This window comes from Puntigrus tetrazona, chromosome 9 (genome assembly GCF_018831695.1).
Source record: "Puntigrus tetrazona isolate hp1 chromosome 9, ASM1883169v1, whole genome shotgun sequence".
NCBI classification, from domain to species: Eukaryota; Metazoa; Chordata; class Actinopteri; order Cypriniformes; family Cyprinidae; genus Puntigrus; species Puntigrus tetrazona.
This window is the reverse complement of record NC_056707.1, coordinates 13,031,119-13,103,207: the sequence shown is the minus strand read 5'-3', so window position 1 is coordinate 13,103,207 and position 72,089 is coordinate 13,031,119. Positions and strand designations below refer to the sequence as shown.

At 38.9% G+C, this 72,089-nt stretch overlaps 2 protein-coding genes across 3 annotated transcripts in view; both read right to left on the bottom strand.

Annotated features, from left to right (window-relative positions):
* cavin2a (caveolae associated protein 2a) overlaps positions 1–9,056 on the bottom strand; it is a 12,060-nt gene extending 3,004 nt beyond the window's left edge. The window contains exon 1 of the mRNA XM_043249598.1: positions 8,075–9,056. Within this exon, the coding sequence (XP_043105533.1) occupies positions 8,075–8,620 (546 nt within the window). The 5' untranslated portion in view covers positions 8,621–9,056. The remainder of the gene's footprint in view (positions 1–8,074) is intronic.
* Positions 9,057–12,865: 3,809 nt separating this feature from the next.
* Positions 12,866–67,315, bottom strand: tmeff2a (transmembrane protein with EGF-like and two follistatin-like domains 2a). Of its 2 annotated transcripts, none has more exons than XM_043249689.1 (10): positions 66,595–67,315; positions 59,078–59,187; positions 44,546–44,675; positions 38,627–38,653; positions 25,521–25,617; positions 16,651–16,799; positions 16,270–16,329; positions 16,042–16,165; positions 14,988–15,146; positions 12,866–13,288 (listed from the first exon to the last, which is right to left on the bottom strand). In XM_043249689.1, exons 1-10 carry the CDS (start codon positions 66,776–66,778, stop codon positions 13,192–13,194), a joined length of 1,137 nt encoding a protein of 378 aa, XP_043105624.1. In that variant the 5' UTR covers positions 66,779–67,315; the 3' UTR covers positions 12,866–13,191. The 2 variants fall into 2 exon arrangements, with proteins under 2 accessions (XP_043105624.1, XP_043105623.1); XM_043249688.1 differs by having other exon boundaries at positions 25,521–25,620; positions 66,595–67,304.
* Between the last annotated feature and the right edge of the window lie 4,774 nt (positions 67,316–72,089).

Genomic DNA, 72,089 nt, shown 5'->3' with positions numbered 1-72,089 from the left:
TTTGCCCTCGGCCACGAAACTCTGTGCCATTAACAAGAAGTTGGTTACAAATTCCAAAGAAGGAATGCAACTCCCATTTGTGTGGGGTTTTTTTACATTTAAGAAATAATCCCAATGTCTTAGCAGTTAAAATGAAAAGAACTTATGCATTTTTTTAATGCATCAAATGTATTTTCAAAAAGTGGTCCAAATAGACACTACTCATTTTTAATATTTTGCCTTTGAATAGCCAGTATCACCCTGAGGGCAGACAGCCAGTCCAAACCAGTGTTGACTCTGGGCTAACCAGTTTCTTCATGAGCAAACGTACAGAGTAACACCCCTCAGGTTCAAGAGCTACATGGAAACTAGAGCTGGGAGTTGGCTGTGTTCGGTTACTTCTATAAAAGTATCATTTTTTAATTTGTGATAACCTGGTAATGGCTACATTTGTATACTATTTCATAATTAATAATAGAGTGAAACTCAGCCAACACCTTTATATAATGTTTTCAGTCCACTAAAGAAGTACTGTAATTTACCAAGAGTCTACCCAGATGGGATTTAGGGAGATGTTGGGGGAAAAAAAAAACAAAAAAACAAAACAAAAAAAAAACGTTAAGTCTGTAAAATGATTCTCAGTTGAAATATGTTGATTCAGCTCAAATTTAATTAGTTTTTGCCTTGAGGGCCCTGTCAGATAAAAAGAGCACATATGAAATACATCTACAAAAGCCTGGGAAATCTCACACAGTAACAGACAATCTGAAGGCTTTATTAAAAGTCTCTAAAAACATATCAGTGCAATGATGCATATTTTACCAACTCCTATAGGAATGACATCATTCTAGTGAGATTTTGTTCCTGTACATACATTCACGTTGTGAAACAAGGCAGGGAGTCCCCATTTTGTTACTCTTCATTTATCATTTGCATTCTTAGCTGAAGCTGCATGAGTCCAACTGATCCTGCTCTGTATGCACCTTTTTATACATTTGTTTCTCAACTCTATCTCTTGTAACAGAGTGATAAATCAAGACATTTGCCATTCAGATTTCGACCTTTATCTAAATACACAATGGCCAGAGGAAGAGAAAGAGGAGGAGACTGAAGGATAGAGAGAGGGAGAACTTTTGAAAACATTGTGTCACATGCTGATACCCCTGGTTCAGTGTGTAATGGGAGCCTGGATAATTAATGCGCCCCACTGGAGGCCTCTGGACTTTTTGGAGTGGAAACATCGAAAGAGATGAGAGAAATGGTGTGTGTGTGTGTGTTTCAATCAGACTGGTAGGATCTGAACAGACAACACTAGAGCAGAGGAAAGCACAGGAAAGAAGCAGAGGAAAGACAAATATGAGAACAATAGAGGACGGGACTATTAAAAAGAAACAGACACAAAGGAAGGATGTGTCACTGCTAGATGGTCGCAGTATTACATTTGTTCTTGGGGGGAAAGTGCCGTTTTGAGACAGAAAAATATGAACATTATAAATATATAAATAACATGAAATGGTATTTTAGTATTATTTATATACTATATACAAAAAACTGACACAATAAAACTATAAAAAGCACAGTACATTGTCTTTGAACTTTTTTGCTTCTCATCCAGGGAAAATGATTCTGCATCTGTTAGTTCCCATGCAAATCAGACTCAGAAGAAGTCTACACCATCTGCACATGTTTTGATTGTCAGTAAAGGGATGTCTAAGTAAAATAAAGACTGAATGTCACATTTTAAGCCGTTTTCTCTCTAAGATTAATTATGTAACACATTTATGGGATTTTGAAGACATAAAATACATGACATACAGCTCACATGTGACGCCACATCAGCCTTGGCAGGATTTTGAGTAAAACAAATTAAATAAAGTCCAGACAAATATGTGCTTGCTCATCCATTACCTGTTTATGATGTGTGGAAGAAGTTCAGGGAATCTTTGGCCTTGCTCCAGATGGAGAGAATAAGTGGAACGCAACAGCCAACTGGCTTGAACACACAGTTTAGTGAGATGCTGGGCAAAGCAATGTGCTATCAAAGCCTCCGATCTGCAGCACTGTGGTGAAAACTATGGGAAAGTGATATTTAAAGGGCCATCTGAGGACTCGACGGACTGAATTCAGCATAGCAGAGGTTTACTGCCCTTTTTTTTTTTGTTTGTTTTGAATTTAATCAAATTCTGACTTATTATTGTCTGAGCTGATGAGACGTGAGCTGTCTTAAAGAGAGGTCTGATTCCATCTCATTCTCTCTCAGGTTTATATTAAAAAAAGCTTCATTGTTTCTGTCTGGCCGCTTGAATTAATCACATGATTAGTCATGCTGCCCGAAGTATCATTTTTCTAATTAGACTGTATTTATTTGAGTGAGACCAATAATACCTGCAAAAATGAGTGTGTCTGGATCGTTTCATCTTCACAGGGCTTGACCTTTTAGATCTCAGCTTTGACGTATTTCTTATTTAAACGGTAGGTTTGGGTGGGGCGTATCAAATGACTTGTCGCTTTAAACAAATATCCAATAGGCTTTAATTTTAACAAGCAGTGAACCATCGCTGCTTGTTAGTCAGGTGCAGGTGGTATTTATAATTCTGGGGTGGGACCTTTGATTGGACAAACATCTGTGCAAAATGAATCATAACGCACTTAACCTTGATCCTTTGCAAACGCTAGCGAGCCGTGTGCTGGAGGAATCGTGGCTAGGAGGCAGGAAAGTGAGTCTGGAAGGATTATATGATCACACTTCTTCTGAAATTCCAAATCAGCTCTGTCAAACATAAGGTTTTTTAATCATCCTTGAAAATGTGGGTAGATAAAAAGACATAAAAGTAGGCTTCAGTCAATCGGTCAGCATGATATGACAGAAACTACCACAGAGTTGGAGGTTGCTGGGACAACAGTCAAATACATAGTTTGGATGTCATTATACAAAAATATTTGACTGCAGAATGCTGCGATTAACCAATCAGAATCAAGTATTCCAGAGCATTGTAAAAAACAAACAGCTGTATGTGTGTGCTGTATGTTAGCACAATGGCAAAGGGAGGAGTTGAGTTGTCAAACCAGAAATCCAGCACATTGAGCTAAAACATGCCCAAGCAGAGAAGATCTCTCTCTCTTTCTCATACTTTCTCATGGAGTTTGTTTCTATTGTTCTCATCCAGTTCATTATATCTCTTCTGTTCCTCTGCCGTTTCCTCCTCAATCACAATCTATTCCCGGCCTTGAAGCAGTCATGCTTTGTTTTCTTTCTTTCTTTCTTTCTTTCTTTCTTTCTTTCTTTCTTTCTTTCTTTCTTTCTTTCTTTCTTTCTTTCTTTCTTTCTTTCTTTCTTTCTTTCTTTCTTTCTTTCTTTCTTTCTTTCTTTCTTTCTTTCTTTCTTTCTTTCCCCAAACTCTTGTCTTTCTCTCAGATTTCCTTTGAGGTGTATTTTTGTTGATTGAGGGTGGAGCTCAGGGAACATCACGTGAAAGGACATCAACCGTCGTATTTCAACCTGGGCTTAAAAATATGCAAGAATTCATATTGTAACTGCAATCTGAATGGGTATATTCTCCGAATACAATAGCCAGAACTAATCTACATATACACCCACCGAACACAATGAGCAAACACATTTTCTCTCACTGACAGAGAACACAATCAGTGATGAGATCGAAACACAGTCAAATTCAGCTGAATTCTCTTTGTCGTTGAGCATGAAATGGATACAAATCTTTAAGGAAGTCATGCTTTTGACTGATGAAAGAATGTGTTTTGTTGTATAACCCAGTGTTATTGTGCCGAATTGTCAGACTGACTGTGTTTTGATAATCTGAATCTGCGCCGTTGCTACAAAAGACATTTCATCATAAAGGCCTGCAAACACTGGCTATCGGGTGTTTTTCCTTCTCCTACCCCGAAAGATTGTCACTTTCCCACAATTCATATTTGCACACCCATATTTGTTTTTACCTTTCATTGAAGATCCTGATCTTGAGGATTAAACATCTACCTTATGCGTAAATGCACAATAACACACATGTCGATGGACTGACTGGTCAATCATACGTGGCATTATTTGGATCTCAGCAGACTTACATCATCTTAATGAAGGCGTTCCGTGGCACCTCTGGGCCAAAATAAACCTTGACAATGTTCAACAGGATTTCAGAGAGGGAACTAATGAGGTGAATCGGAGCAACTACAAAGGTGTAAAAAATGACAGTTGTCAGATGTTTTTGTGAACGCCCACTGCAGAAACATCTCAGCCAAAACGTTCCTTGCTTCAAAAACGTAAAAGCAATAAAATATGTTTTATGACTATCCATAAAAGCCTCATGTTTGCCATCAGTCATGCAGCTTGCCAAATTTCACAAGTCATGGAGATGTTTAAGATGCATGTTATTCCTTATACGTATAGAAAGAAAGGTCTGCTAGTCGTCATGGAAAACATGCATTCATAACAATCTAGATGATCAAAAACAGCATAAACTATGAGCAGTTGTCTAGATTATTGCTGTGGACACATTTAATGATCTTTTCACAAGCACAAAAAGGCCAGAGTTACTGCAGTGAAGAGCCTCAGCACGTAGAACCACATTTTTCGAGAATCAACACTGATGTATTTTTGAGAAAACAGAAAGAGCAGTGATGCATTAAACATAAACAAATAGAGGCCTAAATGGGCAGTAATTACTGCAGATCATTAGTGCTTGTTATAGGAAACAAGGCAGTTGACCAGACTGTCTCTCTCCCACACACATGCATTTTCAGTGCCAAACTCAGTGTGTTTACTGCATTTCTTTCTTTCTTTCTTTCGGAGGGCCCTTGTGTGTTCAAACCACACCTTTCATCTCTAAATGCCTTTGCACGGTGCACAGAAAGTTTATAATTACCACACGGGCGGGTGAGCCTCGTCAGATGCCAAAAAATGAAACAAAACAAGCAAATGCGCAACCAAAGAGCAGTAGTACTCTTCCAAAGCAAACTCCTGAGAGCGAATAGATTTGCGATGACTCTCCCTAGTGTTTGCATTCTGTGTTTACTTTCAATAGTGTAGCTCCATAGAACAATACGCCATTGTTTTAATAGCCTATGGTATAAGGACATGCTTATCACTTTCCAGAAACAAAAAAAAAAAGAAAACAAAATAAGAGAAAAGTGTCTGGACTGAATTAAAAATCATTGGCATGTCATACAGCACTGATGTGCAAAAAATGTGAAACATCACCTGCAGCTATAATGCCAAACGCAAGAAGGGAAAGTACATACCTGTGCTGTTCTGTCACTCCCCGAGGCACTTTACCACTTGGGAAAATGCATTTCCACCAAAATATTGTATAAGAACTAAAGTGCTGACGATGGAAGAATTTAATAATAAAAGGGTAAAGTGAGATAAAGTTTAAAATAAGAAGGCCTCATTGTGAAATACAAAGTCGCAATTAGGGAAAACAAATTTGGTGTACATCAATCAAAATGCAAGTGCAAATTCCAAGAAAAAAGGTCACATTTACCCTTAAAATGTAGTTTTACAGTGAGGCAGAAACTTGGTTCAATGCCTGACGATATCCACTAACACACTCCCACCCATCCTGAGACTTACTGTGTGTGTGTGTGTGTGTGTGTGTGTACGTATATACACTAATGTTTACCAGTGTTGGGTCAGTGAGATTTTTTGTGTTTTTTCAAAGTAGTCTTTTGCTCACAAAGCTCTATTTATTTGACTAAAATACAGTAAATATAATGAAATATAAAAATGTTTTTTATATATATATATATATATATATATATATATATATATATATATATATATATATATATATATATATATATGTACTGTTTAATAATAGTTCACCACAAAAAGAAAATTCCATCATCATTTACTCTCAAGTCGTTCCAATCAATCACAGAGGAAGATATTTTAAAGTAAGTTTTATACCAGGCTATTTTGGGTCACCATTGACTTCCATAGTATTTTTTCCTACTATGGAAGTCAATGGTGACCTAAACAGCCTTGTACAAACTTTCTTTAAAATATGAAGGTGAGTAAATGATGACAGAATTAAGATTTTTGGGTGAACTGCAATTTTCCATCAATTTAACATTAAATGTATTCCCTAATTTCTTAAAAAGAATGCATTTCAGTTGATTCAGAATACACAGCAGGAGAGCTAACGCGTGTATGTGTGTGCATAGCAAAGCTTTTCTTTTCTTCTTGCTGCACACATTCCCAAATTAGATATTACTATCTCCTGCAGCAAACTTTCTGCAAGCCTGCACTCATGCCAAAGTGTTTTAACAGGCTGAATGCAGGCTGATTATCACTTTAGAAAATCACCTGCTGCTAGATCTCAAAGGGAACGGTTAAGACTTAGGATCAGCCATTAGCTTCGTTGTTCAGCCCCATGGCCTTCCTCTCTGACAGCTGGATTAGTCAAGAGTCATCGCCCCGATAATCAACTCTCTCTACTCTGATGGAGTGCTTTTATTAAAAGGCTTTATTAAATGCAATTTCCTTAAAAAAAGTCAATCAGTTTGAATTAGCACGCTTGAGATAAATCTTAGAGACTGTTAACCTCAGCCTGTTTAGAAAACCTTGATAAAGAAATAAGCATATAGAACGAAAAAGACAACAAAGTTACCTTCTTATGGGAAATGAATCCATTTGAGACATTTTATGCTAGGTAATGCCTTCATGAATGATCAGGCGTTGACATGAGGGATTAGACTATGACTTTCAAAGGGGCTAGATAAAAGTCTATTGACGCTCACTCACATTTAGCTCACTTTGCTATTGAATATCATTTGCCTCAGGAAAACTGATTCCCAGAAATCATTTTGAAAAGCACAACACTAACACCCCAAAGAAATGCCTCTACCTGCTTCTACAAGTCAAAGATCACTGTCCCAGCGTGTAAAACTGCATGTGGCTTGCTCCGGGGCAATCAGATAAGAATACACTTCTAAAAGTACGAGCCCGACGCAGCTGCTTAAATCAACACGACGCACCCTTCACATTAACCAACCGGCATAAAGTATAATAGCATTTCCTGAGTGTGTAAAATTGCATTGCCTGAACATACAAAACACCTCACCTAAGATTAGAGCAAACTAAAGCACAGGTCACAAAGCTGGTTTAGCCAGAAGACCTGACTTTACAATCTCAGTTGGTTTTTACGTTTATTTGTAAGGAGAGGCTTTTAATCAAACAAGTCTATTGTAAACAAAGTCATCTTTGAGATTTATGGCAAGGAATTATGAAAAATGTGAGAGTTTGCAGGGACCTTAGCCATAGAAACCCGTTTACATGTATGCTGCAAGAATACACATTCTTAGACACACACACACACACACACACACACACACACACACACACACACACACAATCTTTTCATCCCAGCTGCTGTCACAGGAAGAATTCCCATGCACTTTCATTCAAAATACTGCACACATCATTTAAATCCGTTAAAAACGTATTTTGTACATAATTCTAAAAACCTGAAATAAGAATACGCTAAATTCTTGCATCAAAGAAAGAATTACAAACAATTAAAACTATTTGTTCAGTTTAGTGACATTTTAAGCATTATTAAGTTTTCTTAGGACTAGAAAAAACATATTTCAGACATATTTATCATATGCATGCACATGCGGTATATCTTAGTTTTATTTTTTTTTATTTTAATATATTTTAAAATGTAATTTATTCTTGGGTTGTTAACACTGAATTATCAGCAGCCAAGTCACCAGTGTCACATGATCCTTCAGAAATCATTATAATATACTGATTTGCTGCTTAAGAAACATTTATTATTATTATTATCAATCTTGAAAACAGTGCTTATTAACATTTTTGTGGAAACCTGATACACTACCATTGAAATGTTTTACATTTATTCATAGTTTTTTTCTTTAAGAAAGCCAAAATTTATATATATATATATATATATATATATATATATATATATATATATATATATATATAAGAATACATATTTACATTATTTTTGACATGTATTTTTGTTCCAAGGTTTGTCAGACGTTAGGAACTTCATTCATATGCATATTGAGATATGTTCATCTTCAAAGCGAAAGATTTCATTCTCCTCACCTGAAAGATGAGCACTTTAAAGTGGTTCCTCTTGAGCAGATGGGCGTGGTTGGCCTCCAGACGCTTCACCTGGCTGCTCTGTTTATCCAGGCGCTCCCTCACCTCCTTCACATTGAGGCCAGTCTTGCGTGAGCGCTCCAGCAGCTTTGCCACGCTGTTGGCCGTGGACATGTGGTTCTTGGTGAGACGGGTCACGTCGCCCTGCACCATCCTCACGGCCCCCTCCAGCTCGGCCTGTTTCTTCTCCATCCTCCGCTGGTTCTCCTGCACCGACTCGATCATCACCACCAGCTTGTCGAGCAGAGCCACCACTGTGATGGCGCTGACCTGGCCGCCAGGGGCCGTGGGGCTGGTCGGGGACTTGGGGCCCAAGCGGGAAAGGGTGTGGACAGGGGAAGAGGGCACCGAGCCAGGACTGAAGCTCGGAATGAGGAGATCTTGAGCATCTTGAGCATCATGAGCATCTGGAGCCGGTGGCGTCGGGGTGCTTTCCTCCCTGGGTAAGGTGGCTGTGCTGCGCTCTGCGTGAGAAGAGTCTTCACCCATCCTGGAGTCAACGCTGGTGGTTTTGAAAGACGGGGTTAGATTGACTCTCACAGACACTCTCCTGCCTTCTGCGCCTCTCTAAAAACAACATTCCCAACTCTCCACTTAAAAACTCCTCACACACCCAGGGGAGGGGCCTGGTTGCCGTGGTATTTAGCCCAGCCCATCAGAGTAATGTGAGTAAAGAGTGTCAGTGTGAAAGTGTGCCACTGTGTGTGTGTGCGCATTTTCCTCAATGCAATTTCAGCATTGTTTGATCAGCCTGCATGGGCTCGATGTTTGTTTGTCATCTGTATGAAGCGTCCCCAGAAGACATATTTTGACAACAGCAGCAACAGTTTGTGTGAAGGAATGGAGGTGTTTCAGTGTCTGTGTGAATGCACCTGAATGTCTCTTCATTTCTCCACGAATCTAAGCTGGCGTTTCTCTTCTCCGCTGTCCGGCAGACTGGGGAAATGTCACACGGGGAAATATGGAGATCGGTGTTTGAACAGTGAACTCAGCTCATCTGTGGCAGTGGCACAATGCCAGACTCACACACACACACACACACACACACACACACACACACACACACACTGTATGCTACTTTTAGGGGATATCTTGTACAAAAATAAAAATTCATTTTCTCTCATAAACTCTTTTCAAAACCTTTTTTTTAAACTATGACAAAAAGACATGTTTTGAAGTTTTTGCATACTGCTCTTTTACATACGCTGAAACTGGATGGAGAACAGAGGCTGTCAAGCTTTAAAAATATGGAAGAAGAGAAGCTTAGTTAGTAAAGACTAAAACCATAAACTCAAATAATATTATTGGGAAAATATAATTAACTGAATGAAATGAAATATAGAACAACTATTTTACTATACAAATAAAATACTATTTTATTTCATCAACATTACTTAATTTCATTCTGTACAACTAGATTAACGAAAATTACTAAAACCAACTGAAATGCAAATGAGCTAAAATTAGTAAAATATTTCAGAATATATAATACTATATCAATGATAAAATAACACTGGCTTAAACTGATAAATAACCGATTGAGTTTTCTACATATTAGTGATTCACTGGCCCAGACATAAAGCTGCTAGGAATTCAGGCGAGGCTGACCATGATGGAGGGTTTCAAAAAACAGATAGAACAAGAAAAACAGTTATAATACCTTTAAAGCTGATTGCACAGGATCAAAGTACAATAAACAAAGGACATCCAGCAGACAGCTCACAGTTATTATAATCATAAATTCTTAGTGCATTAGGGTAAATTACTACGTGTGTGTCTTATGATGAAGTTCAAACCAGACTTTGAATGTTTACAATCGTGCTCAATCGTCTAAATGAACAAAGAATAGGAAAGACACTAACTCATTCATAGATCCGTCAAGTAAACATTGTGAAATAAACGCCTCACCTGGAAATCTGGCGTGTCAAAGATAAACACGCCACATTGTGCTTCGACCAGAGGTCATTTTCTGGATAATGACAATCAATAGAGACAGAATAACACGCATAACTTAGATATCTGTTTGGGAGTGTTATTAAAGGACAAGAATCTAACATAAATTTTATCTCCCCATCCGTTCATTTGCTGAGACTGAGGCCAATGCAGAAAAACACTGCTAATGTTGACTGTGTTGTGGGGTGATGGGTTACGTGTGTTCTCCTGTCCGTGGGCTCAACTATAAAAACCCCACATCTACACACGGGCATCGACAGATATTTCATGCCTAAACAAGTCACATTGCACTTAAAGTGATAGTTTACCTAAAATCATGTACTGTAATGTTGTAATTAATATTTTATACAACGCAAAAGATGTTTTAAAAAAACAGAAACGATCAGAAAACAGTCACTTGGCTTTCGCTGTTTGGACAAAACATCGCTTCTCAACACCAGTTCATGTTCCAGAGAAGAAAGTCGTGGATACAGTTTTGAACTAACATGAAAGTTTTTTTTTTTTACCATTTCATTAAAAAGGTTTTTATTATGTTTTAAGGTATTTCACGATCAACTATTACATATTGCAGTGAGGCCTGACCTCTGCAGGTAGAGAGTACTCACTGCACTTGAAAAGAAAAGAACAAATAAATAAAATTAAATAATCAATTAATTCACTAACTGACAGTTTAGCACTGGTATTTCACGACCACAAAAACTACCCAAAAAACCCGAAGTGCATGTCATGACAGGTACTAATTGTTACATTTTTGGACCAAATGTGAAAACGTTTCAGTAAACGAATGAACTTTTGCAGTTGGATAATGACACTGTAAAGCATCTCAGCAATGTGTAGTTTCCTGTCAGCTATGTAAAAACATCCTGTTGTTGATTATATTTAATTAGAGTCTGAAGATCCGTAGGTCAACTTTCTTATTAGTTTCATATTATCGGTGACTGTTATTGAGATGTCACTCATAGCGATGCATGATTTACGTTTCAGCTTCATGGGAAGATTCTCGAGCATGCAAAGACATGTCATGCAAAACACACTAAAGTTATGTATATGTTATACATAATTGCTACCTTTGTTTGAAACTTGGATGGCTTCGTTGGTAACAGGTTCTTCAATATGACTGTTAGGTGAACGCAAATTGTTTGGTGCCTGGTAAGAGATCGTGCTTGTGGTATCACAGTAATGAGAACGGAAAGACTTCAGCCTTCATTAGCCGAATGATAGCAGACAGATTTATTTCTCTCGCCTCCGGGACCTTTTGACCTGTGATGAAAAAAAAGCAGTAGATGGTAAAGACATTTGAGAGATAATTTGACTCAGATCTTGACGGCCCTAAAGGAACAGCATTTCTCAAACCCTCCCAACCACCCACATTAAACGCTATTTCCTCACTTTATTTATTTATTTTTGTAAAGATCAAGAATCCAACAGGAATCAAAAACTAAGTGTATAGTTTAAAAAGGAATCACTGTTAAATGGATGGCCACTAGCTTAAACGATATCGAGTGCAATATAAGTTAACAGCAATACATTACTGATTTGCCTCAAAACCTTGCGATAGAAAATTGATAGAAAAAAACCTGTGTTAAGTGTTGTGAAGGTGTTGGAATGGGTCTTCACTTGGCTTGGCAACTGATTCAGCGTAGCTGAGAATGCAAAGTATGTCTACTATGTACCTCTTGCACTTTATTCTGTTTGACTGGAGCTCTCTTAGACTATAGAGAAAGCAAAAAGAAAATCGTATACCAAATTCATAGTCGCCAGTGTTACAACTCCATCTTCCATTTTGAAAACACGTGAGCCTGAGGATAAAGGGTATGCTCATTTTCATTAAGACTCTCTCTTACCCCTGTGGCACACAGACTGTCAGACAGAGACAGGAAGTGCAGGGGCTCCACTGGACTGGTCTGGGGATGAAGTAGGAAGAACTTCTGCAGACAAAGAACGTTAGGAATTCCTTAGTCCTAAGGGTCCAGTCCTCTACATGACCTTTAGAGGTCACTAACTTTTCTCTATAACTTTAAAAGAAAATGTAATAATAATGTCTTGGCTATTTTAACTAATTTCCCCAAAATCCAGGATGGACAGTCTCATCTGTTGTTAAAGTTTGTTTGAAGCAGCACTATGCATTTGTCTGTTTTTTTTTTTTTAATAGCCTTTCTGTTGTTGCTAGGGTAAATCTGGCCATAAACATGCATTAGTAAATAATAGAGTCTTATTTTAAAGGAAAATAAGAGGTTCATTTTGAAATTACACCCATTATTTTTAATGCTTTTCATCATCAATGCCACATGTATTTGATCAAAAATACAGCAAAACAGTTATAGGCTATTGTGTAAAATTATTATAGTATAAAATAACTTTTCTATTTCAAAATGTAATTTATTCCTCTGCTGGCAAAGCAGCCTTCCGTATCACACGATTCTTCAGAAATCATAAACATTCAGAAATACAGAAACATTTTGTATATTATCTTATATTATACTGTATATTATCAATGCTGAAAACATTTCCTTAATGTTTGTTGTGAAAACTGTTTTTATGAATAAATAGAAGATTCCAGACGCTAGTTTTGACATAAAATATTTGTAGCATTATAAATGTATTTACTGTCACTTTTGATCATCTGCTGAATAACTTTTGTAATTATTTATTTAGTTTGTACATATTTCTGATCCAAGACCTCAAACATTAAAAACAGCCAAAACGAATTGTTGAATCATCTCGCTAGAAAAACCTAAAACTAACCACAAAAGAAAAAGCATAAATAAAAAAACACACTGCTTTGTGATATAAATTATTTATTTACATTACAGAAAAAGGACCCCATCAAGACAAACAAATTAACTATTGGAAATATTACCCATACATAACCAAATAACAGGACTTGTCCTATCATGGTGTCCTAAAATTCTCTGTTTGTGTCCTGTGCCACAGGTGCAAGGCATCGTGTGTAGAACCCATCGTCCTCCGTTATATCTGCACCGTTGTCCTCCGTCCCTCCATCCCATCATCCAGCAGGATGCAGTGTCTCCAGGGGACGGAGTGCGAGTTTCTTCTTTTCAGTCCTCTGTTCAAACTACGTTTCCCATGATTCTCTGCTCACAGGCTCAAATGAGGCGGGTGGAGGCGCGCAGGGTGTTTTCAGAGTTGTAGTGCATTGTGTTCTGCTTCTGTCGGTTGATTCTGTTGGTCCGCGGGCACTTCCTACCGAGGAAGGAAGCGAAAGGACACCCTTAGCATACATGTAACTTGCCTCCAACAGGCAGCTCTGCGTTATTTCGAATCAAAACAATGCCTGGAAGGAAAAACTCAGAGCTTAAAAAACGTTTGCTATCAAAATAGCTTGCTATTTAGAGTTTGCAGACTGGAAGTTTATAAAGGAATGTTTCATGCATTCTTCTGCATCAGTATTCATCACAGTTTTCCACTGATATGACTTGAAACAGCACAACAGCTCACAGACTCTTTGCCCTAAAGGGGCTGCTTCTTTCACTGGAGAAGAGAATAAATAAATAAACGCTGACACTGAAACTAAATTAACAATGATTCCTAATGTATATGTTACTCTGGCCCATACAAATTGAAACTGACAAATGCTTTTTGACTGGAGTCTTTAAGTAATGTTATTACGATTTGATTCATATTTGTCAAAAGTACTATTCATCATTTTGGGAGGTATATGTTTGTGTGGGTAATTTCTGGGCCACAAGCAACATGAAATGAAATAGCAATCTTTGAGCTGAGTGGGTACAATACAACATTTGCTCAACATTTGAATTTAGAGGAATATTCATTTGCTCAAACACTGAAAGATGGGTTCCAAAGTTTGATGCAATCCTCATTTGTCCACTTTTCTTTAGTCAAGAAATGTCAAGCTTTTTAGAACTACTGTTTTTTATGCTTACCCAAAGCTGAACTTATTTGATCATAAATAGGGTAAAAATGGTAAAAATGGTTTCTCCACCCCGAAATGAAAATGTTGTCATTAATCCAAACCTGTAAAAGCTCCTTGCGACACAGTTTAAGATATTTTGGATGAAAACTGTAAGGCTTATGACTGTCATTGTCAGAATACTCCATCTACAAGCTAACGTTATAAAATTACAACAATACTGTTTGGCTTTCACAGCACAGCGTATTCTATTATGTGTCCAGCTGTGCTCTCCAAAAGGGCACTATGTTGACATTAAGGTACAGGATCGTCGTTCCATATCGAACGATATGGAGGTAAATGATTAAATGATAAAATGTTCATTAGTAACCCTTTAATACATAAAAAAAAAAAAATTCTCGTGCTTAGTTTCTTGAGAAATCGTTTTAATATGTTGATTTGGTACCGAAATTGAAAACTTAATCTGCTTTTTTGTTTAATGTTTTTGTGGAAATTCAAATGAGATTCCTTGATGAATGGACAGTTAAAAGAGTTGTTTGAAATACAAATATTTTGTAACATTATAAATGTCTTTGCAGTCGCTTCTGTTTAATTTAAAGCGTTCTTGCTCAATAAAAATATTTATTTCTTTGAACAACTAAATCTTACTGATCACTAACTTTTGAAAGGTGGCATATATAGACTAATTGTTCGACTAGATCTGAGGTCTTTGATGTAAGAATGAAAATATTACAGTAGATGGGTGAGTTATTTAGTGCTGCCAGCGATTTAGATTTCACTAGCAGCCCCGCACACACACACACACACACACACACACACACACACCCTTCAACAGTGACCTTTCACGGAGTGTAAAGTGTGTTATTCTGCAGACTCTTGCTGGCAGGAACTCTCACTCTATAAAGAGCTGCGAGTGTGCGCGATCTACCCAGGAGGTAGCTATCCTCTGCTTTGCTTCGCAGTAGCACAACGTGTGTGATATAATGCTGTGGTGTGTGTGTTTACACTCACCGGGTGATACACAGCACCACTACACATATGATGGCCACCTGCAGAGCCCCAATGACAGACGCGATGAGGACGTAGCGGAGCTTTCCAGAGCCAGGCACCACGTACAGCACATTATACTCCTTAGTGTCACACTGTGGGCCGCTGAATCCTGAGTGACAGCTGAAGAAAAGAGGAAGAAACAGCGTTATATCCTTGTTAGATTAGATGCGAGTGTTTTAGTCCTCTGTGGATTTATTCAGGCTGTTTTAAAGAGTCTCCTCTCTCTGTAATATTTCTGTTCACACACAAACACACCGCAGTGTTTCTAGCTCTCAAAGACTTTCCTCAGAAACACCTGCTGTTTTACTGCAGCACCTGCCAGAAAGACTCTCCTGTCTTATCATTTCTCTCTAGTACCCTTTACTTTGTTTTTTTTCAGACACTTTAATATGAGTTTCGCAACTTGAGCAGCTAGTTATTTTTTAAATAAGCTGATGTGTGCAGTTTTCCTGTTTAACACATTCTTCTGTCCTAGTTGGATCTAAAAAAACTGTTGTAGATTGAATTCTCTAAAAAATATCTATCTATCTATCTATCTATCTATCTATCTATCTATCTATCTATCTATCTATCTATCTATCTATCTATCTATCTATCTATCTATCTATCTATCTATCTATCTAAGTAACGTAAACATGTTATTTCAGCTAGTTGCCAAGAATTTTTTTGAAACTAAATGTATCTAAATAAAGCAGTAAAATAGGCCATAAAAATAAAAAAAATATATACAAAAACAAAAGTACTAAAACTTCTCGATGGAACTAAAATGAAAGGCCTACAAATAAATTCAAACAGTAAATAAAAATTAGAATAATATCCCAACAGTACTATAATAACTGAAAAAAAAGTTTAGTTTGTTTTAAACAAGGCCAATCTTTCTTGGCTTGAACACTAGGGGGAGACAAAGATCTGTAACACAGTGTTACACACACAATCACGAGAGGTGGGTGCCAATTCACAATGTATTTTTGTAGACAGGATACGCTGGCGTGATCAGACACATCATGACTGGTACCTGCAGGATGGTGTCGAGAGCATGTTGGGATATTCACAGTCTCCGTGAACACAATAGTTCTTATAGTGCTCAGGGCAGGGGATGTACAGCCCTCTCGCCACCTCTGAAACCTCAGGCTTCTCCTCTATAATTCAAACACAGTGGGTCAGAACAGCACAAAGTCAAGGGCACTTCAAAACCACAGGACAAATATATTAAAAACAACTTTTTATAATTAAACACACCCACCCGTGTAGTCTGTCCTGGCGTACTGTCCATCTCCTGCTTTGGTGCCTGTAATCATGTCGCCTACAGAATAGAAATAAATTCAAATGCTAAAATGAACAGATCTGCTGGTTACATAATGTAACATTGCCCCCCCGCACACCCCCTTTCATTTGTACATTGTCATTTTGAAGATATCATCTGGGAAATTGCTATATTCTAGAGACTAATGATCATATGAACATGAATGAACTTGATTATGTAACAGTGATTTATAACGTTCATATGTACATGTGTTCTCTGTTGTTGTCTTATATAAATGCAAATCGAATGGAAAAAGACATCATGCAACAACGTAAGAAATTAATACATTATGTAAAGCAATCGTAAATCTGCTTTTCTTACCCTGACAGTGACCCAGGAACTTGACTTCGATTCGTTCCTGGCGCTGACACGACGCCTCTTTTACCTGGCAGGGGTTGTCATAGGAACGGCCGTCTGATGCACACACGGGGTTAAAACTGATGTGGGAGCAGTCGATGTTACAGACGCACCTGTGTCGTGAGAAACAGCTTAGTAAATGCCAATTACTGACAAATCAAACACCATGAAAAAGATCATTAAACAAGTGTCACACCTTGTTTGATCAAGCTGTCAGCTAAGAATAACACTTCAAACATGCAAACTGGGGACTCAAAGTAATTGCTGGAGGGGATTCTGTGTTTCACACCTGATATTGATGCAAAAACTTCACTGTTCAATTAATGTTTTTTCAGGGCCTCTTTCGAAACAATGCATTTTTTTTGGGCCTTCTACCAGTTTTTAATTAACATTTCAGGGAAAAGGGGACTGGAAATGATGGGGACAGAAGGGTGAAACAGAGCGGAGAAGTGTCACAAAGCAGATTAGAAGGCTGGTCAGCCAAACCAACAGCAGGGTTCAATACAAACACTACACCACAACAAAAAAATAAAGATTTCCCGATTCAGCTGTGATCCACAAGTTTTAATTTCATTTTATTTGGGTATATATTTGGGTCATGATGCTAACTTTGTGTACACATGATTATAAATTACAGTGTTTTAGATCCAATGCAATAATTCTAACTATTTAGTAAAATTAATGCTTACACTTTATTTTGATCGTCTACTACAATTTGCAACTACGTTAGAACTAATTCTGTCAAAAAAAGAGTTACCAAAGAATTCTGTCAGACCCACTATCATTAAAGATGATTGACAATTAGTAAACAGTTTGGACTGGCTGCATGGTTTTATTCTGAGAAAGGACTCCCCGTGCATGCATGCAGCCTAGTATGGATACGAGCAGAGAGACCAAAAATAACCCCCCTCTGGGGTAAATAGAAAAGAACCAACATAAATGTATTGCAGATATCATTAATATTAAAACATTTAAAGTAGTCTGGTTCAAAGGAAAATCAGATGGCCAAAACCTAACTGGAGGAGAGGAGGAGCGTAATTAGGACCTTGTATATGAACGCTGAGATAGGTGTTGCATACTTCTAGGTAGACTTGAATCAGCTGAGACTTAGCTGATCTACCAGAACTAACGCAATGCTTGATTATTGTGAAATATTATAAAAATGAGCTTGTGCTCAACATTCAAATACTTGGCTAGCGCTTGCTGAAGCAGTTGAGGCACGCTCCAGAAACCCTTCACCTTCCCCAGCTCCACCTGTATTTTGTGTTCAAATCTCAAAACTGCCATGTATAACACACTCCTAAACTTTCACAGAGCTGTCACGACAGATACATGTTAATATAAATATTGATGCCAAAGCTGAATTGTAAGCTTCCTTAATCCGGTCTTCAGACAATCCTTCAGAAATCATTCTAATATGCTGATTTAGTGCTGAAAAAACTATTCTTCAACTATAATTCTACATAATTTAACAAAGAAAAATATAAAAGCGCAGCAAAAGTTTGTCCCAAAAAACAGCATACTTGCCAGGAATGGACAGTTTACGTATTTCACGTATTCTGTTGCTGGTAGATTCAATCAATCAAACGAACACTTGTTTTTATGCCTACAAGAAAATTGCTTTTGTAAAAGCCAGTTCTGCAAAGGGTGAACATTACGATTTTAATGTACACCTCTCCATCATGTATGAGTGTGTTAAGCTCAGCGTTTTCACAGGCGTCCTGCGAGACTACAGCCCCGCGACATACACAGATTACAATGGTAAAAAATACAGGCCCCTTTTACAAAAGGTCTGCATCAGCGGGAACGGCAGTCTCGCATAAACATTAACTGACATTCATAATTGCCCATTTGGCTTGAGGCTGGATGAATTACCATTAGAAACAGATTAACACCAACATCAACAATGTTTTTATGATGTGTCTGCTCTATAAATGTTGATAAGGGTGTCAAGATTGCAAATGTAATGAGTAAAGTCTGTTTTTTCATCTTCTCGTCTCAGCGTGAAGCTAGAAAGGAAAGCTCAGGAATGAATGTGGACGGGATCGAACTGGATGCTGCAGTGATTTTCAATCTATAGCTCATTCTTGAGTCTATCATCTCAGGGGCTTAATGACTAGCACAGAAGACTGGCTTAGCTACCAAAGCACCGCGAACACATCAGTGGAGAATAATACGACGGTCCATTTCAAACGATGAGAAATGATGAGTTCCAACACTTTGATGTTCTTTCGCTCATTTTAATGGCCGCTTTTATTCACATACCTTCATTAACGACGGTAATGAGCGCTTATGCGCATACGGATGAAAGGCGATGCTCTTCTGAGGAAACAAAGACACGCAAAAACCTAGACCAAGTTTCTGACATTTGCGACCGACAACACACAAAGCCTGCATTTGCGTGTGAACCAGTCATTCATTTCTGCCCGAGAGAATCAAAAACCTGTCATCCAGTCTTCTGCGTGTGTATTTGGTATGTTAGCATTTCCCAAAAGAGTTGACATGAATTTATGGTCTGCATCTTCAGCTCAGGTGTCTCTGCTGCAGTTTCTCTCTAAAGTGTGTACGTGTCGTCTCTGCTCCACTGTAAGAACATGTTGAGCAGAAATGACAATTAAACTGCTGTCCGCAGTCACTTCCCGCTGCAGCAAACAGACGACAGTATAATTATAAATCTGTCATTATTTTTGTGTATGTGGTTCTTTTTTAATATTTCCACCCAGCCAGTGAGCTTTGGTGATGTATGGAGTCATTTTGTATTCTGGCACTACTGGAATAATGCGAACTGACTACAAATAAAAGATAAAAATATCTGTTTTAAATAGAGACGTTAACTGAATTGAACTCTGGCGTGGAGTCAACTCAAGGGCAGCTTTGATTGTTTGTGTCACATCTCTGGACTCTGTGTTTATGTTTTCGTTTCATGCCATGTGCTCCCTGTGCCCTGCCTTCCCTCTGTGTTAATTATGTTATTGTCATCAGCTGTGTCTCGTCAATTACCCTGTGTATTTAAGTCCTGTGTTTTGAGTTCTGTTTGGCCGAGCGTCAAGGTCCCTACCCGATGTTGATACCCTGTGTTGATTCTGCCTGCCTGCCTGCCTGCCTGCCTGCCTGTTCTACCTGCCTGCCTTTTTGTATCTTTGTTACCATTTTGAAATTAAATCCATTTACGTTTATTTTACGTGTCGCACTTCGCCCCGCGAAAGCGCAACCGTGACAGAACGCTCGGACCGATAAAAAAGTAAATAGCGCGATTTTCCCCTTATTTTTTGTTTTTTGCCATGTTTGCCCAGTTTAAAGACCCGAACTTCCTCATCCGCCTGCTGGAGCAGGGGGATTGCTCTCTCGAGGACTACACCGAACTATTCTCGAACTGGCCAACGACTCCGCTACCCGGACTGCTCTCTGCTCGAAATCTATTTCCGCGGACTTAACACCTCCAGCCAAGCGCAGCTGTCCGGGAGCGTCCTCGAGAGAGCCTCGCCAGATACGTCGAGTGGGTGCTGGTGTCCTGCAAATCAACAATGATGGTTGCGCCTGAGGACAACGACACCAGCCCCACTCCAGATCCAGAGCCTAGCCCATCCCTTCACCGCATGGTCGAGCCCCAGCCTGAGCCCACCGCTGACACGGGGGCGGAGTCGAGCGTGACCACGGACCCATCGTCACAGAGAGCGACAGAGCCGTGGAGCGTAACAGGACCTGAGCCGTATACGTCAGACCAGGTGCGCGAGCCAGCAACGGAGCTCCCCGCGGTGGAGACAGCCGTCTGTCAGGAGAGCGCGGAGTGGAGCTCCGCCCACTACACATCGGCTGAGGATGAGCTGATCATCCACCTGGGGCTGCTGGATCTGCAAAGGGAGCTGGATGATGTAGACTTGGACTTAGACTGGGCACCTCCCCTGTATCCTGAGTTCCTGTTCCCGTTCAGCTACCCAGTAAGCCCGCTGGTTCCGCCCAGCCGTCCCGTTAGCCCGCTGGTTCCGCCCAGCCGTCCCGTTAGCCCGCTGGTTCCGCCCAGCCGCCCCGTTAGCCCGCTGGTTCCGCCCAGCCGCCCCGTTAGCCCGCTGGTTCCGCCCAGCCGTCCCGTTAGCCCGCTGGTTCCGCCCAGCCGCCCCGTTAGCCCGCTGGTTCCGCCCAGCCGCCCCGTTAGCCCGCTGGTTCCGCCCAGCTGTCCCGTTCCTGTGCCCGCGCGCCGCGGCGCTCTGTCCCGTTCCTGTGCCCGCGCCACGGCGCTCCTCCAGTGCCCGGCGCCACGCGGCGCTCCTCCAGTGCCCGCGCGCACGCGGCGCTCCTCCAGTGCCCGCGCCACGCGGCGCTCCTCCAGTGCCCGCGCCACGTGCGCTCCTCCAGTGCCGCGCGCCACGTCGCGCTCCCTCCAGTGCCCGCGCCACGCGGCGCCTCCTCCAGTGCCCGCGCCCACGCGCGCTCCTCCAGTGCCGCCTCAAGTTCTCCCACCCTCCCACCCTTGCCATACCATATCGATGGATCCCAGCAGCCCCGCGCCATCCTCAGCTCACCATCCGGAGCTCGCCACGGGTCTGCCGGTCTCCATCGCCGTCGAGGGTGGACGATCCTCGCCTCACCGTCGTGCCCCGAGACCCAGACTCCTCCTCGGCCCGTAGACCCGTCAGCTCCCCTGGGCTCCTAGCTCCCTCCTCTACACCGTGGTCCGTCAGTCCACCAGCTCCACCAGGCTCCATCGTCCCTCCGGCTCCGCCTTGGTCTGTCGTCGACCATCCGTCGCCTCTGGATTCCTCTCCTCCGGCTTTGCCTCGCCCCTCCATCCCACCGGCTCTGTCAGGCTCCTCCTTCCTCCGGCTTCACCTCAGTCCTCAGTCGCTCTGGCTCCGCGCGCCCTTCCCGTCCCCGTCTCCGTGTGTCGTCGCCGAAGCCTGCGGCGTCGCCTTGGACCTCCAGCGCCTCGACGTCACCCTGGCTCTTCGGCTCTCCGTCTCCACCTCGGTCTCCTCCTCCACCTGCTCCGCCACCGTCGGTCGGCCCCATGGAGTCGATGGCTGCTCCTCCTCCATGGCTCCTCCCTCCGTCGGCTCCACCTTGGACCACCATAGCTGGGCTCTGGATCTCCTCCTGCTCCGGACTCCTCCTGTCTCCTCCCTGGCTCCTCCCTCCGTCTACACCTCCTTGGACCCTTCTGCCTTCTGCCTGCCCACTCCTGGGGATCCGTCCTCCACCAGAACCTCCTCCCAAGACCCGGTATCCCCAAATCCTAGTCATTTTGGTTTTGTTTGTTTTCATTTGTTACCCTTTAGGTGCGAGGACGCACCTTCCGGGAGGGGGGGGTAATGTCACATCTCTGGACTCTGTGTTTATGTTTTTTCGTTTCATGCCATGTGCTCCCTGTGCCCTGCCTTCCCTCTGTGTTAATTATGTTATTGTCATCAGCTGTGTCTCGTCAATTACCCTGTGTATTTAAGTCCTGTGTTTTGAGTTCTGTTTGGCCGAGCGTCAAGGTCCCTACCCGATGTTGATACCCCTGTGTTGATTCTGCCTGCCTGCCTGCCTGCCTGCCTGCCTGTTCTACCTGCCTGCCTTTTTGTATCTTTGTTACCATTTTGAAATTAAATCCATTTACGTTTATTTTACGTGTCGCACTTCGCCCCGCGAAAGCGCAACCGTGACAGTTTGCCATTGCTAATTGAGATCTGTAATGCATAGTAATTTAGATACATCCCCAGGAACATTGGATTGGAGATAAAAACAAACAGGCACAATGATATTGCGATGTATTTATTGTGAAGCACTGGTAATGCTCACACACACACACACACGCATTTTCTCTCCAGTATGACCGTCTGTAGTGGTCATAAAGGCTAATGTGTCTTGAGAGCATGAATATTTAATGTCGCCTCTCACATTCTCTTTGCGCACACACCCACACACACACACACACACACACTGCAAATGCATTGCATCAACAACACAAACACTCACACATTCACACATTCATATAGATGAACACACGCACATCGAAGTTTTCCAATAGCTAATCAAGTAATAATGGCTTTGTGAGTGAGACTAACTGAATGGTTGAGATTTCCTTTAAAAAATCAGGTTGTTTGTATGGTATCCTCTGTATGTGTGCGAGTGTGTTTATCTTGTTGAGTGAGGGGATATGTCTTATTGATTTGTAAGAGCCATGTGGTTTCTCTGTTATCTAAACTTTTCCAGCATGGCCTGTGGGCTTCCTGTCTGTCCGGCTGCTCTTCGCTCACACACTTCAATCTCTCTCTCTCTCTCTCTCTCTCTCTCTCTCTCTCTCTCTCTCTCAGTAGCAGGATTATGATGACAGAGTATGCACTGAGGATAAGTCTCTGTTTTGTATCTGTGGTAGTTTGGTGAGAACAGATGATGAGTTTTTGGCTTTTTTCTAAAGTTTACGTTGATATACTTCATTGTGTGCAACCAAAATAACAAGAATGTATACATAATACATAACATTTAAATATAAACCAGTCTTATTACTTATACGCTTTACTACTTTCAGCTGCTCTCAAAAAAAAAAGAAGGTATAATATGCACTCTTAGAACTATCCACAATAGGGCTGTGCCTTGACTTTAAATGCGCAGTGTTCACATTAACTTAATTAAATCATAGCCTTTTGAATTTTAATAATCACATTAGGCCATATTGCGATTCCTGTTTTTCTGTCTGCAAACTTAAAACACCCTAAAATGATAACTAAAACTGACTATCCGTCTTCCTATCTATAGGCTAAGGAACAGTGCACCAACAGAGGTCAACCGTAATCAGATTATTGTATCTATGTGTGAGCATATCTCTGTTCATATACTGTGTATCGTTAATACTGACCAAATTCAGCCCTAATTCCAGACATTCCAAGAATGCATTGCAACAAACTCAAAGGAGTGAGAAATGTTGATTAGAAATAATAAACAACTGAGTCCATATTAAAAATAGAATTGTAAACATTTCAGTGTAATTGAAACGGATTATTCCACACAAGGTATCGTACGCGTCCTATTTTAGCAGCTTTACTGAAATCAATATTACTTCTGTCTTCTGCTCTCTCTATTTATTACACAAACCCAATGACTAAGGCCCTACACAACAGCCAAACAAATCCTTTGCTTGTCGCTACACACAATCAGTGCACAAACACACACAGACATGTTATTAATGCAGCTTATAGCATTGATTTTATTTATAATCGCTCATCTCATTTTTTTCTCCAGTAATCCTTTCAAATGACGCAGGAAGATGGGAAAATGGAGCGAGACAAAAAAAAAAGGGTTGCAGAGAGAGGTAGAGTGTTTTTGGTAGAGGAACAGTGAGGTGAGTGAGTCATCTGCAGTCAAGTGTATCAGAACGAGGGGCCTGTCATGGGACCATCCCTACGACTCAGGCATAAATGCCTCAAATCGTGCTGATATCTCTGAGGAGGGAGAGGCCGGGCTGTTTCATTCTGATGCCTCCAAACACCACGGCTCTCCAGCCAGTGCTTGCTGAATCTTTAGTGAATCTACAGGCTGTCTTTGCCAAGGCCGACATGTAATTCCCTTCAGACGCCCTGAGAGAGATAGGCAGGAGGGAGGAAGAGAGGCCTTCTTCTATTAAGATTAAAGGGTAGTCTCCTTCACTCTTGCTGGCAGTTTGAGCTGTTCACTGATGCCCAGGGCAACGAAAGCCTCCTTTCCACATCCACGGGTGGATTTTAAATATATCATGTGAGTCATGATTTTTTCACATGTTTACAACTCAAACAGATTCGCTAGAAATGATAACCGTTTCTCATTGAATATAGCATGAAGATGTTGCCAGAAGAACAAAGTGGATGCCGAGATTTTTTATTGAATATTAATGAGTTCTCATTGCTGGAGCGTTGGAGCTAAGCGGCCATTCATCAGCAATGATGAAACTGTCATAATTGGCCTTGTTTCTTGTTCATTTATTATGAGCAAGTTCTTAAAGTTCATATTAAAAGAACTAAGATATGTGAAATATACCATATTGACCCAGTGTCCCATATTTCATATCATGCTATGACAGCACCAATCAATCTAAAACAATGTGTCTGTTACTGACCAGAGTAAAAAGGAACAGATTTGAAAAAAAGATTTCTGTTTAAAGAAATTGATATTTTTATTCTGCACGGATTATTTAAATTGACCAAAATTGGCAGGAAAGACATTTATAATGTTAAAATACTCCTATTTGAAATAAATGCTGCCATCAAAGAATCCTGAAAATCTGTATCACAGTTTCCACAAAGATTTTATAAGAAATGGTTTTTAGCAAGTGATTTCTGAAGGATCATGTGACTCATGAAACCTGATCTAATGGACTTTTTTAACGTATTCAAATATGTTAGAAAACAGTTATTATAATTTTTCACAACAGTAGTTTTGTATACTGTTTCTAATGTATTTTTCTTCAGATTAATGCAGCCTTGCTGAGCATAAGAGAATTGCAAATGAGAAATAAAGACAATGGCTATCAAGGAAGACTTTAAAGGCAATCATTTACTGAATAATGACTTAAATTTCAGCCTGATCCTCAAATACAGCTCCTTTTTTGTCCCCATCTGCCTCTATCATATTAAATAAAGCAGTGTGATCTCTCTTAAAATTAACTACTTTAGTGTTTTGCCAAGAATAAAAAGTCACACAGTTCTGGAATGACATGTGGGTGAGAAAATAGTGACATTATCAATTTTTGGGTGAACCGTCCATTTAAATTAACCAACTTATATTTAAATCACAAACACGCATGAAAAAAAATATGGCATCTTTTTTTTTTCCTATTACGTTTCTGTGATATTAGTTTTCCTACAGGCTGTTTTTGTGCTTACCAAACATCTTCAGCATCCACATCACACTCTGCCCCAAACTGGCAAATGTCACAGGTGGACGTCTCCTTCTGTCCATTCTCCGCCGAGCCCTCATTCCCTGCTTGAATACATAAAGACGAGACAAGACAGCATCAGCTACCAAAGGTCTGACAAATATTACTTGCGTCAAGATGAGCTGGCAATCACAGTCCGTTTCTCTCTGTCTCTTTCTCCCACACAAACAGACAGAGGACAGACATAATTCTCATTCAGTCTTTGTCTCTGGCTCTCATGAGAAGTTCAAATCCCCCACTGATCTTTCCTCAGCCTCGCCCCTCATTTCATCATGATGATTTCTGATTTGCCGCTCCTGCTCCCCGGCGATAGAGGCTTCCCAGGAGCCGAAGCTTAAAGCCCCTTGCTATCGCATATCTGCCCTCATCAGTGGACGGGGAAAAGCAATCCCGTATGCCGTGGAATTTAAATTACGTCTCCTCCTCGGAGGATCATCGTTCCCCTTTGGATCCTGACCCTCCATTATGAGGTGCTATTTTTAAAACTTAGACCGCAAAGAAGGAGAGATGAGAAAAAAAAAGGAAGGCAGATGCAAGTAAGAAAAGATAGAACAGGAACAAATAAAATATACTGCATTTCTGTGCAGAGAACAATGTTTAGGTCACATGTGTTTTTAGTCGCTTTTCTTTCATTTTAGTGTAGATGACAAAAGCAAATCTAAACTTTCATCTCAGTGTATTATTTGAGCAATATCACATGAGAGTGCTGTTGTCCTGAATATTAAGGTCAAAATGAAAACAGCTACAGAATCAACTACTGTGTCTCATTGCTGAATCAATCATTTTTCTCAACAACATATGTTGAGTGAATAATGCAATTATAGTTATGCGTTTTGTCTTGGAGTTATTATTTTAGATGAATCAAAATGTAAGTGAATGATTCAATACCTCACTCTTACCACTTGTTGAAGAACAAATCAGTGTTTTGAATTCAAAGACTCAAAAACAAACATAAATTTTACAAGCATGCATAGATCAAGCTTTGCTCTAAACATATCTCGTGTCCGGCATCATAAGCAGATCTCTTCTCTCTGAAGTGTGTCCGGATGGACCCAAGGGTGTGGAAATGAGAAACGTGTCAGAGGGAAGGGGGCAGTAACAGTTATCTCCATCTCCCAGTTTGACGGACCCTCTAAATCGATTTTCCCTGACCAGAAACGCAGTCGATCGCCAACCCCTCCCCCCCGTTTCATCTGCAACCGCTGCCAAAAAGATCCTGCTTCTGACCCTGCTTGTGAATATCCACGCTGCATGCAAAAAACAAAGGTCAATGATTGGGTTATATATGTTTTTTCTTTTTTTTGTAATGAATAATATCTATAGAAATCAGAAGCCTTTTTGTTGTTGTTTTGTTGATGAAGAATCTTCAAAAGTGCTTTACATGCATAACGCGAAAGCATTTAAGGTTATAAAACATTCAATCTGAGCACACACTGAGAATAGAGGAATAGGGTTTGCTGTAAATGGTGGAAGGAAAGGAGATACTCAAATAAGCAGAAGACAGATGGTGAGTGTCCAAGAAAATGGCTCTTAATGGGACAAACCTACTTGTGCAGAAACTAAGGAGAAAGGTGGGGGTGGATTTAGGGCACAACATGGGCTGTCAGACAGATGATGAATGAAGCCACCCATCTCCTGCACAGTGTATGGAAACTGACCTTCACAACAAATATGTAGCAAGAATGAGAGTAACATTCCAGTCTGGGTCAGAGAAGCTGTGTATGAACTGAGATCGCATGTGAAGCGAAAATAGAACTAAACGAAAAGATTTAATTTTGTTGTGCGAATGAGTGCATGAGAAGCATCGTATATAATTTTTTTTGTTCAATACCTTAGCTTTTCCTAAAAGCATAATTGTTCTGCAGAGTACATTGTTTTGTTTCCCTGAAATAAATGATATTGTTTCATACATGAGCATGAGATGGAAAAGAATACCACTTGATTCTTTCGAGTGGTATTTATCGCAATGCACACAATGCACTGAATGGATGATACTGTAACTCCAGGATCATCTAGTGAAAAGCAGCTCGGATTAACACACACACACACACCATTTGTGAAATGGAAGGGGTTTTCAACATCACAGTTGCGTAAACAAAGAGAATAATGAGAAAGCTCTCCCTGGACTCCAAAAGGTCAAATTATATCATGTACATTATTTTGCTTTTTTAAGATACAATGTTACTATAATGCAACATTGTATTAGCCTACAATAAAAAAACAAACAAAACAATGAAAAAAAAAGCCTGCATCCATAACTCCCAGAAGAGATGCCACCACACAAGAATACGCTGAGCTCTTAAGGGACACAAAGGTCAAGTGAATCTCCACAGATGGAGAGGACACATTACATCTTTGAATCAATAGAGAATGTAGAGAGCATAATGCTTACAGAGGAAAGATGATAGCCTGTAAGAGGATCTTTGGATTTCCACTGATCTCCACGAGCTAATGATGCCGCTTCTACATGGTGAATGTGACATTAAAGTTTTACGCATGAGCCACAAAATCATCTTACTTTCTCAAGACAATCTCCAGAGTGATGGAAATTGCTTTGTTCTTCCTTTTGTATTGCAGTAATGTGACATTTTTTTTTCTGCCAATGATTTCTACATTTCATGAAATAGTTCTATGGGTGTTCTGTTTCAACATATTGCTTATATAACTTTTAATGTGGTGCACTGTTTGTCACCCAGTGTGTGTGCCACAAAATTAGGGATGTGCTTTAGTAATCGCCTACAGCTCAATCTAAAAGGCTCTACATACACACACACACACACACACACACACACACACACACACACACACACACACACACACACAATTGTTGGTAACATATTTTACTGTCTGATGACTTGATAACTCATGATTTAGATGGACAATTTTACAGTTGGGTACTCTAACATATATTTTTTAAATCCTTAAAATAATGTCTAAACATTTAGTAAGGATGTCTATTTTGACATATGACCTGCAAACTTGTCCCATAATATGGTCCAAGGCTCTCAGTGCCTTAATCATGTGGTCATCAGCTAAGCCTTCGCCACACTGGGTCCATTAAAGCCTACTTCACACAAATAAGGCTGTTTGAGTGTCCCAGCGCCATTGAAAAAAGCATGTCATAAAAAACCCTTTGGCACTTTGCCTCTTATATCCACACCTGACAGCATAGAAGACCTTGCCAATGACCCATTTGCGCATGTAATTACAGCAATCCACTGACGACAGTGGCACAGAGTGAAGGTGTCTAATTTTGTGGAGTGCTCCCGAGGCCCTTTCCTTCCACTGGTTGACAGCTTTTGGAGAGCGCTTTGAAAGCCAGATGAGGGTTTGAATTGGCAAGAGAAGTAAGAGCCAATGTGTGAAATTCAGGAAAGGAGGCCCAAAACGGGCTGCCCTTCTTCGAGGGATTAGGGAAGAAGAATTAGGAAAGGAATTAGGGCTTAAAACTTCATTTTTTCCAGCTTTGACCAGATTAAGTGCTGCTCGCTGAAAGTCTTCCATTGAGCGCTAAAAGCCCCAGCAGAAGATCTTCGAATCGGTTTCACTCTGGGTCATTACACTGCAACTGTGGGTCAACCATGTAAAATAAACACAGATATTTAACGTACCACTTAGAAAACTCTTACGACTGAATCACATATACTGTATATTAGATGTACACCCAATATGTAAGCACCATTTCACTAGCATTTGATACAGCTGTATCACTTCTAAAGCTCTCCATTATTCTCCCATGAGAAGTGCTGTGAGGTTCAGAGTCTCTTTCATTCACAAACAAACTAACACGTGTGCTGATCTCCGGCTCTGACTATGATCTGCCCTTGATAGCACCCATAATAACACTAGTGATGGAAACGCTCTCAGATATATAATGGAAGAAGAGTGCAGGGGAAAGAAGGAAAAGAGATGAAGAGTTGAGGATGATGGGAAATGAGAGGAACACATCAAATGGAGTTTGTGGTATGTTGCGCGGAGAAAGAATGAAAGAAACAAAACAACAAAGTAAACATGACAATGATGGAAAGCCATCGAAAACAGATGAAGAATGAGAGACATAGACTGAGAGAGACAAAAAACAAAGGGACAGAGAAAGAGACAGAAAAAAACATCTCCAGCAGCTAAGCGGTCGATGGGCAGTCAATAAAGTGTCACTTTCTGCAAGCTAAGAAGCTGGCCTTGATGAGGGGATCTGACCAGGATCGAGGATGAAATGAACATTCGCATTAGTGGCCACAGCAACTAGTGCTTTACCCACCGAATGACCTTCCCTAAACCACAGTCTCATATTAGAGTCTAAGATGCCCCAGATTAAAAATAAAAGCATTTTGTAAGGATTTCTTAACTGTGGAAAAAGCCTGCTGAGTTTTGAGGCTTTGAAGACAGATAGGCTCCCTGCAGATTTCTGCTAGATTTAACTCTTTCATAAACGTCTGTGTTGAAAAATAACACAATTGAACTAAAATCAATTGTCTTAAATGCTAGGGAATTTAGACAGAGATTTACATAAAAAAAAAAAAAAATCTTTATTTCCATTTATGGTTCCATGAAGAACCATTCATGAATTGACCAATAGTTTCCTAACAGTAAAAAAAGAGGTTCTTTGGATTATCGAAATGTTCATTACACTAATAAATACACTAAATAAAGTTTTTAGGGTTCCACGGTGAACCCAGAATGTATTTTCTATGGCATCACTGCAGAAACCTTTATTTTTAATAGTGCATTAAACAGTGTTATTAAAGCATTAGTGTTTTTAAATATTAACTTGAATGAAGTATTAGACGAAGGCAAGGAAATAGATGAAAATGAAAATGGAAAAGCTGAATATTCGATAGCTACATAAAATATTGCAATATACAAAAAACTAAAATAAAAAAAATAATAACAGTAAATTATATTGTAATCCTAAATTCTTTACGTAAGATATAGGAAGCTTGGGAATGAAAACATTGTTATTGATAAACATGTAGTCCATTTTACCCAAGCCCACTTATTAACATCTTTTTAATGACGGAAATAAAACATTTTATGTTTTATGAGTTACACAGTTAAAATATTACACAGTTTATGTCCCTCATTAAATTTTCTTTTCTTCTAGCACATTCCCTGCTGCAGTGGACTGTGACTGTCCGAGCCGCAAGATCCTGGCGCCTTGTCTTTCCATCTAAACTCCCAGACACCGTGGGGTGGCACAGAGAGCAGCTGAAACGTTCCAGCACCGTGGGTGCCAGTCTTTGCCATCGAGCCCCGCTAATCCCACTGGCACCACTGTGCCAATCTTTCACTCCAGTTTTACCCGCTGATCTTTAAAAGAGATCCAAATCAGTAGAGCAAAGCAAGCTGCTGGTAAACAAGAGCTAGCTGCTAAAGGCTATTCCAGAGAGGACTGCATAAAATACGACAGAACTAGTTTAATATGTTCTCTTACATAAAAATGCTATGTTTCATTCACTTTGTTCTGATTGTCTATTTATAAAAGAGCAATGTTATTTTCCCTGAAGCGGATCTTATGAACTCATTTGACGATGAAAGATTTAGTAAGGACGACGTGAGATTTTCCACCTCAGTAGAACAACAACTAGTTTTTCTGTTTTTCTGTTTCAAGTTAAAGGTCATTTCTCAACTCAAAGGAATATGGATTCATTGCTCAGAGACCTAAACCAAATTTAGATATTGGCCTTTAACAACACGTGCCCACCAGGGACCTTGTAACACCCAACAGCCAATGCACAAATGAAAAGCAAATGAAAACAAATGAAAGCATTTTCACAAGAGATTTTCCTACTTAGCAATCTCACGTCACTGAGGAGAAGCTTATGGAGCGAATCGACTTGAAGGTACCTTGACTAAAAGGTACATTACAAACAATTAAAAGACGTTTAAAAATGTAGATTTTAAAATATATACCTAAGCTAAACAGTAAAAAAAGCCTTAAATGACGCTAATTAAAATACAGTATACATATACAGTAAAAGAAATACATAAAAGTTGTGAAAAGAAATTATATAAAAAAGATACTAACAAGAATCTAAAAAGATCCTTAAACAAAGAAATGATTTATACATTCAACAAAAAGAGCCTTAAAAGAAACGGTTTTAAAAATAAATTGACTAAATGTCAAAGGAAAAAAAGTAAATAAAAAGAGCCTTAAAAATGAACTGTTTAAAAAGCTAAAAGAAGCTATTCTTTTAAGCTAAGCTTACAAACATCAACTAAAATGTACATAAAAAAATCCTTAAAAATAAATTATTTAAAAACATAATTTATCTTGTGCATGTATATGTACAACATATGCATATGCTTTTATCAACAATTCTTTAAAATGATTGTTATTTTCTTTAAAGCAAGACATTTTCAAGAAATGGCTAAAAACACATTTCTTCCATCTATATCTATTTTATCTGCTTGTACTTTTTTTAATTTCATTTGAAAAAAAGTGACCCTATAGCACTTGCACTCCTTTTTCTATTTTTATTCTGCCACTTCTTTTCTTTTTACTTAAAATGGACCCTCTAGCGTTCTGTATTCTTTTTCTATTTTTCTAACACTTGTTTTAGTGCTGACTGGTTGAGACACGCGAGTAGTCAGTCTTCCACTATCCAGGTACATTAGCATTACTGTAACTTACTGGGCAGAAAATTGGAGAAAATATTTCTATTCATTTTTTATGTTGAGGAACTAGGTGACTGAAAATCCAGGAATGAATAAAGGTAATTGTAATAATACATTTTGCCACAAAGAATAGTAGGCTACTACTATGATCAACAAAATTTCCGAGAATAATTTTTGAACAAATTAAGGGACTGCTGCTTGTCCCTGTCTCACTCTCTCTGTCCTGAACCGGTTTTCTAATACGAAAATGTGGGGGGACATTACGCCCCTGAACGTGAATGCACTCACATATTTCTCCCACACAACGCAGTATCACTTTAGACCCCAGTGGCACCTGTATTTAGAGCTAACCACTATCACACAAAACTCAAAAATACGTTTAAACAGGATCCAAGCCAGAAATCACTGGTAGTTTCTTAATCCCGCTGCAAACGTCTTATGAAACTGGACAACAGATGCTAAAATGTACTCAACACTTACGCTTCTAGCCAAAAATAAGCCCTGCCATGTTACGGGCATCAAAAACAAAGAAATGTGAACATCTTTTCCATTCCAAAACACCTCCAGCTCCAGCACAAACTCCAGACTCAAGCCCAGCGGAGCTCCTCTTTGCTCTTTTACACTTTCTATTCAAAGACAGTCAAACAAACCAACAACCTCAGCGGATTTTGCAGATGCATCCCAGGATAAATGAGCCTTTAAGAATTGAAAGCTCTATAAACAACCAAGCCCTTAGATGTTTACATTTCAAACACCGAGGTTTGTCTCAGAGGACTTCAGGCTTAGCTGGTTCCAGTAATTTGGGAGCTGGAGACTGCTGTTATGATGGGTATTTCTGCACCGCTGAGGGTTGATGCTTTACTGATTTTAACCAGAACAGATTGCAGCCGGTTCGTTTTTAGTGGCACTCAAGAAATGAAGCTCACTATTGTCAGAAAATAGTGTCCTCGTAAGATCCACGACCGGAAAGGGATTAAACTCCTCATAGATGCCGCTGCTGAAAAACGAGTCTATTTTCCCAAGTTACCATATAAATGCCTCTAGTGTTCCGTCTTATCTTTCTCTCCATACAATATTTTTTCTTTTCGCGTCTCCTGGACTGTAAATCTCCATATGCTATGTTGATGTAATTTATTCTGTCTATTGGTAGAAGAAATTTAAACATCTCTTTGTGTGTGACTTCTGCTGTATGGATATAAGCCAAAATGAACTCTGCTCTTTTCTTTCACTTTCTCTTGTGACCTTGAGGCCATTTTGCCACTTCCTGCCACGGCTCATCAATCACAATGTCTCCTGACCCGTCTAGCTCGCTAATCTCCATATAATCCCACCATTACCGTGAACGGCTCATCTTTTTGTGTCTAGTGTGATTCCTGTTCATCCTCTCTGCCACTTTCCCATTCTCCCCAGCCTGCTCGTATCATTATATTGTATGTCCCAAAATAAATTTTAATAGAAATCCCCTTCTGCCCCAAGGATGACCCGCATTAAAACATCACATTTATTTCTGAGCGACAGAAGGTTCACGTAGCCCCCAGTACACCTTTGTCTCATTTGATTCAGCTCCTTCCACGTTTTCCTGAGATTTACATTTCATCTGCAAAGACCCTGACTATATTAATAACTCCGGAGGTATTTGTCAGAGCTCGGAACGAATCGCGAATGAGTAGATGCTGCCATAAAATGATTGCATTTTCCCTCTTGTTGGGGCTGGAAATAGCTTAGTCTCTGAAATGGTTTGCTACAAAGACAACAAGGGCGAATCTATGTCTTGTTTGTGATAAGAACAAAAGTGGGATATGAAGTCATTTACATTTTCAATGTTATTTTCAATTTTATTACATTAAGGAAGCACTATATCTGTTTTTTTTTTTTTATTGAGCTTTTCTTTCAGCTGTGGAGAAAAAAGCGGTTTGAATTTACTGGATTTAATCTTGCATAGTGTTCCACACAAATCAATTAGGTTACATCAACAGGTTTTTTTCCTTCTTTGTTTAGTTCAGTAATTCTTTGTCAGATAACATCACTTGTTCAGTAAACAAAGCAGAATAAAATGATTTTTAGTGAGCATATCGTCTGTCTCAACAGGGCCTTATGACTGTCCACCGCATGATCCATTTTCATTTGTGTCGATTTACCAGGTACTAAGAATGAACCATTTAGCAACTAGAAATAGCATTTTATCCTGATAAATAGTAGCACAGAAAAAAGAAACAATCAGTACCAGTAACCGGACATTCAATTCTTTACATTACACTCGTTAAGTTAAGTGGCAAAAACTATTTGAAATCATTGAAAAATAAGGCTGATGATAGACTGGACAACTTTTTTGATTGTCTGATTCCCTTTTTCTCTTTACGCTTTGCTTTAACAGACTATAGGCCAAAAACATCTCTCAACAATAGAAGTAACTCATATGTTGATATCAGTTTAACAGATAAACAATGTGCCTCCCTTTAATTACTGGCTCAAAATAGGTTTCGGCCTAAGAAGTAGTTAGTATCTAAACGTAATACTCCAAGATAAAACACCACCCTCACATTGAAGCTGGGTTATGGACAGTTCGAGAGCTTTTCAAAAGGGCTTTTTTATCAGATGAACTTATGAATTATATCCGTTGTGATGGTTTAAAAGCCTTTTCCAGCCGCGGCGACACATACTGATAAACAGTGCATCTGACTCAGTAAGGACTGCAGTACAGAAACAGTGCACATGTTCACACTCAGCTTGAATGTTAAGCACACAAACTCTGAGCACAGCCAGACACTTTTCCTTAGTCTTCACCTCCCATTCCAGACGGCACTGCGCCCGTCTTTATCGCAGCAGCTGAAACGGGGAGATTAGATTATTCTCTTTCTCATTCCTCTAAGCTTGTTACCATGGTGATACCACTGTGACTGAGGAAGGTCCTCACCCGCAGACGGCTGTGCAGCTGACTGTCGTCACCTCAGGAACGTGAGGTCATTAATTTCCCTCCGGTAAAAGCTGCGGAGTATTTTAGAACAGTTTAAGGCGCGACTTAACAACCGTTTGTATGTGAAAGATCAAACGCGGTCGACCGCAGCTGCGAAGACCAAATAAACACAGAACGAAAGCCCAAAGCACACTAGCCAACTCCTTTAAAGACTGCTTCCTGTGTCTGTGTTGTCTGTATTGATTATAGAAAATCTACCAAAATTAAATACATAATGGATCCTTGATGCAGAGCCCTGGATACACACTAAATGGATTACATTTGGAAGTAATTAGAAATAATGAAGTGCTGCTGAAGCCGTACTGATGCAGTTTTGACAGACGAAGTGATACAGCGATTAATCATTGAATAAAATTGGGCGTTTCTTGCTTCACAGCGATGGAACGAAGATAATCACTTCTTGAATTAAAAGCAAAAAGCAATAAAGAAATACAATAAAATTAAATCAAAATAGAAATAAAAACGTACTTTCATCATCATCATATATCATTTTAATGAATTAATGAATTTATTTTTTGTTTGTTTTAGAAAAGAAGATAATTCGATCTGGTGAGACAATTCTCAGGCGGTTTATCTAGTACTTTTCCAAGACTGTCTTTAAACATTAGGAGTGCAATTAACTTAAATTAACCAACAACAAAAACACCACTGAAATGTTTTAAACAAGGCGTCAGTGTTGGGCTGGTTAGCATGACCTTATTAGTCCTGGCTTAGACCTTTTCCATAGGTCATGGTGTTGCCATATTCATTTTTGACTGGAATGAAAACAAGGCTTTGAGGTACAGCGCGTTCGATGGATTGTAATGCTTAGTATGGATTGGCTGTTCAGTAAAAAAAAAAAAACAAAACAGTTTTGAAAGTTGTTAGTTGTGAAAATTATTGGAGCATGTTAATGGGATTGACGTATACCAATCTGAGAGTCATTTTTTTCTGATAAAGTCATATGTAATTTGTCCAACCGCAATAATAACAGGATATTTTGTTAAATCAGAACACACATTCTTATATTGATTAGCCATTGTAATGGCTATTATGTATCTCAATTATATATTGTTTTGGCATGTAAAAATTATTTAATGTACTATAATTCATGTTTTATTAGTGGACGATGTGTGTTTGAAGGTATATCCACAGGACTAAAAAAAATCCATTGTTATGCACTGTTGATGGGAATTAAACGTATTTGATCATCAGAAAAAGCCTAACCTCTTAGCATCAACCATAACAATCACTGGTGGCTCTTTATTAGTCTAAAGTGTAAAGTGTGTTATTCTGCACGTAGCCTCTGATAAACATGATGTTACAGAGCGCTCAGGGGTGTCCAGCAGCCTGCATGCCCAGTAGGCAACCCATATGATTTATCTGTAGCCATTGAAATACATTTGATTTTTATCACATCGATAGTGCTGTGCTTACCTAAATGCCCTTCTTTCTCACTCTCTTTCTGTTCCATCCATAAACCGCAATCATTTCCCCCCCTTCCCTCACCCAGCCTTTATCGCCCTCATCTTTTTCTTCCTCCTCTTTACTTATCTTTCTCTTTATCTGCCTTACATTTCTCTGTCCCTTTCCTTTCTCAACTCATTTTATTGATGCGCACGTTCTCCGGCCTCTTATCACTCTTCTTTTGTCTCTCTATACATATTTTTTCCACTCCCCTCATCATCCTGTCTTCTCCACTCTCTCTGTCTCTATTGTTCTGGTCTGCAGATAGCCATTTGCTTTCATCTACTAACGCAAAACCAATTTCCTAACAAAATATCTAGACATTATTAATTTGGCATACTTGGTAAATGAGAAGTACACAGTCAGTTAAGCAGTAGTTTTCTAAACCAGGGCTTTTCAAACTTTTGAAGCTATGGGCTCCAAATATAAAGGCAGCTGTAAAAACCACGCTGTAAAAAAGTTTTGGCAGCTGTGGTTGCAACAATTTTGAAAAAAAACACCCCCCAAAAACTAAACGTAAACACATTTACTGTAAATTTTCCAGTATAAAACACTTAAATTAACATTAAGTAACTCAAAATTTTAAGTTGACTCAACAAAAAAAAATTAGGCTGCGGACAACAGTGTAACAAGTTATTTTAAGTTGAACTTCTTAAAAATATGCTAATATATAGAAGGTACACAGAGTCATTCATGTAAACACAAAACACACGACACTTATGCAATAAACATTCACTGAACAACAGAGGATGTAACATAAAACCCCAAATGTACATAAATGATAACAAAAACTATTAAAAAACATGATTATTTAAGCAAAATACTTTCAAGAGTGCCACACAGGGAATATCAGTTTATGGTTTTTATTTGTACATTTTGTATTCATTTGTTCTAAATACTTCTAAAAACCGCACAATTAACACTAATTTTCATTTAATTTTGGTTAGATGTTTTACAGTTTTTCCTTGCATATAATACGAGAATTTACTGTTAACCTATTAACAGCTTTACACATTTATGATTCAAATTTGTATTTATAGTACTTTTTATTATTTTAAGGTTAAGCTACAGCTTCCAACCTGTCCTACTATTTTCTATTTTAATAATCCTTGTTCTAAAAAACTGATTCGAAGGTAATTAGAATTATTAACACATGAAATCTGACTTACATTCTAAAAAACGAATGTTTAGTGTTATTAAATAAACTGATAAATGTTCTAAATGTATTAATATTTTACAACATTAATGTTATCCTTAAGTCAAACCAAAATGCAGCATGACAAAGAATGCGATTTAATACATACATAAATGAATAATAATAGTAATTGTTAATAGTTAATAATAACAGTTTAACAATAATATTTAATAATATTCCCCAATTGCAGACATTCTTATCCAGATGGGATTCAATTTCTGTATAAACTCTGAAGGATTAAAATCACAAACTTCCGTAAAATATAACATTTTCAAACCTACTCATGGAAAAATAGCCCTGTCCAAATGACATACCAAGCTGCCGCCGTTTGCAAAAAGCACAGATCACATCTAGTAAACAGGAAATGGCTAGCAAAACAAGACCACAATAAACAGCAGCATACAGGGGGATGTTACAGTACTCAATTAACGGATGTGGCTTGTTTGCTTGAGAGAGAAGAATAAAAGGGTTGACTGGAAGAGCGAGAGATTAAAATCAAAGAAGAGTGACACATTTTAAGCGATGCAAATACACGGCTCGAACCGCAGACTGTTCTACTGTCAGTCAGACATTGCACTTTGGGGGGAAGAGTGTAATAATTCTGTTTCTCTGAACAATACGTGAGTGGGTGTAATTGAATCTCAGTTTCAGTGGGCGGCTCGTGGAGGAGAGCAGATGACTGCTGACAGGCTGAGAGGAAGTGAGTGTGTGTTTATGAGCATCATCTGTGTGGAAGTGTAAACAAGTGCAGAGTGATTTAATGAGCGGTATGCACACAAATTCAGGTGTCAGAATTGGAGTATTTTGAGCTGGTCTGCTTTACCTTCATCTCCTGATCCTGAACCGGCATCTATAAAACACAAAAAGCAGAACATTACATCAATGTCTTCGCTTTAGTCAATCCAATGAGGGTCAAACAATTCACACAGCTTTTACGGCATCTAAAGTTCACATCCATGTCGCTTATATGTCAGCTACCCAGAGCAATCATGAAAAAAAGTGTTAAAAAATGTATATGTGATGAACTGGCCATCCATCTAATGCGTTTTCCTGTTTATGTCTAGAGATGCTAGCAACCCCATGGCCTTATAGGACAAGCGATTTGGAAAATTGATGGATGGATGGATGGATAAAGCATGTACATTATTGCTCATCTGGGTCTCTGGAGTCTTTGCACACTATCCCAGTATGCAGCACAAATACGGTCTTATATACTTGAACTGTGGGAGGATCAAAGGTGAATATGTGACCCATTCGGCTCATGTAGGCAGAAGTGGGCTGCACGAACGATGCAAGAGGCAGATATTATAAATGCATAGTACTCTGATTCATCGCAGTCCGAATTAGAATCGCTTTTCAACTTAAACCGTAGAAACTATAACCTTTCTGCACACCCTTTGCGCATAACAACTAAAAAGTCCAGGGTTTTATGGTTTTACTGCCACAATATTTGTTTAAACATGACTCTAAAATCAAGTGTAGTCAAGTATCATAATGTAAATGATACACTCTGACTGGGTATGAAGGTACGAAAAGACACTCGAGTGAAAATGAGGAAAGGATAGCTGGATAAAACCTTGCATATGTATCTTCAATCAAACACACACTGAAATTCACGTGTAGATTTTTCACGTCAAGATTTTTAAATTCACCTCTACAGTTTACATCAATTTTCATGCATAAACACAGAAGTTCAGACTGGTTTATTTGCTGTCAGTTTTTCTAATTGCCTGACAGTTACATTCCTAATCAGAGACATGTCGCACACAATCTGTCTTTGACCATCTGAGCGATGCTCTTTGGCCATCTGGACATGAAAAGCTAAGCAATGGCTTTAATGCAAAGAATGTCTAAACCTGTCAAAATACTTCCACCTGTTTATTTGACATGCTTTCACCTGCATGTGTGTATAAAATCAGTATAAAATTAACTCTGTAAAGCTTGATGTATAAATAACAGGTAGACAACAAAATGCGTGCATTTATTATTATGACCAATAATAGAAAAAACATTATTGAAACTCAGTATAGCTCCCCTTTTTTGTATGTTTTATATTAATCTTTTGTATTTATTTTAGACACTTATATCATTTGTAATGTGGTCTGGCTTTTTTGCTTGTTTTTGAAGGTTTTTGCTTACAGTTCTTGTTATAAAAGAAATTTAAAAAACAATACTAAATACATCCTAATAGAATAATATTTCGATTTTAATTAATTTAAAAAATGATTTATTGTTTGTGATAATGTTTATTTGTGCTTTGTATAATAAAATTACATGATCGAAATCCTTATTTCTAAAATATCTGCTGTATGATAAATTAAAAAATTGGTTGCTGACTTTGTCAATAAACATAGCATTACATAAACAAAGCATTTCAATCATCATATTATTGATCTTGTATATAATAAAAATACTAAGATTTCCCAGCAAACAGGCATCTTTGCATTGTGCCAAAGAAATTGGAAAAAATGTGTAAAAATATTGCTGTCAAATGATTAATCACATCCAAATTAAAAGTTTCTGTTTACGTAATACATGTATGTATGTATGATGTAAATGTGTGTATATATGTAGATATGGACACTGCATATATATACTAAATATAGGCAGAACACACACGATATTATTCAAACAAATGCTTTTACTTTGTGCGTGATTAATCGTTTACTAGCACTAGTAAAATATAAAGTATTAAAATACAAAAGATTCTTCAGCTATTGATGATGTTAATAATGTAAATTCATCAGAGCTACACTTTAAATATGATATACACAACTTCATAGGGTTAAACCAATAAATAGTCTATTCTACATTCAACAACTTTCCAACCTTGCATTCAATTCATCATTCCTTATAAACACTGAAGACCTTAAAAGGTAAAAAACTAAACAGAACCAATGAACCTGTCCTGAAGCACTGGGTCAAAAAAGTGGAAAACCTTCCACTGCCTCAAAAATTCATGAAGTTCCCGAGTACATCAAAAAGACTATTTCACAGTGTGGCTGGAAGAGTAAAGCGAGACGAACAGTCTGTTTCTCGGCACACTTCTTCCTGTGAGACTGGACTCTGCTGAGTTTGCTGGCACGAAACAATGGCAGGAGTCTTATTAAGTCTAAGAGACCTTTGTTCCTCATTCAGAGGTATCAGCGGGTTATGCATCTCCTCTGCCTTTGTCATTTATCAGGAAGAATGTGTTATGAGGTGACTTTGCACTTTTTTATCTGGGCTCCCACGATGCAGTGGGTTGAGTGAACTTGAGCTGGAGGCTCAGAGGCAGATGGTCTCTGTCAGCGGAGACAAACGCAGCTGTGATTTAACATGCCACGGCCGCTGTTACAACACACAATTAACTATTTCCAGAACAGCGTGCTTGACCGACATGTGCGCGTCAGGTAACATACCAGTACTTAATGATAAAACAGGCCTGTTGAGTTGTTTATGTGAGAGTTCTGCGACTATAATAGTCATTTCTTGGAATATGATGCATGCTCCCTGCATGGAGAAAGCTACTTTAGCACTACATGCAGCGCGATTACGGAGAAAGGCTATCTTAACCTCGATTTCCAATGTCGAAAATGAACTGCCTTCTCCTCTCTACAGTTACGCACCACTAAGCTAATGGCTAGCTGCCCTGCGCCGCACTGAAAACTCAATATAAGTGCACGGACCCGTCTCCTTAATCAGCGCATTATTCACACTGATCTTACAGCAGCACAGCGGTGAACTTGTCACCGTTTGCAAGGTAAATAGCCCACTTATCAATGCCAGAAAAAAGAGAGAAGCATATACTTACCTCTGCCATACTTCTTAATATTTGGCACACAAGACCTTTCTGAAAGTTTCAACGAAGCACAGCAAGAAACTAAGCTGCGGTCAAATCTTTGAGGTTTGATGGATGGTGGAATTTCTTAGTGGAAGAAGGGAATTACACGATTTCACTAAAAAGTATTGAAGGTGACTGTTGACGAATGAGATTACAGCTGAATTTAGTGACTATGCCAGTAACCTGTATGCTTTAAACAGCACCATTACTTTTAATACTGACTCCAGACTAGAAGTGGAGGATTGTTATTGACAAGCAGTGGCACTTTTGAAGCCAATTAGCATCATTTAACGTACAGATTGGAATTCAGCACCACGGAGAGCAACAACCGTTGGCCCGAATCTGAAACCTTGTGCAAGCAAAACAAAAAACTAAGCAAAGCGAGACAATACAAAAGACAAAACGAGACAAGACACAAGACAAAGGCCCAAATCTGAAACCTTGTGCAAACAAAACAGAACAGAACAAACAAAAACTGCCCAACTTTTAATAGTTTACAATATTAGTTTACTGTTTGATCATAGAATTGCAGCCATGATAAGCACGAGACACATCTTTTAAAAACATCTTTCTGACCTCAAACCTCTGAATGTTTGTTGCACACACTATTTCAATGGATATGAAATTGATTGTAAACATCAGTTTTCACATTGTAAACTTTGTCACTGGTATTTATGTGGCAAAGGTGTTCCTTAAAGACACAGGAGCATTTAATTTTAAAAGCAAGATGAATGGCAGGAAATATCTATGCAAAAAAAGAGCGGGAATCTACGAAAACCTAAAATATGACAAACTATAAAAATTTAATATGATGTGATGTGACGCCTTTAATACTTCTCTGGTTATTACAATCAATGTTCTATTTCCTGGTGCATGAAGGTGCTCACTTTCAGTTATGATACTGATGTATGAATAAAGACAGAGGAGCTGAGCTGCAACCAGCCTTGGAGAAATAAAGAAAATAGCAGAGTGTGATACACTTCACTTATCTCTGTAGGTCATCTGTCAGCTGCTGGATCATTTGCCAGGGAATTAGTGGAGAGGAAATCAGTGTCAAAGAGTTAGATGAGCTGGTACAAGCATCAGAACTGTGAGTCAGTCCATTTCTCTGTCTCTTTCCTCAATGTCCTCGGGGCTGAAAGTGTGAAAATCTCATATGGGCTGTGGATATATTCTTTTGGTCTTACTTAAAGTTCTTTTTAGACAGAGCTTTAAGCATTCCGAAGGGTTTCAGGTAAATTACATTTTTTTGTTCAACCACGTAATTTAATCTTTGACATAATGATGTGGGTAAAATGAACTATTAAATCTGAATTGAACATAGTCAAAATCCAATTGGTAAGAAATTAAATAGATCTTTTGAGAATATCTGTTGGGCCTTAGGTTTGAATTATAGGTACCACTACAATTCCCGGCTTCTTTACTATAATGTGAAAAACTATTGATATTTCTTTATAGTTTTTAGTTGGTGTTTTTTTGGAGAATAAATAAACGCTTTTATTTAGAAATAAAGCATCCAACTAATCAAAAGTGACAGTATAGACAGTTATATTTACTGAAACGATTAGAGATGCTTTCTTTTTAACTTCTATTAAAGAATCCTAAACAAAATCTCAATTTCCTCAAAACACATTTTGCATTTAACATTAATAATAAGAAATGTTTCTCTTAGAATGATTTATGGAGCATCATGTGACGGCAAAATACCAGAGTAATTGCTCCTGAAAATTTAGCCATAACAGGAATAAATACAATTTTGAAACATGTTCAAATAGAAAAGTTATGTTAAATTGTTATTAAATTCTACCATTTTACTTTACTCGTATATTTTAGGCATGCAACAATACAGAAAGGAAACAAATGAACTTAAATGTTTAAAAAAGTACCAGGCTATTATACACATGTGGTTGCTGGATTTGTGAGGTTTATGCCATCAAACTATAAAAGATATTTAAAAACTATGATTTTTTTAGCGCTGAACATGTAAACAAGACATCCATGATCACAAATATAATTGTAGCTTTTGTTTTTTAGAGTTATATCCATGAGGTACTTAAACCGGACTGGTCTGATGCACATTCAATGCATGAACGTAAAAAAAAGAAATAAAAGCGAAAGATGACAGGAAAGCATTCAGAAAGACAGAGCCAAACAGAAAGATGAAGAGAGATGATTCAGTGGCGCCTTTCAAGCTTCACAGAGACAAAGACAAACACTCTTCTTATTTTCTTGTTTCAGTAAATTAGCTTTTACCTTCCAGAACACCTACAGACAGGTACATGTTCGAACACATTCAGGCATAGATGAGAACCAGCGTCCTGCTGGGACTGAATTATGAATTTACCTGCATATACACACGGATTGGGGAGAACATTTCATTCTCTGGATGCTCCATAAGCACAAATACGTGCCTCCCACACTCTCACTCTCTCCCTAGAGATCATTTTTAGAGGTTTAGGCGCTGTTTAATGGAGTCTGACTCAGCAACTCCCAGAGCACCAAACATCTGCTTTAGCCTCTGCAATACAACATTTTACTGACCACAAAACACGTTTCCGATCGTATCATTTGGTCTTTGATTTGCCATAAACACGCAATGCTTACTCCTTTAATAATCAAGGAAAAAGGGGGACCTTTTTCTGAAATAATATACAGCAACAATCCAGTCTTGTGAAGCAGCCTTTGTGTCTTTAAAAGCTCTGAATGCACAACAAAAGCTTTAAAAAAGCCTGTAAAAGGTATTACGGGTATTGTCTATGTTTAACACAACACAGATATGAGTCCCTGTCTGATTCAGACCCGAGGGAAGGGTAAATTGAAGTTCCGCTCAATCTGATAACCTCACACTCACATTTTATGGGCAAATGATTAGGCTCTGGATTAACCTTCAAGAGACACCAAACACAAAACCGAACGTACCAGCTGGGCAGGATCCTTCAGAGACCACCAGGATCTCGGTCTGCTGTTTGCAGGCATCTCTCCGCAGAAAACACTCGTTTTCATAGTTTTCGTTGTTGGAGCCACACACAGGAACATAATCATTGTTGCACTGAAAAAAAGAGAGATTTTAAGCATTAGACAGATTTGAGAAAAACGAGATGTGGAAAACATGAGACCAGTATTAGCATTATAGTACCGCAACTTTCTGAGAATTAAAATTTAGGGCAATAAATAAATATAAATACTGAAATAAACAATATTAATATTATTACAGTGGCTTTCAGGGGAAAAAAGATTTATGAAATAAAATTCTTTTTTTTTTTTTTTTAAAAGCATTGCGTGAGATGGAAACAAAAGGGTATTTCTTTAACACCATGTTGTAATGCATTACGCAAGAATAAGAATTAAGCATGAAACTGACCCATATATCTCTCACAGCCTAATTGTGATGTTTTAGCAGCGCTTTATTTTGAGGGTTTTAGATTAGCTCACAGCAGAGAATAAGAATTGCATGATCTGAATGTGAATAAAGCTACTGTGAGCTCCGAGGGCCGAAATACAGTCTGCCAACCACACTGCCCACGTTCCCAAACAGCCGGAAAAAAGACGATTACAGTATAAGAAAATGCCAAGAAGGAATAAATCACAAAATATTGTGAAACATTTGCAGGTTTCAGGTTGGTTTCAGGTTGTGCGGTCGTAACTGGTTATACTTTTAAAATTATATTTAGGTTTGAAGATTTGATCAGAATGTTTCGTAAAAACGTCTGCCAAAAAATGGAAACATAAAAAGAGAAAGTGAATTTAAATTGTATCTAAGAGAACAAAAATATAGCAAATACATAAATACACAAACACACAAACATATATATATAGATATATAGTGGCCATAACAAAATTTTTATTTATTTAATCTGTTTCAGACATAATTTTCACATTGGTGCTTCCCCAGATTTATGAAAAGCAAAACTTCTACTTCAGTGCTTCTCAAATTTTCCAGTCAATCTCTTGAAAACCCACTAAAGTTCGAGTTCATGAGAAGCAGGTATTTTAAACTCACTAGGTGGCCTGGTGGAAAATGAAGCTGTTCCAAACCTCACGCAGGTATTTTGGAAGAGCCTGACCAGCGCACACACATATGCACCTGAACACACAGAGTCGCACAGAGTCTGGTCCAGCAGGCCCCTGGAGAGGACGGTACAGTGCAGGGCTGCAGTGGTCTGTCAGCTCACACGTTGGCTGAGGGATTGTGTGGCTGGTGGCCAGCTGGTTGGCAGGGGTCACAGGAATAACTGTGCCCATCGATTCTGGAGCGGGATTTGTACTTGCTGTTTTATCGGCTGAGAAGCAATATTATGCAGGATGAGAGAGCTCTGAGCCAGCACTGGCATGAGATCCAGAAAGAGAGGGGGGTGAAATATGAGGAAAAAAGAAAAACTAGGTCTACAGAAGATGATTATACTGGAAGGACAGAATAAAGCAAAAAGGAAAAAAAGGTAGACATGCATTGATTTTTATTATGAAATAGAACTTGTCATAAATTTAGGGAGATATATATTAAAATAAAACTATAAAAAAAATCACTATTAGCCAAATCCTCTGGTAAGAAAATACAGCATCGTAAAACTTTCAAAAGAACAAATCCAGTTTGCAGTCAGTACAACTCCAAGATGATATTACATGCATTCAAAAGCAAGACCGAGAGCGTAATATTCCCAAAATATTCCAACAGACAAATTTAATACTGAGTAACTTAATATTGAGTAACAATGTGTCTGCATTCAGAATGGCCATTGCATTGCTGCATTGCGTTGTAATAGCTTGAGGGGCTACAGAATGTGTTTTTGACAATGAGACAGTGGAAGAAAAACAAAGCAAAGCCAACAGATGCTTTTTTTTTCTAAAAAAGTAACTTTTTTTTAACTTGAGTGTTGCATTTTTAGTATGCTATACAATGCATTTGATACTGTTGATCAAACGCGCGTGTATGTGTGTGTGTATAGCGCATGTTCACATAACAATGTAAAAATGTAAAAGCAGCCTAGGCTGTGTACACTGGACGTTCGCTCAAACAACTTTGATGCACCATAAGCCATAGAACCCATTAGTGTGATTCAACAATTCACTGACAACAAATAGAAAACCTACTCGACCTGCACTACTTGTATCGAGACCAAATTTGACATTTTAGACACCTCTTGGCTGAGTAATAATAGACAAATGAGTCAAAAGCAAAATAAAAATGCGTCAGAGAAAAACAAACAGTATTTAGCTATTTCCTGAATGAATCAGCATTTTGAAATGAACTGGTTAAGTAAATAATTGAGCTCCAATGCCCTTTTTACCTCCCCCAAAAATCCCTCATTCAAACAAGGTCGAATGCGATTTGAGTTCTCTTTGATAAAAATATTCCACTATTAGCACACCTGAGATGGAGGGTGAAAGAAAAGACTGAGTGACACTAAAATGCAACCGAGACACCAGAATCGAAAAACAGAGTGAAATCTCAGAAGAGCAAAGCATTGAGATGATCTCAAAATAAACACAGAAAGAATGAGAAGAGGAGGAGAGAGCGAAATGGATATTACCAGCTTTTAAACCTTTTCATTTTTTTTTGACATTTCTACAGCTTCAAGTGTTCAATCAATCTTTTTGGCCTGGCATGATGCAATAGTGAGAAAGGCTGTCCAGCCCCAGGCAGCCCCCAGCATGCCCAGAGAAATGCCTGTTTTGCCGAGCCCCTGCAGTTTGGTCCTTTTAACTTTACCCCTTGAGGGGAAGGAGTGCATTAGCACTTCATCTTTGCGGAAAATAACTGGTGATTAAGATAGAAAAATTCATTTAAATAAATTCAGGCCAAGTAACGAGTGCCTGACACGTTAAAAAGAGCAGACAGACACTTTAGCAATAACAAAAGGAAGAATAAAAAAAGCTTTTCACTTGAAGGTCAGAGGAGTAGGATTGAAGCAGTATTATAATAAATGAAAGACCTTTGAAGAAAACGGAAAAGCATGCTGATAGATATAATATACATACACGTATTCCCCTGAGGATGAGTAAATCGCTAGCAAATTTTCATTTTCATATTCCTTAAGCTATTTCTTACACTATACGCTTAGGGAAAACACGGCCATGACTGAACAAACAAGGTGAAGAGTGCAACAAATTCTCAACTAAAGCAATAAATGTTTTGATGATTACGAATCAAGGCATGCTCGTAGTTGACAATAACACAGTAAGACAAAGTGAGGGGGGAAAGGAAGACAGGAGAGATAAAAAAAAACCTTGTAAGAGCCAAACCATAAGGCTGGACAGCATGTGTTTAAAAGTAACAGAGGCCAGACACACAAACACTCAGGGAGGAGGTTGAAATGTCTTCACCTAATAAACCACATGACATGCTACACATTATAACTCTTAAGTACCTTTAGTTAAGTCAGTTCACTCAGTGGACACGTCTAACTCTGTAAGAAAGAGCTGAAATCTTACCGCTAACTTATGAGACTGATCTTGTTTATATTGGTTAATCCACTTTGTTTCTGTTGATCTGGATATATCATTCTTTTATCTGTTGTTGTATGTTATTACTTATCTCAATTTACACTGTATTGTAGCACTGAAAGTGTGAGAGATGTGCTTTTAAAAATATTGTATTTTAAATCAGCAATATAACATGACAACTATACCATAAAGTATGCATCTTAAGATCAAAAATCCTTTTAGACAGGTAACGCTAATATGCATACATGACTCTAGATTAAACAAACAGGTGACTGGCTCTCTTAGCTGGCCCTTCTACAGGTGATATACGGCGGGTTATAATTTGTCTCATTAATTTACTGAAAAATTACTACTACTAACCTAGCAATACTACTTTCTTTGCCTTTTGCCTCGAGAACCATAAGTTAACAGTGCTTTAAAGCCATGTGTGTCCATGTAAGCAGGTCTGCTCGTATATAATAACATAATGCGTAGTGTTTTGGTTCCACTGACTTTCAACTACCATTAGAGATGCTGCAGTTCCCGTTTCGTCCTGCAGGGGCTGCTGTGGTGCTGTGTCCTGACTAACAGTGAGGTCTCGCTTTCACTCGAATTTACCTCATTATCTTTTACTTATTTTAAAGCCTCTTTTTCCTCACAACATCGAATAAGTTCTTGCAAACATCAGTCAGAGACACCTGTTTTACCACATTTTAACATTTCGTTCACACCATGCCAAGTCACACTTAATCACAGGCAGGAAGCCAACAGAAAAGTGTTGCAGTATTATTAGAGTGAGTATTAAAGCAAGCATGTGAAAGCCTATTAATTCCTTGTTTTTTACCCATCCATCAGTTTTTTTTTTTTTTCCTGATCGAGCCATTCATTCCTGCATCAGTCAGTCCATCTATTAGCTGATCTATTCATCTATTCAGAAGCACAAATCAGCCGTTCTCTTTCTGACAAGTCAATCCATCTATGCTAGGCACCGCTTGTACTGCCATAGCCTACACAAAGAAACTTCTCAAGCAGTAGGGCTAGACTGAACCAAGACAGGCAATTAAAGTCAGACACAGTGAGCAGTAGAAGCGATCGGTGCGGTGATAAGACTGACTGCGTACTGCGTCTACAGTTCTGTAAGAGGAAGAGCTAACAGCACTGAAAACTACTGAAACAGTTGCTGACATGTTAAGACAACACACTACCATAAGAAAATGCCACTCTAGAGACTTGTATCAACACCTAAATGTCACTCTTGCGCTTTATTCAGAAGTCATCCAGGTCCTGTATTTAGCCAAGTTAGTTTAAAATAAAAGTACAACAATTTAATTGCTGTTGAAAATGTTTTTTTTTTTTTTTTTTCCAAATGATAAAAGTGACATAGACTATTTTTTTTTTACTGTTTTAATATTTTAAGCCAATTATTTTTTTTTGGATATTTTTGATGTAAAATTTTTTTAAGAAAATATACTTAAATTATTAAAATGACAAAAATTATTTCTAAAGGTTTTAAATAAAACAAAGATTAAGTAGCTTTATTTCAGCGCAAATAGCCTACTTATATCTTGCTACTTCAATATTCACCCTGGTAATATTCACTTAAATATTTGTTTTTTAATTAACTAGCAATTTTGGAATGAAATCGATCATACACTAGAAGTAGATCATACACTAAATTGCAGCATAAAAGTAAGTACTAAATGTGGAACAATTTGACCTTTTTAGGAGTTTCTAAATAAAACTATTTTCTCAGGAGTGGAAATATTACAAACCAATAAAATATGTTTGACAGATACTGGGCTCTGATATATGGGTGGGTTTTCTCCTAATAGCAAATAAGTCTCCTACCTTGCATTGTGTGAGAATGACTTGTTCTCAGTTATTACAGGGAAAAAAAACTTCATGTTCACAAAACAGCTGCTTTCCAGGGAGAGAAAATAACACCGACCATTTTTATAATACACTTTTTTATACAATTTACTATTACATTACACATTTTACCATCTCTATAGCAACATCTCCCTTATGAGCAAACAGGTGAAAGCACAGCTGGTTTGTTGGGCCACACCAAACCGTGTATTTAAGTGAATCTTATTTAAGTTGACATTTGTGTACAACACCGTGAGGGAGTGAAACTACGATTGTAAGGATATCTGCGAGGAAGTGTGAAATCCGAGTGTCATATTTAAAACAGCGCAGTATCCTGAGTGCAGATGCAAAACTCCCATATGGTCCAACAGACTGAGAAGCGCTAAAGGAGTCTTGATCCGATATGGAGTAAGAAAAGCAAATGTGTGTACTTGTCTACTTTCCAGTGGGTACACAACAGCTTGAGATGAAACAGGCATAGCGAGTTAATTATGCATCGTGGAACATGATATAACCCATTTGATTCATTAGGCATTATGTAGCATTTCTTTTCACCCTTGGGCACATTATGAGGGCTGAAACAGCACGACTCGAGAAACATGAGAGGCCAGAACGATGCTCAGAGTGCTCCGTGAGTGAGCGGCTGTGACTGCAAACAGACATTGCGTGCACACGCGCGCGCAGCTCAATCTGACATGTACAGAGACAGTCACAGACAAGAAGTCTGCCCGCCTGTTTTTTTCTCTTCCATTAAGATAACGTAAAGCCTATCGGCTGTGTATCAGTAACATCAGCTGATCCTTATCAGGCGAACAAACCTGTCAAAGATGGAGTCGAAGCCCTGAGGAGCGGAGGAACAAGTCAGGACATCGTCTGTTTGAATTCCAGTGACATCCTTGGTACTCCAACCACCGTTTCCTAGGAAAGCACAAAACTGCCCGTACCTTGCAGTCGAAAAATCTCAGACGTCACAAGTAGCACTTGCGCTAAAAAGACTTAACGTTCCAGACACTCGGAACACCTGTGGTTCGTGACAAAAGACAGAGATAGCGTCTTTGAGTGGACCTGTCAGCTGGCCCTGTGGAGTGATGGATGTCTGGCACAGCGTTTGTGACAGAGTAAAAGCTCCAGGGAACGACGATGGAAAACTGGGCCTTTCTGTCAGATCATTAGTTCCGTACCAAAGGGATGAGTTGACCTTAAACCAGTGGAGAAATGTGAATGGGACAGTCTGGTACAAGGACGCAAGGGTGCGTGCTCATTCATATACGGTTTGTTCTCTCGTCATTTCAAAATATTGCTTGCTTCAGTTGACAGACCGGAGATATGCATCATGGGGTTAGGTTTGTGACAGCTGCCCAAAATGATGAATTTAAAAGAATATTTTTAATTCAGTAAAAGTTAAGGTCAAAAGCATTTGAATTTACGTGAAAAAAATTCTAGTTACAGTGGAAGTGATCGATATGGCTTAGATGGGGGCTTACATCAAGATCAAGGCGGCGGATGGCACGTCACATTTAATATAGAGACAATAAGCATCGGACATTGACTAAAACATCTTTGTTGATCAAAATGGAGATCGATTAAAATTAAGAAAGCAATGTTGTTTAGAGAAACACCAACTAAACGTGACAGTTTTGGTCAAAACCGAAAATTCATCTTTGATTTCTCGTTGCTGAAATGTGCTGCATTACTACTTATTCATTTACTATTTACATTCTTCGCTTAACAAAAGTTTTATTATTAGACAGAGCTGTTAAACCAATGAAGATGGTTAGTCTCTAACCATTTTGTTGCACTTTATCCAGAAGCTTAGAAGTAAAACCTATTGGCTGGTGTTAATTAAACAACATCAAATAACATACAAGATTAATTATTGTATGTATTATTGATGTAAATGCTTTTAAGCTTGACACTGCTGCTTTTAAATCCTCTAAAAACTCGCGCCATTCACTTTCATTGTACATGTTGCCACATCGCTGTCGAATGAGCTTAACTTGTATTGAACCCGCGATACTCATTTAACTACAGTCTCATCTGGAAAAGCAAGAGAGCAACTGCGTCTTAGTGCATTTGGATTCAACGCCTTCTTTCTTAAAGAAGCACATTATCTGTGACAGCTCTCAGGGAGGGTGGCCAATAGGGTCATGGGAGGGAAAAAAATAGAAACAGATCAGGCACGATATCCCGGAGAGGCACAAACAAGAAGAAAAAAGAATCTGGTGCATGTCTCACCAGATGATGTATTTTTGCGCCCCCTCACACAGAGACGTGCCTGCCATTGTGTGACTGAGTGACATTCCCCATTCCCAGGATGCCCGTGTACGTGCCTTTCGCCTCTGATAAAGGGTGGAGGGGGGTGTTAGTGGGGAGGGCGGTAAGGCTCCTGCCTCCCTCCTTAACCGCTTGGCAGTCTGCTCTTGATTAGAGCGACGCTCTTCCCAGCGAGGAGCTCCCGGGCCCTGTCAGGGGAGACGGCTCTTCGGTAATAGCGTCTGACAGGCTGAGGGGAGCCGCGCGGGGACTGATACAGATGCTGCTATCCTGAGTGGCATCAGGCTCAAGCCAACATCACCTACTTCGGTAAAATCCCCACACCACCGACTCTCCAGCTGCCAGCCCGTCAACCGGTCTCATGTCTAGCACATGCCAGCCGAGGTGTGTGTACATGGATGTATGACACATAGCCAGGAGGAAAAAACAGGTGCTGCCGGTACGACTGCATTTTCAATCCCACCAGACTTTTAACAGGAAACTGGACCTAATTCCACCCTGAAATAACTTCCTTCCTGATTTTAATTGCTTCATTTTTGATATATTGGTGGAAGTTATCTCTTGTGGCAGCTCATGGAGAGAAGCTATTAGGGGTGATAGACGTGAAATAAAGAGAGCAAAAGAAAAATAAACCCTAGGTTTTTTTTTTTTTAAATAGGCTGAATGGAAAAATACTTATGTATAGGTTGCCATGAAACGCTGGTCAAAGATTACTGTGTCATCCAAAACTATTTAAATTTCATTAAAAGGAAATTTCTACGCCAAACGCAATTGCCAAAATAATGATTTTTAAACAGGTTCCAAACACACTGTCCATCTGCCACTGGCTAGTATTTACGCACTAAATTTTTGAACACACTTCTAAAATGACTCTGAATTCTGATGGGAAGAAACGCTGCAAAATAAAAAAAACTGCCAATAAATCCAACTGTGACCACACATAAACTAAACTAAATTCTAAAATAATTCTATAAAATTTTAATAGTAATGCTTTTGTATGAATTATAACGGGAATGTTTAAAAGGACCGTTGATTCAATTTCATTGCAAAAAAATAGACAACTGTGAAAAATAACATTTAGTGGAAACACTGCAACAGCTAAAATAAACAAATAAAAATTTTTGGGGGGATATTTTGGGTTGTTAAAATGTGTTGCATCACTACTTATTTACCATGCACGTTCTTTGTTAGATATTTTTTTTTTTTAAACAAAAAGTGAACCAATGAAGATTTTCCCGAAGCTTAGTAAAACGTATTGGCTGATGTTAATTAAACAACATCAAATAACATACAAGATTAATTATTATTGATGTATTGTTGATGTAAATTATTTTACGCTGGAAGCTGCTTTTAAATCCTGTAAAAGCTGGCACCATTCACTTTCATTGATGTTTTGCCACATCACTGTCGAATGAGCTTAACTCGTTTAACCCACGATTAACCCGCGATACTCATTAACATGTCATTAACCACAGAATTATAAAAGGAATGCTTAAAAAGACTGTTTATTCAATTTAACTGCAAAACAAAAAATGCTATTTTTAAGTTTCTTCCTTAGTGGAAACATTGCGAGAACAAAAAGACAAAACAAAAGCTTTTTTTTTCTCATTTCATTTTATATTAAAATTAAAATGTTTACCAAACATGTATTTTATTTATTTCTTTTTATCATATTAAACATTAAGGTGGCGGCCTTTAATACTAACTTGATAGAATCGAATAGAATTGCTACTTCAGTAAAATTGTGTTGTTATTAGGTACTCCCACTCTGCAAAGCAGCCTATTGCTTATTCCTCAACACAAACATGAGAATACTGCGGTCGCAGGCACTCCAAGAACATTTTAGCATTGCACCTGTACAACATGATTCATGGTCGTAGTCTTGTAGGACTCTCTAATGGCACCAGGGAATAAAGCCCCACTTTTAATCTGTCTCCAGCCACGGTGAAATCATGTGACTGGAGGATAAAAGGATCACAAATACATGGAAATATATGCAAAGAGGTCTGGCTGAAAATGGCTCTTATGATGGGCAGCCGAAGGCCCCGGAGGGGAGGCGTCCACCTTCTGCCACTGTCTGCACGCCCAGCGAGTTCATTCTCAAAGTTCACGCTAAAGGAGAGCTGAAGGAGATGCTGCTTTTCACTTGAACACTGCACCTTGGCTAGAACTCAAACGTCAGCCGTGCCACAGCCATCTTGAAATGGCAACACCTCAGTCACCCGAGTGTGTAAGAGTCGAGTCGAGCAGAGAAGAAGATGGCTGCGATAATTGATCGGTCCAGTTAAACTGAATCAAGACCACACGTAATAATACAAGGGACAATGTCGTAAACTAGCTCGCAAACAAGCAAAAAACTAAAAGCCTGGGCAGTGTGTGGCTAAGCAATAACCCCCCATTAGAATGAATCACGCGAGTAAGCAATGAAAGTGCACATGAATGGCTGAGCATCAGAGCTTTGGATCAGAGGTGTCATAACACAGTGAGTCATCAGCACGAGCATGACTGAACAAGCAGAATCATAACACGATCCGTTATGACATGATGGTACATGTCCAGATGAGGACAATCGAAGATTTGCTAGAAAGAGCGCCAAATCTGACAGGGTGGATGCGCATTCTGTTGCTGTGTTAGCAGGCTTTTTTGAAATATATCTATAAAACAACAAAACTTTGAAAAGTTTCACGTTATTTAAAAAAAAAATGACAACAAATTGGATGTTTTTTTGCTATTTTTTTTCCTCAGTTGACACAAGTTAAAAACATTTGAAACATATTTCAAAATATAAAGCCATACAGGCTTGAAACAACATGACGGTGGCTAAATGATGAGAAATCATGGAACCGGTTTCATAGACAGGGCTTAGCCTAAACCAGGATTAGTACATAGTTGAATTAGGACATTTGATAAGTGATTTTTTATAAAGATGCCTTAGGAAAAGTATAACTGGCGCATCTTAAGTGTTTTAAGATCGGTCAGTTTCTTTTAGTTGAAAGAGCTCAGATTTACATTTAGTCTATGACTAGGCTTAAACCTTGTCTGTGAAACCAGGGGTGAGAGTTCAAAGTTTGGCCGTTTAGCATGATCCTCTAAGCTCCTGCTGGTAGAAAATGTAACTACACCATTCTGGTAGCAAATCTTAATCATGCCAGGTGTGTTTGTGCAATAAAAAATAAATCAATAAAAATTGACTGCGTATGAGCAAAAACAAAAGATTTGAAATCTCATATTTTCGTGGATTTATGTGCCAGATGAGAAAGTGGCACTGAAGTCAGGGGAAATGCTAACAGGCAGTTTCCTCCAGGTATTATAGAAGACTCTAAAAGTCAAAACCAATTCATGACTGTGTGCTTGCGAGGCTGTGGCTGTTTGCATGGGACCTTGATATTATGGCTCTACCTCACAATCGGCACAGACTCCACCACATCCACCAGTTGACAGCGGCCATTTCTGGAGCATTATAGCTTCATTTTTCAATAGTGTAAGGAAATAGAGATGCATTGTCCCTCTTTCTTTGTCCCGAGAGCAACACAAAATCACTCGGATGATTAAAACTGACCTGTCACCCTGTTCCAGAACTCCTGCTGCTGTGTCAGAGACATGCATCTTTAGTAATCTTATCCATTATACGTTCTGACGGAGAAGCCTTACCTCACTGCATCAAACTTGTTTCGGAAAACCATTTATGCAATTCATGTTGTGTCCCCAGGTTTCAAAGTTAACTTGTTCAGTGGTCCAAAGACATATTGCAAATTGCATTATATAAACTATACTGCATACTTCCCAGCAGGTAAAAATCACATAAAAATGCTAAATTGATTTTGGGGTTAACCAACCTCTCACAATGCAATAAGGTACTAAAGAAAGTTTTTGCAAGTATTACAAGTACTTACATAAATGAAATGACTTTCATTTCTGCATTGCTCTCAGTTTCTGCTTTCCACTGGCCGCAGGGATACTTTGGTGCATTTGATTAATTTTTCTTGGCTAGATTAAATTCTACATTTCACACTTCTTTTTTGAACTTCATCATGCTTATTGAAAAATTCATGGATCATAAAAACAGACAACATAAAATAAACAAATCAGGAAAAGCAGAGTTGAATCAGCCATAAATAAACAGAATAATAACTAAAACTTTACCATGTTTCAAGAATTGCATCTTAAAATACAATTAGTTATTTTAAATTGTAATCATATGTCAAATATTACTGCTTTTGCTGTATTTGTGATCAAATAGATGTGGATTTGATGAGCATCTTCTTTTAATAACTTTTAAACACTTATATTAAAAAAACCCTAAAATAACAAAAAAAAAACTAAACATGTTCAGACCTCAATCATCTGAATCGTTGCGTAATGTAAATACAATTCCCTTTTTGATCAATTATTTTAATCGAGTAAATTATTACTATACACCTAGGCAAACAGCTTCTCTTTGGCTGCCTCTTTTAGTGAGTTCAGCATGTTATGATGAAGCCAAGACTTTTGAGTGCAAGAGCGGTCCTTCTTCCTTAAGGGGGGGTGTTCATATAGGACACATTTAAAAGTAATATTATTTTCACCCCTATGACCTTGTTTTTGTGGGCCATGCAGAAAGAAGTAAAATTCAACCAAACATCTAGACATAATGAATACTTAAAAAACCATTAAAGAACCAATCTTAAATAAACATCACAGTATGAGTGATGTGCCAGGCGCCTCTGAGAGCCGGTGTGAGGTGAATAAACATCACTAAATGAACATCAGGGACTGAATGACCTCTATTCATCGGCAGATCAAACCTTCTTCCTCTTTTCAGCAACACTACCTCCCTGACTGTAGACTTCCCTGGGCTTCAAGCCTCTCGACGGTCTTTCTTTGATGAATTATTTCACTTAATGGAATAAAGACATTGACCATTATTAGGTTTAAGCTAGCTGACGCCAGAGTTTCACTTGCACACATGTGGCACGCAGTCCAGGATGCCTAAATCAAGCCGTTCACATTCTCGCCCATGGCATTAGTGCCTCACTTGAAAACAAATTAAAACAATGTGACCCAGTGAGGCCAGACACAGAACGGGGTTTGTCCTAAAAAATACAGCACCAACATGAGTCTGAGACCTATTTGCACCAAAAAAAAAAGAAGACGATGGGAGGGGGACAAACAGGTAATGCTATTTATCTCGCCAAAGAAACTAATGTGCCTTCGCAAGCTGGGATAAAAATAACAGACTCATTGAGTGCCTATGCGCTCAGTGCCTTGGAGGGACTCTAATGCATTTTCATTTAGACCAAACTCAGATGTTATTAGGACCGACTCTCTCCGTCTTCATTTCACTCTGATCTCAAGGCCAAAGCAGACAAAGTGGGCCACTTTCTAGTAGTCCTCTTAAAAATCGTTTAGACCGAAAACAGCGAAAGGCAGATACACTGAAGAATAGTCAAAATAACTGTTATCATGGCATCAAAGTCTAGCATCTAAATTATGTAACAGATGTATATTTTTTTCTACCTCCTATAGACCATTGGTTTTAAAATTGTAAAAACAACTGTAAAAAGACCTGAGAAGATTGCACAATTATCCTTTATCCAGTTGTTGATTGTAATCGAGGAAGGGTTTGGGCTCAATGAATGAAATGGCAACAAATGCTTGAATATATTGAAAATATTCCAAATTAGATTTAACAAATATTCGAAGCATATTCTAAAGAGTGAGGGTTGATCACACTTGTGAACCTATCACAGGAGGGTGTAGTTTTGCTGTTTATTTTATCCACCTTGTTCTTAATGTAAAAATGGATGCGGCTCTTTGTCAATTCAATGGCTTCCTGTCTTATCCACATCCAGATTTTCAGTTTGTTTTGCTGCTTGATATAAAAAAATTGTTATTTGATTGTTATTTGTAATCTTATGTTATTTTAATGTATCTGAAGTATAACCACAAATACTGTTTACTGCGAGTTGTTATTCTCTTTGTTATTTACCTATAACGGCTAATGAACTGGAAGTCTCAGCCACAGGCTTACCTCCGTGTTAAAGAAAAAGTTGGATGCTGCATGATAAAAGACTATAGAAATACAAAGACGGTTTACTCCTATACGTACAGAATGGAAGAAACTGCAAACCGCAATATAGCAGAATAGTCATCGCATTGCTGCAGCAGCTGTTATAAGCTCCGGTTCCTATAGAAACCTGAGGCTAGACCAGCCAATGCACATGTGCAGTGCGAAGTGCGTTATGACTTCTTATGTGCATCGACTGGTCTAGCCTGAAAAACATGCTATTTGAGCATAAAAAACAACATTCGTGTGGTTGTTCTTTTCAGATTTTGTTGCTGATTTGAAATGTGTAGTTCAGTGCAATTGAGATTTCAGGATTCCTTCATTGATTTAGATAGGACTTGGTCTTGTTTGAGCTGCCCAGAGGCATTGCAAACATGGCCACCGAGTACAGAAATTCCTTGAAAGGACTTGATGCACATCTATGAATGGCAACCAACTACAATGGTTTTGTAGATTCTTCTTTAGTGTGACCTTCTGCATTGGACAACCTTACTGCAAAAGCACCCAATGGTATACAAATCATCATGTTCATTTAATTAAAGATTATGTATTTAAGTCATGTATTTAAATAGTACTAAAATAGTAAAAGATTGTCTGATTTGTGTGGCTCACCAGTCAGAACACATTTATTCTTATTAATTTTATAGTTTCGTTTCTACTTTATGTAAAGTTAAATGTTTTTGCACTGAAAGATTATGAAGAGGCTTATATTTTGGTTTGCATAAGATAGAAAAAAACCTATCAAATAAAAATAAAATTAATAAGAATAAATGTAAATAATAAAAGTTATATAACACACAACCAACCAACTAAACAAAGAAACAATGATGGGTCATTCTTACCTTGAAGTTGCATATACATGTTATTATGTCCCCAATCCTGAGACACTCGCCGTCAAACTTGCAAGTGTTGGTGTCACAAAGGAAGAGATCTGTGTCCCGGTCATCATCCCCTGCAACAACACGAAGAGCCAAAAAACACCATGAATGTATGCATAAACACAGCAGAGTCAAGACACAACCAGCACAAGCAGGATAATGTTTTTTTCAAACACTTCTGATAAAAATAATTCAGCAGAACTAACGGAACGAACACATCATCCAGCAAGCAGGCTGGCAAGGCTTCTGAAGGGTTCATCAAGTTGCGTTAAGCACCTCCATTCGCCAAGACCATATTTTACTCTTGAGACATTTTCTTATCGGGAATAAAACAAGTGCTCATGGTGGAATAATGATTCAGCACATGGTGAACTTCTTGGAATCTCTGCATGAGAACCTTATTCAGCTTTTATAATAAGCTGAGTACAGGTTCTGCAAAATATTCCTATTCTGTTGAGGAGCCGGACAGATTGCGAAAAATCGCACTTCATCAAAAATCAAGAGCTCACAGACAGTTCAAGTCCGCAAGGATTGCTTAAGATGATTACAATTAAGATGAGTTGTTTCAAAAACAGGCCACCGCTGAGTCGAAAACTAATTTTACTATTCAGCGTGCAAAAGCTGACTGCTGTTCATTTAACAATTAAGCTCCAAAAATAATGAGTTTACCCATTAGGCACTATATCATTCAGCCCTTATCTGTTACCTTTTATAATTATGCAAGAAATAAGCATCTCTGTCATTTGCTTAACATGAAAAAAATACAACAACAACAAAAAAAAAAAACTACACAAACATTATGTGAAGAATAATATCTCAGTGATACATTCCACATTACCGGCATATATTTCGACTCAAAGCTCCATATATCATCATAATAAGACTATACGACACAAAACAGTGGGTCCGCTCATGTGCCCTGGGATTTTTGCTGTCAAAGCAAATAAGCTTCTCGCAAGTGCTACACAGTATTTTTACCCTGTGTTATCCGGTGAGGCCTGGAAGCTAGAGAGAACCAGAACATTGCTCATTGTAACGACAACACCAGAGGACACGCAGCTACTTTAGGCCCCTGCTAAAGGGCCACATACAGCTTGCAAATATGTCTTACATAACCTTGTGGCTTATTTGCATTTCAGCTTAAAAAATTATCAATGCACCTCAAATGCTACGAGGTGGCAAAAAAACAACAACAACAACAACAAAAAAAATAGTAGTCTAATAGTAGAGACAGTTGCAAAATTCACATCGTGTGCCTCAGACTCAGTTCTGGAGACCTTGAGAAATGATGCTGGCTCTTGGTATGTGCATAAATCCCTTGTGTAAAATTAATAGTTGCTCATGCTTTGCAGCAGGAATATTTCATTAAAATTCATCTTGTTCACAATCTGTTCTTAAGGAGCTGTGATAAACTGACATTCAATCAATTCAGCCTACTGAAGCAACAAATACTAGTCAGAGTATTTGCCAAAGCTAATTAGTCAAAACCATTGTCGATCCCTTGGCTTACTGATAAAATATGAATTCATGCCTTAATTTGAATTTAATACATTTTACGCAAAACATTTTCCTCACATTTTTCAAACAGCAGCAACACTCCTAGATCGCTCGGTGTCTTAAAGACATAATTAAAAATAACTTTCTTCTGTAAAAAAAAATATTTGGAATAATGTTGTTGTTCAAATACAAAAACTTAAATGACTAACATCAGCCATAAAGCTTTATTATCAAACGTGCAAATAATCGTTCCGTAAGTTGCGTTTAAGATCCGCTTGGCTCGCAGATCTAATGTGGCACATTGCTCTCTGGTTTGTGCAGCCATGATGCATCTTCTTGCATTATTGATGCAAGCGCTCCCTCCGCGAAGGCATACAGATGCAAAGCATTTTGTCACACCTCTGCTGCTTGGCTGCCCTTCCGTAACTGTGTCATAATACAGTTTGACCTCGCAACACAGGTAGACACATTTGAGTGCACGTCTGAAACGTGCAGTATTCAACGAGGCACTTGGCAGCAGGAGCAGGAGGGGGAAGTGGTGTAATGGATCGGAGAGGAACATGGAGATCTGAGTCACGGGAGCTTTTCTCTCACCAGACACAAAATCCCTCTATTCAGTCTAATTAATCTGAAGCAGTGGCATCCTGTAGCGACACTGAAAAAACACATTCGGTTGAAAAACTAAACACAAGGTTCCGCCGTTTCAGAAACTGTGTGACAAACACACCAAGTGACCTTGAAAAGATACACACACACACACACACACACACACGCACACTCAACAGTACATTAAGAATGATTCAACAGTCAGGACCAGTGTTTACCAACCTTTTGTTTTTTGAACCTTCACAAGACTTCAATTACCCTTTCATCAACAACAAACTGGAAATGTGTCCCCTTATCACATGTTGTATTTTATATCATTTATTGCTACACAAAACCAAAATAAGTAGTCAGTGATTTTTGCCAGGGGAAGTTCAAAGTTGTTTTGAACCCCACTGACATACATTGCATGGACAATTGAAACATCCACAGAAGAAATAGTCATAGAAGGAACAAACTGCCTTTCTTTCCCTTAAAACACTTCTTATGTACCCCCTGAGGTCCACGTTCTCCTGGTCTGGACCATAACAAAGTTCAAAGCCATATCAGGTTAGGACAGGAAAGTAAAAACAGAGACTGAGGAAAGTTATCAGGGCACGCTAGAGGAAATGAGTTCTGGAAACAGACAGTGGCATCCTTGCAATTTTATTATGGTAATTTCTTCATCAAGGACACTTAAAGGCCTCTAAATGCTTAACCAGATTTTAAACTTAACCAAGACATCAGTCAGATAATTTGATTAACTGTAAATACGCTTTTGAAAGTCTGTTAAAAATGCCTTTTGAGCGGGGGTGAGTTACAACGAGCGGAAAGGAATTTTGTTCTGCTCTCTTTAAAGTCTTTCTGGCAGGACAATCTTTCAGTAGCTGTCTACATGGAGAGATAAGATCTGTTTTCCTTTTATTTGTGAAGAAAGCACTGTATGTGTGTGGACAAGAGAGTGAAAAAAACAAAAAAAAAAAACATCCTGAAAATTTCAATAAAAATTCCTCAAAGTCATTCCTTGAAGTCACAAAGCAATGATTAGAGCAGCCAAACAGGAAATTACATCTTTCATCCTAAGATGCTCTACTATCTGACGGCCCACAAAAACAAGTTAAAGCAACTCTTCCTGAATTCAAAATAGACTTTCTCTAAGTACGAAAGCAGTTCGGTTTAAACACAGGATTCTTCAAGGTATGTGAATATGAAAATATGACGTTCAAACAGTCTGCATGACACACGGCCATAAACAAGATAACAGTTGATGCATGACTATCCGCAACAATGCTCTGCAGAGTCGATTCTTTTGGAGCTGTCACTAGCAAGGCAAACACTATATTTAACCTCCCAACAAACAGCCTTATACTGACATCAAAGCATTCTGGAACACCTTACAGTATAAAAGTACATAATGCAGATTTAAAGGAAGGTTATAGAAGTTATATTGTTTCTGAAGCATAAAACAAATATCGTAAAAAAAAACATTAATAAATATATTCTTTCAATACGTTTAGTATTTTTTTTAAAAATCGATGTTTTAAAATACTATTTAAATAAAATAAATAAATAAATTATTAAAAATTAATTTGCAAATGGTCACAAAAACAGTCAGTCCTGCTCAAACTCATGGCACGGTTTGCACCTTTTAAGAATTTGTTTGGAAAATAGGTCTTCTAAACGCAAAAATATATTTAAAAAAATCAAAACAACTACACACTTTAAAGATTCCTTAAAATGAAAATGTACATCTATTTTGTAAATGCGTGTTACATTTTTTTTTGTTGCATGATTAATTTATATGTTTCTCTTTTATATTAATATACTGTATAACATAATATATTATAGAATCTAGATCTCATAATGTTTAATCAGAAATGGCAATGTGGCCTAAAACTCTGCTTCAAAATTCACTCATCAACGGATGGATAGAACAGTTTTTTCTTTTCATATATTTGAATCATTTGTCACACACATATATGATATGGAAGAAAACCTCTGCCACATGCTATTTTTGATTCACTGCAAATTTTGGAAATCCTGTAAGGCCAAATATTTGCGTACTGCATCATAAACGGGATTCCCACCAACTCCTTTTAAGGTTCTAAAGCAACTAATTTTATAAAAAAAAAACTTCATAATCACTATAACCTTGGTAACAGCTTTTGAACGTATTTGGAGCAGCATAATTTGTCCTGTGGCTCGGCCACTTTTGCATAATAGCTATTTAGTAGCTAATGGAAGGCAATTTAAAACAAATAGGTTGTGAGTTACGGCTGTAGCTTTAAAGTGACAAGGTGAAGGGCAGATTCAGTATAAAGAATGAGTCGCAGAGCTTCTTAACTTACAAATACACGTGAAGAACACAAGACCGTTCTCATTAAAAATTCCACCTCCAATATCATAATTAGCCAACAACATCCACTTCATCAGTAACTGAGCTCTAGCAGTCCTGATTAAGGGTGTTGTCAGCGCTGCTTCCAGCTGCTTGTTTCTTCATTCTGCACTGAAATAGGAAACTTTGTTTGGCTCACACACCTGGTATTGCAGGTCTCCTCGCTCTCCTCAAGAGTGTCGTAATTTTATCAAAACAAACGAGAAGCGTGAGCCAATGCTACGTCTTAAAATGTGCCAAACGGGAGAGTATCGGGGATGCAGATTGTTATTTCTGCCTTGCCAGCGAGGTGAATAATTGAAAGAAGCAAGCTGGCAGAGCCGCAAATATTCTAAAGGTGAAGTGTAGACAGCTTCCGTGAGTGAGACATCAGACCAGTTGTCTGGCCGTTAAAGAGCTGGATTTCAAACCTCAGGACGTTGTTATCAGTCGAAAATGTTTTCGGCTTTAGTTTGAGGTGTAATGCAAAATAATCTGTTCAGAATTCTCTGCTCTTTGGAGATAGGAAAGTTAAAAAAGTGCGTTTTCAACAATCTGGATACTTTGTAACTAATATGAAAAAAAATAAATAAATAACATACAGCAAAAGAGATAGCTCACCTAAAAATGAAAACTCTGTTATCACTCATTCTCATCCTCTTGTTATTCCAAACCATTATAACTTTCTTTTGTGAAACACAAAAAAACAAACAAAAAAAACTGTGTCTTTCACTGTATAGAAAAAAAATATAAAAATATGGTATGAGGGATAGTAAACACTGACAGAATTTGTATTTTTTTTAATGAACTATCCCTTTAGGACTTCAGTTGAACTACCAAAAACTGCCAGTTTATGTTTTTGTGTCTTCAGATTCATAAAAGTCTGCTGTCTCCTCTTGCCTACTTCGTTTCTGCTCGTCTTGCATCCTTTAAAGCTGTTTATGCAAAAGCCCTTGGTGAGCTAGCACTGCGAAAAAAATTCTCCAAAAGAGAACTATTGACATCTATGAACAATACAAATAAAAGCGCACGGCCCTTTGGGCGGTGACACACTTTTGAGCCAGTAGCTACATAAAATTGATACAAAGTTGATGCTTGATTCTGATCATGAACAGAAAAGATACTTCAGTAAGGCATTTACAAAAGTATTCACACTGCTTGTGTCCACAGCCAATGGCCCTAGGTTAGGACTGTTGACTAAACAGCTGGCTTGCATTTGTTTTGCTGGACATCGTTGCTGCGTCCAGCACATAATCCTGTGCTGGGAATTAAAACAATATTCGGTCAGTTGGAAATTCAGGTTTCATGCCATAACGCTGCAGGTACTTCTCTTATTGTTGCGAATGCACTGCGTTGTACAAATATATAGACATTCTGTTTAATGTGTGCACCAAATCATCAATAATGTGAAGGGACAGCTAACTTAATAAATACGAAGATCCTGTAAATGTGTTCCAGAATAACACCGGTCACCACAGACTTTCATTAAACAGACAAAAACACTTTTTTTTAAATGCTCGTCAAATGTGCTGACAACTGTTTGAATAACTCTCACTAAACGCTCTTAAATGTCACTCCTAACAATCAGATCTGCAATTAAAAACTCACTTTATAATTTTAAACCTGTCTGAACAGACTATTACGGCAATTAGCGTTATTAGTGCACTGGTTATGAGTGCATATGTAGACGGGATTCACCAGGAAAATTCATAACATACTATCAACACCTTTTTTGTAAGTCGTGGAAACACTAAAGTGGCCTTCAGGCATGCCTGTGGTAGAGCTTCCCACGTCTCACGCATGCCATTGCCATGAGTCGTATAACCAAAGTGCAAGCGAGAGGCAAGGATAGATGTTTTGGAACGACGACTAATTGCCCACGGTAACCTGCTGATTGATAGTCAGGCGCCGCGGCAGGAAACTGAGCAAAAATATGCGGCGAGTTCCGAGCGTCTCTCGCGCCTCGGGGCGCGCGTGATGATTATTTCACGTGCATCCGCAATCAACGGCGCTCTGACGGCGAGGGTGAGAGGTCGGCCGCAATCCGAATCAAAACCCACTTAATATTCCGGTCTACAACCGATGCTCCGGATTATTATCCCGGCTTGATGGAATTGTTACCAACAAAAGCGCCGCTTCTAATACTAAAGGATTGGACTTCTCATACGCGTGCATTCTCCAAGACGGCAAGCTTTCAGACTTGACCAAAATATCGCCACTTGTTCACGCGCTGCATAACTTCAGGGACGAGAAGTTTAGGTAAAGAGATGTTTTCCTGCACACGTTACGACGTTACGAGCAAATGCTGATTAATTTAGTGTCATGCTCTACTGAACGTCACCTAACTGACAGCGAGGGACCGTTTGAATGCCTTTTGTGGGGTTTTTCTGAAAATAAAAAACTCTAAGCAAAAGTTAATTTACTTAATATAGGTGATATAGATAGAGTGACGATAACTGCCGTTTTTTGTCGCTTATTTTCACAATTAATAGTCTGCCCGTGTTTGTGTTTTTAACCCCCTTTTTTTCTTTTTTTGAACGCGCTGAACTTGAAAAACAGGTCAATTAATGAAGGAAATGTGGTATCAGCGACCGACTAATCACGGTTTCATCCGTGCGAACAAGAATGAGCCATTTAACCGCAAGCAAAACAATATCCAAAAACAATAACAGTTGGTAGTTTATTGACTTTCTTGCGGTGAATAATAACGATTATAGATCGACTGGGCTACGCTACTCTTATTCGAGGGGGAGAAACTTCATTTTCGTGCCAAATAAAAACATCCTTATTTACATACAGCGTAAGAGTAGGACGAGCGTGACATAAATAAACTGTTTATACGGTCACACACCAAACAGCTTGCTCTGGTCATCGGTAGACTAACCGAAACAGGTCTTTTTCAGCTCCACCGCACGTTAAGATCAATTTGGGTCCTTAACTTATGCTACTTGTATGATAAACAGCCGTCTTCCGTTGCCAAGGGAACGTCAAACCTTATTCCTTTCAACGGACTTCTTGAACATCTTACCCGAGCAATTCCATCCAGTCGGAGTCTGACAGTCGCTGAGTGAGGACGGGAAAGCGCCAAGTTGTTGTACCGGGAAAGTGGCTAGAAAGGACAAGACTGCAATCCATACCCAGTGTCCCACTATCCGGCTCCACTGGTGCGGACTTCGGGGCTCGTGTAGGGCCGCCGCCACCGTGACACCCATCTCAGTTCCCCCGACGCTGCTCGCAGACGCGCAACGACAGCCCTGGTCCTGGTGTTGTCAACTTTGCCGGTGAGCTTAGAAGCCAAGACAGGGACATTTTCCGACGGACGGAGTGTGCCCCATGAAGCAGTTGTTTCTAGGTGACCAGAGCGAGGATCCGCCCGAAGCGAGAGGGTGCAGATGCGGAATGAGAGAGGTCCGGGTGCGATGACAGGGGAGGGATGGTGTCGGGAGGGAAGTGGGTGAGCGAGATGTTCAAAAAGCGAGGCAAGAATAAAAAGACGCGAGGGGTGTTTTTAAGAAACAGAAGTGAGGCAAAAAAAAAAATCATACATCCCATTCGAGTGACATGCCGAAGTTACAACATCCACTGAGGCGCGGCTTAGAGAGACTGTCCTCGGTCCTCACTCCGTGCGCTCGCGGAGAGCCGTGAGTTTGTCAGAGTCTCGCGGAGGGCCATTCCTCTGTACCTGCGAACCACAATAACGCACTGAAGGCGAGCGGCGGCTTTCCAGACCGCTTCGGATCACGTGCTCTCCAGAAACCGCGAGGGGCGGGGCGACGCCGCGCTCCGATTGGTCGAAAGGGATGCGGGAGTGTCTGGAGCGAGGCGATGGTCCAGCTCGTGCATATCGACGGCCAGTGCAGAATAGTGTACCCCGTAGTCTACTTTAACAGGGCTTTGGTTTGCAAACGCGTGGGCGAAGGGCCATGCCGAGAAAGTCTTCCCGGTAATTGAGCACTGCTGCTCTGAGCGCGATGGCAACAGAAATCGATCGCAAACTTGCAGTGTTGTGAAATGATCCCCGTGTCCTAAACAAGACTTACAGCATTAGACGAGAGAACCGAGGGACCAGGCGGAGTTCAGGACCGTCTGCGACGCTCGAGGGTGGTTTCGGCGGATGGATGCGGGTCGCGAGATGAGCGGCATTTAATGACGCAACATTTCGTAAAAGAAAATGTACTTTCGCAAGGCGTATTGATAAAGAGGCGAGCTATGTCGACTCAGGCTGCGTTCTCTATAACGTGTTGCCCTTCGCTCCTGTAGGACAATACGCCATACCCGATCAAACTTGTAGCGGGTGATTGGTCAACCTCTTATTTTTGCTGACTCTTAGAGAGGCAGTTAGTTAAAGACCAAAAACCCGGAGAGACTCAGAGCGAGAAATGCGCGAACCCTAATGCCTCATTTAAAATGCATTGCATTATATAACATAACATAACATAACAACAAACAGCATTCATTAAAAAAGAAACCCGAGGAAAGCGTTTGTGACGGAAACGCATCATTACAGACGATTAAGTCTTTGACAAGTACTTTGAGGCCCCTGTTGTAAAGCGTTTCTAAAAGTATCTACAGGAATGTTGTTAATGTTTGTTTAAATCATAGAGGATAAAAAATTATATATATATATAATTAATTTTTTTAAAGATATAAATATATTCATATTTATTTTTCATTATTTAGTAGTGCCTCTTTTGGCAGCAATTACAGTCTTGCTAATAGGTCTCCATTAGCTATCAGGTCACTGTTATTTTTCCCAATTGCAGATTGTGAGTGGACAGCCATTTCAAGTCCACCCATAAATCTGGCAATTAGTCTAATGGCCAAAAAACTCAATTTTGGTCTTATTGAACCGTAAAACCTTCTTCCAGCTGGATTCATAATTTTCCACATGGCTTTTGGTTAACTGTAGCCAAAATGTCATAAGATTTTTATAGACAGTAGCTGTCTGTACCATTTAAAACTGTAAGTGGTAAAGCACCTGGACAACAGCTGAACGTAGACTACATTCAAACTCAGTCTGTAATTCCATCAGATTTGTCACTGGTCTCTTGGTGGCCTCCCACACCAAACTCCTTCTTAGTCACTTTTTTAAGGATCGTTTACCCACCTTCACTGTAACACAAAAAATAGGCTTACAATAAATGTTTCCACAACTCTGTCCAACAAAATGAAAGTCAAAGTTAAAAGACAAGTATAGCACGACAAAGGAGAACTAGAGGCAATTGAAGTCAAAATGTATTTTTGGGTGTTTTAGTGTGTTTTAGGTATTTTAATTTTGGGGCGAATTGTTCTTTTTAAACTCACTGCCCTTCATGAAAATGAATCCTCTCAGTTTTTAAATCATGTAAGTAATTTTGAAGGCTGTTCGAGTGCAGAACTAATAAATGATGACAACATGCTGACGTGCCTCATCTATCAAATTCATGTCAGCAAATAAAACAAGAGAAAATTAACTTAAATCTTCTTATTTTCTTGGAAACGTTGTCATACAGTGTATTTGGTTCCCAATAAGACGTCCGTGCGTGTTTTCTTTTGCAAAGCGCACATTTGGAAAATAGGTTTGAGACCTGTTGCTTTAACAGTTTAAAGTTGAAAAATACTCTCCACTGTTCATTTCTGTCCTACCTGATTATTCCCACATTTCTCCTGGAGTCTGGCTCCATACCAGCTCAGTATTATTAGCACGACTCAGAGCTCCTCTGGAGAGCAGCTGGCTCTGGGCTATCACCGACAGACACTTTTGACAGATAAAACTTCACACCCTTGCCATAGGATTTCTGTAGTTTTCTCAATGCGGTATCATGTATCACATAATGGTTCTGACCTTATAATTAAGACTGTGTAACATTAATTAATCATTTGATTTTGAAGGAGGCACGGAAAGGTTCAAGCCCTTTATAAAACCTGTTCGGAAATAGGAAGAAAACTGATAAAAGATATTCAAACCAACGGCAACGTTAATAAGTGGATTTCTGAACGACTAGACTGCGTTTTTTTAAACATTTATTTCACTGGAGTCGAATCCTGACATCTTTATTCCTATCAGAGCCGTATGAAATTAAACACCTTTAAAAAGGAGTCTTGGCAAGTCTCCCTCAGCTGCTTTTAGTTATGTGATATAGCAAGAATATTCAGGATCAATGAGCACCAAGAATTCAACATTTTCAAAGAAATATATACGGTATAATGTGGGTTTAATTAAGCATATGAACTAATAATGATGTCAAAGATAAAACGATAAATTAGGTTTATAGAAGCCTGCCTTTGTTCTCTCTAGACTCTTTAACCTAGACTTATTTCACAGTGCCATCCTCAGTATGTTCTTTGCCTCTCAGGTAAAGGCTCATTTACTGTAGTTTGTGGGCCACCGTTCAGTCCCAGAATTGGTTTCTTCATTACAATAACCGCCCCCTTTCACCCAGTTATATCCATACCTTTTATAAATCGTTTACATCACATCTAACATGTCATCTCTCACCTGGACTGGAAAAATCCCCTGTGGAACACACTTGGAGAGTTGACATGGCAACTGGAGTCTCACGGTTTCATTATATGTAAGACTTCGCTGGAAGAGTATGGTGAGCAGTGTAATGAGGAAGGCTGCCTGGGGACCGGTGAGAAGGTCACATCTCTGGAGGGAGTGTGCGGTGTTTGAGTCTTCTAGCAGCATGGGATCCGTTAATGATGCAGGCGTCCCCCAAGTTCTATTGGTGCTTTGGTATTCCTGCTGAGACGCTCTTCTCTTTATATGTGTATGTAAAAAAAAACTTGCCAAGCATATCACGTGAATAAATTATGGATATCGATCTTCTTTGCACGGCATCGTTTAAAAATATATATCGTGAAATGACTCTATAAAAAAAGTTCAATTCTTCAACCGTTTCATACCCCGTAGTTTGGTATTATTAATCATTTCCCATTAGAACAATAGCTCCGTAAGGAAAATTGTAAATCACTTATTGCATAACAACTGTACCACAGGCATGCAATCTATAATCCATATAGACTCTAAGTGAATAATGTAGTCATTTGGAGATATTTATGAATTAATTGATTTGTTTTCACAGTTGAACTCCTGCTTACCCATTGAAGAGTTTTTCCCCCTTCATAATACAGAGTCGACCAGATGTTTTTGTTCTTTGCTGCTGGATATTGCACACACATTTCAGTACAGCTGTGAATTTTCTCAGCAGTAACAAATTGATTGCCATCCTCCTTCTTGGACATCATAGAGAAACGCTAAGAAAATGGTACGGCTTGTTTGGGGATATTTATGAATTCACTTCCATTTGCTTTCATTTTTGAAGTATTCAATGCAACAAGCATATCCAACTATTGCCAAATTGCTCTAAGACAAAAATTTCCCAGGGTTGCTGAATTGAATGTATGTTATCAACTCTAATTAGTGATGTAAATAATATATTAGCTCAAAACAAACATTAAGTGATAACACTTTATTTCAATAGTCCACTGCAGACATCCAACTAACAGTAAGTAACTTTGCAACTACAAATCCACTGGAAGACTGCTTGTAGTTGCAAATTAATGGGAATTAGTTGACATGTAGTTACAAAGTTACTTATAGTCAGTAGAATGTATTAAAATACATTAAAAAGTATTTGCATCATTAATTTAATACATGCCTAAAAAAAAGGCATGTATTAAACTATTTTGCAAGTGTGTTGTAGATTACCCACAACTGATGAGCATCGGCTGTGCTTATTTATTATCCTGCTTTATTTGAACACTTTGGGATATTAAACATATTGATCACTTATCAATCATGAAAATGAAAGAGCTGACAGGCGCTTAGGGATGGCCCAATGTTCGCCGCTGACTGACCGGTGACTCCGTGTGTCACGACCTTTAGTGCGGTATGAATCTGCCTGGCACAATATCGAAATGATGTACGCCTTCTCGCAGATATGCAAAATGATCACATCAAAGCATTAATTAGCACACCACCATGCAACCTCACACCTTTAAACCGATGGACCATGCTATCTCAACACAAGCTTGAACATGGCCAGTCTCATGAGCTCTTTATCATAGCCCTGTCACACTATAACTTGGCCGTGGGTGAGTCTCACCAATCAGCTATAGTCATGGGTTACTGCCAGTTCAGAGTCTTATCGACAGCAATAAAAAATAACAGCACCTCTGGCAAACTGCCACTTCCAGCTGTCGGCCAGGGGCCCCGAAGGCCTGCCGTGGCACAGACTGACAGAGAAGGTGCTTGTTTCACACAGGATATGAGATGACGTTGTGAAATACGAGCACGGTCCCATGTAGTTATTGAGGAACACTGCAGCAGAGTTTGAATTAAAATAAATATTTGGCACAATGAAAGTGCATGGTGACGAGTGGCTGTCAAGCTCCAAAAGGGACTCAGACAAAAAGTATTATCCATTGCAGTTTAATGTGCATGACTGCAACTGAAGATTAAAGATATCGACTGGCAAGCTGTTATCTGAATTACTGCTATTTGTAGACTAGCAACATGTAAACAATAACTTGATATCA

Coding starts and splice junctions, on each gene's coding strand:
- tmeff2a (XM_043249688.1), bottom strand. CDS start 66,778: ATGGGTGTCACGGTGGCGGCGGCCCTACACGAGCCCCGAAGTCCGCAC. Junction 16,800..25,520: donor GTGGATGCTGAAGATGTTTG/GTAAGCACAAAA, acceptor CTCACGACACAG/GTGCGTCTGTAACATCGACT. Junction 13,289..14,987: donor GTGGTGCTGTGTATCACCCG/GTGAGTGTAAAC, acceptor CTTCCTCGGTAG/GAAGTGCCCGCGGACCAACA.